This window comes from Trachypithecus francoisi, unplaced genomic scaffold, assembly GCF_009764315.1.
Source record: "Trachypithecus francoisi isolate TF-2019V2 unplaced genomic scaffold, Tfra_2.0 Lachesis_group15, whole genome shotgun sequence".
In the NCBI taxonomy this organism is placed as follows: domain Eukaryota; kingdom Metazoa; phylum Chordata; class Mammalia; order Primates; family Cercopithecidae; genus Trachypithecus; species Trachypithecus francoisi.
In genome coordinates this window covers 17,442,974-17,515,062 of record NW_022681460.1, presented here as the reverse complement: position 1 = coordinate 17,515,062, position 72,089 = coordinate 17,442,974, and the positions used below count along the sequence as shown (strand labels likewise).

At 39.2% G+C, this 72,089-nt stretch overlaps 1 long non-coding RNA gene across 1 annotated transcript; it reads left to right on the top strand.

Moving 5' to 3' along the window:
- The first annotated feature begins 52,900 nt into the window (after nt 1-52,900).
- LOC117097987 lies at nt 52,901-70,243 on the top strand. Its single transcript, XR_004443130.1, has 3 exons — nt 52,901-53,043; nt 68,728-68,820; nt 70,152-70,243. It is a non-coding gene; the product is annotated as an uncharacterized LOC117097987 (long non-coding RNA).
- The last annotated feature ends 1,846 nt before the right edge of the window (nt 70,244-72,089 follow it).

Sequence of the window (72,089 nt, the reverse complement as noted above, 5' to 3'; positions counted from 1 at the left end):
CATTTTGTCCCATTACCACATTGCATCAGTTTCCAGTCTCGTAAAATGAGACTTGAGTCATATTATTCTTCTTTAATTTTAATGAAGCAGAGCAATGAGACAATCATTTGTGGAGCGATTCTGACCAAGGAAATGCATTAAAATTTCAACTTCCATAAACATAGACATGCAGATCAAAATCAAAATTCCTTTTATTCACTTCCTGGAATTTCTCAAAAGATTTGACCATGTCTTTTGCTCTTCTTTCACCTTGGAGAAGGATTCTCAGATCATCTGCAGCAAATAAAAAGCCGGGTGAAAGTGTAGTGACACATGCCAGAGGTTTACTTTTCTGTGCCTATTATGGTTCACTGGCTTTGTAATTTCCTTTGGTGTGGAAGAAAGAACATATACACAAAGTTGGCAGAGTTCTAACTCTGAGGCATTGTCAGACTCATAGGAAGGAATAATCATAATCAAATTCCGTAGACAACTCAGCTCACACTTAGTGAATGCATATTATAGAACCAGTACTCTGCTAAGAACTTTACATAAGTTATCTCGGACTGTAGACTCGATCCTATGAATTAAGCATTATTGTTATCCCTGTTTTAAAGATGAAGAAATTGAAATGTAGAAGCCTTAAGTAAATTGCTCAAGGATATACTGCTAGTAAGGGGTGGGGCCAGCATTAGGCAAAGAAGCAACTTGGCTCTATACAGTCTGTAATACTACTCTCTGTAATCTTATGTATTCCCCACTATAATAGGAACAAATGTAATGTGCTGTAGAAGAAATAATAAATAACATGAATATGCTGAGAAAAAACTTTATGTAATACTCTAGTTAGGAAGAAAAATGATCTAGGCAACATAAATTTAGGGAAAATAAGACTTTGTTTGGTTTTAGGATATGATGCCTGCTGGGCACACCAACAATGGACAATTGCGAGAAAAATAGCATGTGACTCCGAAAAACAGGAGTTGGTTTAGCTTTAGAATATGATGAGGAAAATGGTCCTATTGGTTTTTGAAAAGTTATGCTAGGAAACTGTGCAAGAAAATATTTTATCAATTTATTTACTAAGTCAGAAAATATTTATTGAATATCTGCTATGTACCAAGAACTGTTTTACGTGCTTAAGATACAGGGTGAAAAGTCAAAGTCTCTGCCCTAATAGAACTTAATTTCTGGAGAAGGAGACAGATCATATATAAGTAAGCAAATAAAAACAAAATTTAGATAGTAACTATTGAGAACTGTGACGAGTTTGGGATTGTTACCCTGCTTGCAAGCTAACAAGTTAGACGGTCACTGTTTCATGGATGCTGGCAGAAAATGTAAAATTTTATATTCAGGTAGGAGAGTAGTATCAGCCTTCCATCAAAGGGACTTTCTTACTTGTCTTTTCTCAGAAGGATCCATTTTAGCACACGATGCACAAGAAAGTTGAGGAACAAAAATAGATGTTCTTAGACCCTTCCATGCCTTCATACCCCCTGGAAACTGTGCATAATCCCCAGGGGCACACATACCCCAGTTTGTTCTAAATGAATTAGTTCTTTGTTTTTCAGAATCCAAATAAATCCCTTTGAGAAATGGATGGAAGCTCTGGACCATCTCCCACAGAAAATTGCGTATACATGTACTCATAGTGTTTCATGTAATTTTAGAGAATACAGACCACCCTGAATCCCATGCATTGGACTCGATTAAGAAACCCTGGCCAGATCCAACAACATAATTTGAAGGTGAGGGAATCAGACACAGAGAAGTTAACCTATTCAAAACAGCATAAGCTAGGTAGCTGGAGAGAATATATGCAGAGCCCTTGGCCCAGGAAAGTCATTTTTTTTTTTTTTTTTTTTTTTTTGAGACGGAGTCTGGCTCTGTTATCCGGGCTGGAGTGCAGTGGCCAGATCTCAGCTCACTGTAAGCTCCGCCTCCTGGGTTCCCGCCATTCTCTTGCCTCAGCCTCCGGAGTAGCTGGGACTACAGGCGCCCGCCACCTCGCCCGGCTAGTTTTTTGTATTTTTTTAGTAGAGACGGGGTTTCACCGTGTTAGCCAGGATGGTTTCGATCTCCTGACCTCGTGATCCGCCCGTCTCGGCCTCCCAAAGTGCTGGGATTACAGGCTTGAGCCACCGCGCCCGGCCAGGAAAGTCATTTTTAAAAAGACTCCTTTCCTCCTGCCCCTCTCAGAATTATAGATCTAGGGTTTTTTTGCTTTTTTTCCCAGAAGTAGGATGATAATCTGAATCTCCTGAATTTCTATTAAATAACAGTTATTTTAAAAATAAAGACAGGTCATTTAACTTACCCAAATACACCAAATATCCATGTTTGTAACCACATCTTTAATTCGTTTGCTTTTTGACATAATATGAAAAGAGGCTTTTTCCATGTGTCCTAAATATTGAAACTTGCATTCTAATAAAAATTTTTTAAAATTGTATTTTAAACCATTAATAATGATATACATTTACGGGATACAAAGTGATGCTATGATTTATGAACAAAATATGGAATAATTAGCTCAAGCGAATTAACATATCACCTCAAATACTTATTTTTGTGGTGAGAACATTTGAAATTTACTCTTAGCAATTGTGAAATGTATAATATGCTATTGTTAACTATATTTACCATGCTGTGTAATCTGTGTAATAGAACTCAAAAAAAAAAAGTATTCTGCCTGTCTGAGATTATATATATATATATATATTTTTTTTGAGACGGAGTCTCGCTATCACCCAGGCTGGAGTGCAGTGGCCGGATCTCAGCTCACCGCAAGCTCCGCCTCCCAGGTTCACGCCATTCTCCTGCCTCAGCCTCCGGAGTAGCTGGGACTACAGGTGCCCGCCACGTCGCCCGGCTAGATTTTGTATTTTTTGGTAGAGACGGGGTTTCACCGTGTTAGCCAGGATGGTCTCGATCTCCTGACCTCGTGATCCACCCGTCTCGGCCTCCGAAAGTGCTGGGTTTACAGGCTTGAGCCACCGCGCCCGGCCTCGATTTTATATTTTTTAACCATCTTTATGGTTTGACTGTGTCTCCACCCAAATATCATCTTGAACTATAGCTCCCATAATCCCCACATGTCATGAGAGGGACCCAGTGGGAGGTAATTGAATCATAGGGGCAGGTTTTTTCTGTGCTGTTCTCATGATGCAGAATGAGTCTCATGAGATCCGATGGTTTCATAAAGGGAAGTTCCCCATACTCACTCTCTTGACTGCTGTCATGCAGGATGTGCCTTTGCTCCTTCACCTTCCACCATGATTGTGAGGCCTCCCCAGTCATGTGGAACTGAGTCCATTAAACCTCTTCTACTTTATAAATTACCCAGTCTCTGGTATTTCTTCATATAAGTAAATGAAGTATGAAAATGGACTAATATAGTAAATTGGTACCAGAAATGGGGTACTGCTATTAAGATAACCAAAACTGTGGAAGCGACTTTGAAACTGGGCAACAGGCAGAGGTTGGAACACTTTAGAGGGCTCAGAAGAAGACAGGAAAATGTGGGAAACTTTGGAGATTCTTGTTGAATGGTTTTGACCAAAATGCTAATAGTGATATGGACAAGGAAGTCCAGGCTGAGGAGGTCTTAGATGCAGATGAGAACTTATTGGGAACTGGAGCAAAGGTGATTCTTGCTATGCTTTAGCAAAGAGATAGGTGGCATTTTGCCCCTTCCCTACAGATCTGTAGAACTTTGAACTTGAGGGAAGGGATTTAGGGTATCTGGTGGAAGAAATCTCCAAGCAGCAAAGCATTCAAGAGATGACTGGAGTGCTCTACAAAGCATTTAGCTTTATTCATTCACAAAGACATGATTTGGAATTGGAACTTGTGTTTAAAAGGGAAGCATATCATCAAAGTTCAGAAACTGCAGCCTGACAATGCGATAAAAAAGAAAAACTCATTTTCTGAGAAGAAAGTCAAGCCGGCTACAGAAATTTGCATAAGTAATGAGAAAACAAATATTAATCGCCAAGACACAGGGGAAAATGTCTTCAGGGCATGTCAGAGACCTTTACAGCAGCCCCTCCCATCACAGGCCCAGAAGCTAGGAGGAAAAATGGTTTCATGGGCCCAGAGCCTTGCTGCTTTGTGCAGTCTAGGGACTTGATGCTCTGCATCCCAGCTGTGGCTAAAATGGGCCAACATATAGCTCAGGCCATTGCTTCAGAAGGTGCAAGTCCCAAGTCTTGGCAGCTTACACGTGGTATTAGGCCTGCAGGTGCACAGAAATCAAGAATTGAGGTTTGGCAACCTCCACCTAGATTTCAGAGGATGTATGGAAATGCCTGAATGTCCAGGCAGAGTGGTGCTGCAAGGGCAAAGCCCTCATGGAAGATCTCTGCTAGGGCAGTGGGGAAGGAAAACATGAGGTGGGAGTCCCCACACAGAATCTCTAGTAGGGCACTGTAAGAAGAGGGCCACCGTCCTTCAGACCCCAGAATGGTGGATCCACTGACAGCTTGCACTGTGCACCTGGAAAAGCCACAGGCACTCAATGTCATCCTGTGAAAGCAGCCAGGAGGGTGGTGTACCTGGCAAAACACAGGGTAGAGCTGCCCAAGACAATGGGAACCCATCTGTTGCATCAGCATGACCTGGATGTGAGACATTGAGTCAAAGGAGATCATTTTGGAGCTTTCTCCGCTGGATTTTGGACTTGCATGGGTCCTGTAGCCCCTTTGTTTTGGCCAATTTCTCCCAACTGGAATGGGTGAATTTACCTGATGCCTGTACCCCCATTGTATCTAGGAAGTAACTAACTTGCTTTTGATTTTACAGGCTCATAGGTGGAAGGGACTTGCCTTGTCTCAGATGAGACTTTTGACTGTGGACTTTTGAGTTAATGCTGAAATGAGTTAAGACTTTGGGAGACTGTTGAGAGGCATGACTGGTTTTGAAGTGTGAGGACATAAGATCTGAGAGGAGCCCGGGGCAGAATGATATGGTTTGGCTGTGTCCTCACCCAAATCTCATATTTTTTTCTTTTATTTTCTTCTTCTTCTTCTTCTTCTTTTTTTTTTTTTTTTTGAGACAGAGTCTTGCTGTGTTGCCCAGGCTAGAGTGAAGTGGGATAATCTCAGTTTACTGCAAACTCTGCCTGCTGAATTCAAGTGATTCTCCTGCCTCAGCCTCCCCAGGAGCTGCGATTACAGGTGCCCACCACCATCCCCAGTTAATTTTTGTATTTAGTAGAGACGGGGTTTCATCATGTTTTTCAGGCTGGTCTCAAACTCCTGACCTCAAGTCATTGGCCCATCTCAGTTTTCCTTAGTGCTGGGATTACAGGTGTGAGCCACCATGCCCCAAACCTCATCTTGAATTGTAACTCCCATAATCCCCATGTGCTGTGGGAGGGACCTGGTGGGAGGTAATTGAATGATGGGGATGGGGTTTTCCCATGCTTTTCTAATGACAGTGAATAAGTCTCACAAGATCTGATGGTTTTATAAAGGGCATTTCCCCTGCACATGCTCTTTTTGCCTGCCACCATGTAAGACAGGCCTTTGCTCCTCCTTCGCCTTCTCCCATGATCATGAGGCCTCCCCAGCCATGTGGAACTGTGAGTTTATTAAACTCTTTTTCTTTATAAATTACCCAGTCTCATATATGTCTTGATTAGCAGTGTGAGAATGGACTAATACAGTAAGTTGGTACCGGGTAGCAGGTGCTGCTGTGAAGATACCCAAAAACGTGGAAGCAGCTTCAGAAATGGGTAACAGGCAGAGGTTGAAACAGTTTGGAGAGCTCATAAGAAGATAGGAAGATGTGGGAAAGTTGAAACTTTCTAGAGATTTGTTGAATGTCATTCCATTGTGTATATGTGCCACATTTCTTTATCCGTTCATCTGTTGCTGGACACTTAGGTTGATGTTATGACTTGGTTATGTGAATAGTGATGCAGTGAATATGGGAATGCAGACATCTCTTTGACAAAATGATAATAAATCTGTTGTGTAAATCTCCAGAAATGGGATTGCTGGATGAAAGGTAATTCTAATTTCAGTTTTTTGAGGAACTTCCTATATTAGGCCTTTCTTGTGCTGCCATAAAGAAATACTTGAGGATGGGTAATTTATAAAGAAAAGAAATTTAATTAGTTCACAGTTCTGCAGGCTGTACAAGCATGCACCAGTATCTGCTTTGCTTCTGGTGAGGCCTCAAGAAGGCAAAGCAGGAGCAGGTGAATCACATGGCAAGAGCAGGAGAAAGAAAGAAAGGGAGAAGGTGCAACACACTTTTAAACAACCAGATCTCACATGAACTCAAAATGAGAGCTCAGTTATCACCAAGGGGTGCTGCTAAGCCATTCATGAGGGATCCATCCCCATGATCCAATCACCCCCACTAGATCTCATCTCCAACAGTGAGAATCACATTTCAACATGAGATTTGGAGTGAACAAACTACAGACCATATCACTTCCATACTATATTTTTATTGCTCACCACAATTTAGATTTAATTATTAGCAAAGTATCCAGTCATTTATACATGTATCACATTTCCTTTTTAAACTTTTCTTCTAGGTTCAGGGATACATGTGCATTGTGCATGTTTGTTATATAGGTAAACGGTGTGTCACAATAATTTGGTAAACATAAAATTTCATCACCCGGGTAATAAGTATTGTACCAACAAGGCCCCAGTGTCTGTTGTTGTTCTAGTCTCCATGTATTCTCCTGGTTTAGCTCCCACTTATAAGTGAGAATAGATGGTATTTAAGTTTCTGTTTGTCTGTTAACTTGCTTAGGATAATGGCCTCCGGCTCCATCCATGTTGCAACAAAAAACATAGTCACATTCTTTTTTATGGCTGCATAGAATTCCATGGTGTATATGTACAACATTTTCTTTATCCAGTCTACCATTTATGGGCATTTAAGTTGATTCCATGTCTTTGCTATTGTGAATAGTGGTGCAATGAACATAAGCATGCATGTGACTTTATGGTAGAATAATCATATTCCTTTGGTTATATACCCAATAATGGGATTGCTGGGTTGAATGGTAGTTCTGCTTTATGCTTTTTGAAGAATCACCACACTGCTTTCCACAATGGCTTACCTAATTTACATTGACCAACAATGTATAAGCATTCCCTTTTCTCCACAACCATGCCGGCCTCTATTATTTTTTGACTTTTTAGTAATAGCCATTCTGACTGGTGTGAGATGGTGTCTCACTGTGGTTTTGACTTGCATTTCTTTAATGATTAGTGATATTGAGCTTTTTTCTATGCTTGTTGGCTGCATGTATGTCTTCTTTCTAAGTATCAGTTCATGTCCTTTGCCCACTTTTTAAGGGGGTTGTTTGTTTTTTTCTTGTAAATGTGTTTAAGTTCCTTATAGATTCTGGATATTAGAGCTTTCTCAGATACATAGTTTGCATATATTTTCTCCCATTCTGTAGGTTGTCTGTTCTGTTGATAGTTCCTCTTGCTTGCTGTGCAGAAGCTCTTTAGTTTACTTAGATTCCACTTGTGAATTTTTGGTTATGTCACAATTCCTTTTAGCATCTTTGTCAGGAAATATTTGCAAAGTCCTATGTCCAGAATGATATTTCCTGGTCAAATTCCAGACTTTTATAGTTTTATATTTTACATTAAAGTATTTAATCTATCTTGAGTTGATTTTTGAATGCAATGTAAGTTAGGGGTCTAGATTCAGTCCTTTTCGTATGGCTAACCAATTATTCCAGCACCTTTTATTGAATAAGGCATCCTTTTTTCATTGCTTGTTTTGTCAAATTCCTTGAAAATCAGATGGTTGTAGGAGTGGGATATTATTTCCAGGCTCTGTATTCTATTCTGTTGGTCTATGTGTCTAACGTTGTACCAGTACCATGCTGTTTTGGTTACTGTAGCCCTATAGTATAGTTTGAAGTCAGTTAACATGATGCCTACAACTCTGTTCTTTTTGCTTAGCATGGCTTTGACTATTTGGGCTCTTTTTTTGGTCCCACATGGATTTTAAAATAGTTTTTTCTAATTCTGTGAGGAATGTTACTGGTATTTGATGGGAATAGCATTGAGTCTGTAAATTGCTTTGGGCAGTATGGTTTTAACAATATTTATTCTTCCTATTCTGATCATGGACTGTTTATCCATTTGTTTGTGTCATCTCTGATTTCTTTGAGCAACGTTTTACAATTCTCATTGTAGAGATCTTTCACCTCCCTGGTTAGCTGTATTCCTAGGTATTTTATTCTTTCTGTGGCAATTGTTAATGGGGTTGGCTTCCTGATTTGGCTCTTGACTTGGATATTGTTCATGTATGGAAATGCTATTGATTTTTGTATGTCTATGTTTTATCCTGAAACTGCTGAAATTTTTTATCAGATCAAGAAGCTAGTGGGCAGAGATTATGGCGTTTTCTAGATATAGAATCATGTCATCTGCAAACAGGGATAGCTTGATTTTCTGTCTTCATTTGGGAAACTTTTATTTCTTTCTCTTGCCTGATTACTCTGGGAAGGACTTTCAATACTATGTCTTGTGCCAGTTTTCAAGGGGAATGTTTCTAGCTTTTGCCTATTCAAAATGATGTGGCTATGGGTTTGTCATAGGTAGTTTTATTATTTTAAAGTACGTTCTTTCAAAGCCTAGTTCATTGAGGGTTTGAAACCTGAAGGGATGCTGAATTTTATCGAAAGCCTTTTCTGTATCTTTGAGATAATCATGTGGTTTTAGTCTTCAATTTTGTTTATGTATTAAATCACATTTCAGTAGGAATGGTATCAACTCTTCTTTATACATCTGGTAGAATTTGGCTGTGAATCTTTGTGGGCCTGAGCTTTTTTTTTTTTTTTGGTTTGTAAACTTTTTATTACTAATTCAATTTCAGAACTTGCTATTGCTCTGTTCAAGGATGTTATTTCTTCCTGGGTGCATCTTGGGAGGCTGTTTGTGTCCAGAAATGTAACCATTTTTTCTAAATTTTACATTTGGTATGCATAGAAGTATTCATAGTAGTCTCTGACGGATTTTTTGTATTTCTGTGGGGTAAGTGGTAATGTCCCCTTTGTCATTTCTAATTGCGTTTATTTGGATCTTCTCTCTTTTGTATTTGTTAGTCTAGCTAGCCATCTATCTGTCTTATTATTTTTTTCAAAGAACAAGCTCCTGAACAATCGTTTGCATATTTTTTTTGTGCCTCAACTTCCTTCCATTCAGCTCTGAATTTTTTTTGAGATGCAGTCTCGCTCTGTCGCCCAAGCTGGAGTGCAGTAGTGCGATCTCGGCTCACTGCAAGCTCCACCTCCCAGGTTCACACCATTCTCCTGCCTCAGCCTCCAGCGTAGCTGGGACTACAGGCACCAGCCACCATGCCCAGCTAACTTTTTGTATTTTTAGTAGAGACGGGGTTTCACTGTGTTAGCCAGGATGGTCTCGTCAGCTCTGATTTTAGATATTTCTTATCTTCTGCTAGCTTTGGGGTTGGTTTGCTCTTGCTTCCCTAATTCTTCTATTTGTGATGTTAGTTTGTTAATTTGAGATCTTTCTAACTTTTTGACAAGGGTGTTTAGTGCTATAAAATTCCTTCTTAACACTCCCTTAGCTGTGTCCCAGAGATTCATGTATGTTGTATCTTTGATCTCATCAGATTCAAAGAATTTCTTGATTTCTGCCTTAATTCCATTGTTTACCCAAAAGTCATTCTCAAGCAGGTTTTTACATTTTCCATATAATTGCATGGCTTTGTGAAGGAAAAATATCCGAAGGAGAACCCTAAATTATAGGGGAACAAGGCCTCTGAAGTGGTAAGAAAATGACCAGCAAATGGGGGAAAAAAATACAAGATTCTTAATTTTAATTAGAAAAGGGACTTTATTTACATAACAAGGCCACCTTTTGGCCAGCCATATCAAACTGAAAAAACAATGGCTATACATCTAAAATGGCATTTTGCCCTAGCTGAAATATGGTAATAAGATTTAAAAACATTGTTTTTAAGAAGCTCAGTGGTTAAAAGTTAGCTTAATTAAAAGGCTAACATCCAAGATGTATGTGTATGTATGCATGTGTTCAAGTTTGTATTTGAAAGGCCTTCTTCATGTTTTTATTTTTGTTGTTGTTGTTGTTTGTTTTTCTCTCCTAAGACCGAGTCTTTTTCTTGAGCAAAAGTTTTTTTTTTCTTTTCCTTCTCAGTTGACTGAATTCTGTTTCCACCTGATTTTTTGAGTAAAATAGCTATTGCAACAGAGGCTACTCTTGGATTTTTAAGGAAGAGTGTAGTTTAATTTTATGTTTAATTTGGCTCAAAGAAAAATAAAAGCATTTCCCTCTAGCACCACCAGACTTTTTTCTCTCTGTACCTTATGATGTAAATTTTGCTATTTGATTTTCACCTGATTTGTTTCCTTTAATGTGCAAATTTAAGGCTATTTAGCTGACAGCTGCCCAGGGTTATAAAACAGGTTACAGGTTACCAAGACTCTAAGGGAAAAAAGAATTGAGGGGACATCTTTATAAATCTATAAAATGTACTTGTATTGGCATTCCTAGTATATCCTTATATATATTTAACTGTTGTGTACACAATGCCTCACTACTGAAAATACATAAAGGAGCTCTAATTAGTTGGCTTAAAGAAAAATAAAAGCACTTAAATAAGATACTAAAAAGAAATAACTAGTCAAATGTGTCAGGCCTCTGAGCCCAAGCCAAGTCATCACATCCCCTGTGACTTGCACGTATACGCCCAGATGGCCTGAAGTAGCAGAAGAATCACAAAAGAAGTGCAAATGCCCTGCCTTGCCTTAACCAATGACATTCCACCACAAAAGAAGTGAAAATGGCGGGTCCTTGCCTTAAGAGATGATATTATCTTGTGAAATTCCTTTTCCTGGCTCATCCTGGCTCAAAATCTCCCCCACTGAGCACCTTGTGACCCCTACTCCTGCCCGCCAGAGAACAGCCCCCCTTTGACTGTAATTTTCCTTTACCTACCCAAATCCTATAAAACGGCCCCACCCTTATCTCCCTTCGCTGACTCTCTTTTCGGACTCAGCCCGCCTGCACCCAGGTGAAATAAACAGCCATGTTGCTCACACAAAGCCTGTTTGGTGGTCTCTTCACATGGACAGGCATGACATTTTGGTGCCGTGACTCGGATCAGGGGATCTCCCTTGGGAGATCATCCCCTGTCCTCCTACTCTTTGCTCCATGACAAAGATCCACCTATGACTTAGGGTCCTCAGACCCACCAGCCCAAGGAACATCTCACCAATTTTAAATCAGGTAAACGGCCCCTTTTTTACTCTCTTCTCCAACCTCTCTCACTATCCCTCAACCTCTTTCTCCTTTCAATCTTGGCACCACCCTTCAATCTCTCCCTTCTCTTAATTTCAATTCCTTTCATTTTCTGATAGAGACAAAGGAGACACGTTTTATCCGTGGACCCAAAACGCCGGCGCGGGTCACAGACTGGGGAAGGCAGCTTTCCCTTGGTGTTTAATCATTGCAGGGACGCCTCTCTGATTACTCACCCATGTTTCAGGAGTGTCTGACCACGCTGCAGGGACGCCTGCCTTGGTCCTTCACCCTAAGCGGCAAGTCCCGCTTTTCTGGGGGAGGGGCAAGCACCCCAACCCCTACCCTCCCTGTCTCTACCCCATCTCTGCTTTTCTGGGGGAGGGGCAAGAACCCTGACCTCTTATTTTTGCATCCCCTCTTATTTTTGCACCCTGAATAATAAAAAATAAGAGTATTTTTGTGCCCTGGCCTCTTATTTTTGTGCCCCAATACTTTATTTCTGCTCCGCGACCCCTTTCCTGCTTTTCTGGAGGACAAGAACCCCCAAACTGCTTCTCTCTGTGTCTCTACTCTCCCTTTTCTCTGGGCTTGCCTCCTTCACCATGGGCAACCTTCCACCCTCCATTCTTCTTTCTTCTCCATAACCTGTGTTCTCAAGAACTTAAAACCTCTTCAACTCACACCTGATATAAAACCTAAATACCGTATTTTCTTCTACAGTGCCACTTAACCCCAATACAAACTCGACAGTAGTTCCAAATAGCCAGAAAATGGCACTTTTGATTTTTCCATCCTACAAGATCTAAATAATTCTTGTTGTAAAATGGGCAAACAGTCTGAGGCGCCTGACGTCCAGGCATTCTTTTACACATCGGCCCCTCCCTAGTCTCTGTTCCCAATGCAACTTGTCCCAAATCTTCCTTCTTTCCCTCCCACCTGTCCTCTCAGTCCCAACCCCAAGCGTCGCTGAGTCTTTCTAACCTTCCTTTCTACAGACCGACCTGACCTCTCCCCTCCTCACCAGGCCGAGCTAGGTCCCAATTTTTCCTCAGCCTCCGCTCCCCCACCCTATAATCCTTTTATCACCTTCCCTCCTCACACCTGGTCTGGCTTATAGTTTTGTTCCACTACTAGCCCTCCCCCACCTGCCCAGAAATTTCCTCTTAAAAAAGTGGCTAGAGCTAAAGGCATAGTCAAGGTTAATGTTCCTTTTTCTTTATCTGACCTCTCCCAAATCAGTTAGTGTTTAGGCTCTTTTTCATCAAATATGAAAAACCCAGCCCAGTTCATGGCCTGTTTAGCAGCAACCCTGAGACGCTTTTCAGCCCTAGACCCTGAAAGGTCAGAAAACTGTCTTATTCTTAACATGCATTTTATTTTATTACCCAATCTGCTCCTGACATTAAATAAAACACCAAAAATTAAATTTCAGCCCTCAAACCCCACAACAGGACTTAATGAACCTTGCCCTCAAGATGTACAATAAAAGAGTAGAGGCAGCCAAGTAGCCACTTATTTCTGAGTTGCAATTCCTTGCCTCCACTGTGATACAAACCTCAGCCACATCTCTAGCACACAACTCCAAACGCCCGAACCGCAGCTGCCAGAGTTTCCTCCAGAACCTCCTCCCCCAGGATCTTGCTACAAGTGCCGGAAATCTGGCCACTGGGCCAAGGAATGCCAGCAGCCTGGGATTCCTCCTAAGCCGTGTCCCATCTGTGCGGGACCCCACTAGAAATTGGACTGTCCAACTCTCCTGGCAGCCGCTCCCAGAGCCCCTGGAGCTCTGGCCCGAGGCTCTCTGACTGACTCCTTTCCAGACCTTCTCTGCTTTGTGGCTGAAGATCGACGCTGCCCCATCTCCTCAGAAGCCTCCTGGACCATCACAGACGCTTTGGGTAACTCTTACAGTGGCAGGTAAGTCCGTCCCCTTGTTATGCCCAGACCATTTATTCCCCGAAGAAGACCACCAGAGTCCAGAGTCAAAGCCAAGCGGCAAGGATCTTTACTGCAAGTTCGAACTTGGTCCCTCCGTTCCACAACATACCAGAGGGCCCCGAACAATGCATGCGCTCGCTTTTTATAGCCCGATGTAAATAGGACTTGTAAGGTTACAGAGGAACAACGGAATTCTTTAGGTTACAGCATTATAATTAGTTAACATATTAAGTTATACATTTAGCAGTGATCTATTGGTTCCCGTGCTTTCAGTAAAACTACAAACAGCTGTGTCGTTATCAGGGATTTTTTTCCAGGTGGTGTTTTTCTAAAGTTGAGATATATGGTGGGACGTGTTTGTACTGGGCTCAGGAAGTTGAGAGATATGAGAGATATATGGTGTTTGTACTGGGCCCAGGAAATTGAGAGATATGTGGTGTTTGTACTGGGCCCAGGAAATTGAGAGATATATGTTGTTTGTACTGGGCCCAGGACTGAGGAATGTGCCTGATTTCTTTCATTTCTTTCACCCTTCTTAATCAATAAGGAGGCTACTCACTCCACATTACCTTCTTTTCAAGGGCCTGTTTCCCTTGCCTCCATAACTGCTGTGGGTATTTATGGCCAGGCTTCTAAACCTCTTAAAACTCCCCAACTCTGGTGCCAACTTGGACAACATTCTTTTATGCACTCCTTTTTAGTTATCCCCACCTGCCCAGTTTCCTTATTAGGCCAAGACATTTTAACTAAATTATCTTCTTCCCTGACTATTCCTAGGCTACAGCCACACCTCATTGGCACCTTTTCCCCCAGTTCAAAGCCTCCTTTACATCCTCCCCTCATATCCCCCCACCTTAACCCACAATTATAAGATACTTCTACTCCCTCCTTGGTGACTGATCATGCACCCCTTACCATCTCATTAAAACCTAATCACCCTTACCCCACTCAACCCCAATATCCCATCCCACATCACTCTTTAAAAGGATTAAAGGCCGGGTGCAGTGGCTCAAGCCTGTAATCCCAGCACTTTGGGAGGCCGAGACGGGCGGATCACGAGGTCAGGAGATCGAGACCATCCTGGCTAACATGGTGAAACCTCGTCTCTACTAAAAACTACAAAAAACTAGCCGGGCGAGGTGGCGGGTGCCTGTAGTCCCAGCTACCCGGGAGGCTGAGGCAGGAGAATGGCGTGAACCCGGGAGGCGGAGCTTGCAGTGAGCTGAGATCCGGCCACAGCACTCTAGCCTGGGCGGCAGAGCGAGACTCCGTCTCAAAAAAAAAAAAAAAAAAAGGATTAAAGCCTGTTGTCACTCGCCTGCTACAGCATGGCCTTTTAAAGCCTGTAAACTCCCCTTACAATTCCCCCTTTTTACCTGTCCTAAAACCAGACAAGGCCTACAGGTTAGTTCCAGATCTGCACCTTATCAACCAAATTGTCTTGCCTGTCCACGCGGTAGTGCCAAAGCCATATACTCTCCTATCCTCAATACCTCCATCCACAACCCATTATTCTGTTCTGGATCTCAAACATACTTTCTTTACTATTCCTTTACACCCTTCATCCCAACCTCTCTTCATTTTCACTTGAACTGACCCTGACCATACCCATCAGGCTCAGCAAATTACCTAGGCTGTACTGCTGCAAGACCTCACAGACAGCCCCATTACTTCAGTCAAGCCCAAATTTCTTACCTATCTCGGCATAATTCTCATAGATACACACTTACTCTCCCTGCTGATCGTGTCCTGCTGGCTAATCTCCCAAACCCCAATCCCTTCTACAAAACAACTCCTTTCCTTCCTAGGTATGGTTAGTGTGGTCGGAATTCTTACACAAGAGCCAGGACGGCGTCCTGCAGCCTTTCTCTCCAGACAACTTGACCTTACCGTTTTAGCCTAGCCCTCATGTCTGCATGCAGCGGCTGCCACTGCTTTAATACTGTTAGAGGCCCTAAAAATCACAAACTATGCTCAACTCTCTACAGTCACCTTCCAAAATCTATTTTCTTTCCCCAACCATTGCTCAGTACAATGCTTATGCTGATAAGTTAGCTAAAAAAGCAGCTAACTTCCAACTTCTATCCCTCACGGCAGTTATCCTCCTTCACACTGGCCACTCCCACCTACTGCCCTGCTGAAAGTTCCACCTATCAATCTCTTCACACACAAGGCAAATGGTTCTTAGACCAAGGAAAATATCTCCTTCCAGCCTCACAGGCCCATTCTATTCTGTCGTCATTTCATAACCTCTTCCCTCTAGGTTACAAACTGCTAGCCCGTCTCTTAGAACCTCTCATTTCCTTTCCATCCTAGAAATCTATCCTCAAGGAGATCACTTCTCAGTGTTCCATCTGCTATTCTACTACCCCTCAGGGATTGTGCAGGCCCCCTCCCTTTCCTACACATCAAGCTCGAGGATTTACCCCTGCCCAGGACTGGCAAATTGACGTTACTCACATGCTCTGAGTCAGAAAACTAAAATATCTCTTAGTCTGGGTAGATACTTTCACTGGATGGGTAGAGGCCTTTTCCACAGGGTCTGAGAAGGCCACCGCGGTCATTTCTTCCCTTCTGTCAGATGTAATCCTCAGTTTGGCCTTCACACCTCTATACAATCTGATAACAGACCAGCCTTTACTAGTTAAATCACCCAAGCAATTTCTCACGCTCTTAGTATTCAGTAAAACCTTTATATCCTTTACCGTCCTCAATCTTAAGGAAAGGTAGAACAGACGAATAGTCTTTTAAAAACACACCTCACCAAGCTCAGTCACCAACTTAAAAAGGACTAGACAATACTTTTACCACTTTCCTTTCTCAGAATTCAGGCCTGTCCTCAGAATGCTACAGGTTACAGCCCATTTGAGCTCCTGTGTGGACACTCCTTTTTATTAGGTCCCAGTCTCATTCCAGTCACCAGATCAACTTAGACTGCACTCCAAAAAACTTTCATCCCTACTGTCTTCTGTCTGGTCATACTCCTATTCACCATTCTCAACTACTCATAAATGCCCTGCTCGTGTTTACACTGCTAGTTTACATTGTCTCTCCAAGCCATCACAGCTGATATCTCCTAGTGCTATCCCAAACCGCCACTGTAAACTCCCTCTTAAAGTAAATAAATAATCTTTGCTAGCAAGGCTATGCTGAGCCTCCTTAAGCACACTCTAATTAGATGTCCTAGGTCCTCCCAATTCTTAGTCCTTTAATACCTGTTTTCTCTCCTTTTCTTATTCAGACCTTGTGTCTTCCATTTAGTTTTTTAATTCATACAAAACTGCATCCAGGCCATCACCAATCGTTCAATACGACAAATGTTTCTTCTAACGACCCTACAATATCACCCCTTACCACAAGATCTTCCTTCAGCTTAATCTCTCCCACTCTAGGTTCCCACGCCACCCCTAATCCCACTTGAAGCAGCCCTGAGAAACATGGCCCATTCTTTCTCCATACCACCCCCCAAAAATTTTTGCTGCCCCAACACTTCATATTATTTTGTTTTATTTTTCTTATTAATATAAGAAGGCAGGAATGTCAGGCCTCTGAGCCCAAGCCAAGCCATCACATCCCCTGTGACTTGCACGTATATGCCCAGATGGCCTGAAGTAACAGAAGAATCACAAAAGAAGTGCAAATGTCCTGCCTTGCCTTAACCAATGACATTCCACCACAAAAGAAGTGAAAATGGCCGGTCCTTGCCTTAAGCGATGATATTATCTTGTGAAATTCCTTTTCCTGGCTCATCCTGGCTCAAAAAGCTCCCTCACTGAGCACTTGTGACCCCTACTCCTGCCCGCCAGAGAACAGCCCCCCTTTGACTGTAATTTTCCTTTACCTACCCAAATCCTATAAAACGGCCCCACCCTTTTCTCCCTTCGCTGACTCTCTTTTCAGACTCAGCCTGCCTGCACCCAGGTGAAATAAACAGCCACGTTGCTCACACAAAGCCTGTTTGGTCGTCTCTTCACACAGACACACATGACAAAATGCTTTTTCAAGTTCATGTAACTTAAGTAAAATCTTTAATAAATAAGCCAGCTTTAAAATTATTGGTGAAGTAATATTAGAAATATCTTAGGAATTGCCAGCATACATTTTTGTTTGCATTTCTTAATCAAGCAATTTCATACTTATTCGTGTGACTGTCAAAATTTGGCACAGAGGTTACAAAACTATAAACCCAGCCCAAAACAGAATGATTTTCACTTGTTATTTTTAATAAATAAGACATTAATATGGGTTTAATGAAAATAGCTGCATCTTGAATTTAGTAAAATTAACATAACTTCTAATCCTGTGGCTTTAGGCAGTCTAGTCCACAGACAGTAAGAAGGTTTGTTTTGGGAAACTACTGTTATCTTTGTTTCAAAGCTAAATTATAAACTAAGTTCCTCCCAAAATTAGTTCAGCCTATGCCCAGGAATGAACAAAGACAGCTTGCAGGTTAAGAGCAAGATGGAGTCAGTTAGGTCAACTTTTTTTCACTGTCACAGTTATAATTTTGCAATGGTGGCTTCATAACTTTAAATTGTAACTATCACTGTTTTCATAAATAATTTAGGTTAACAATTAAAATAAAATAATTAGGTAAATGTAATGGGACAAATACTTGTAGACAAGCTGGTCATAATTTAGAATATAAAGTTATATTAAATTAAATAATATAGATTTCATTATTTGGGCATTTTCCAATAAACATATATTGTAGGAAAACATTCCTGCCTTAAAAATAAAAAGGTGTGTCCTTTTTTGAAAATAAAAAGATGTGGGGCTGTGGTGGCTCATGCCTGTAATCCCAGTACTTTGTGGGCCTGAGGTGGGTGGATCACAAGGTCAGGAGATCAAGACCATCCTGGCTAACACAGTGAAATCCCATTTCTACTAATAATAGAAAAAATTAGCTGAGTGTGGTGGCAGGCACCTGTAGTCCTAGCTACTCAGGAGGCTGAGGTAGGAGAATGGTGTGAACCCAGGAGGGGTTCACACTTGCAGTGAGCCAAGATCAGGCACTCCAGCCTGGGCAACAGAGCAAGACTCCATCTCAAATAAATAAATAAAAACAAAAATAAAAAGGTGTATCCTTTTTTAAAAACTCACACTTGCAGTGAGCCAAGATCATGCCATTGCACTCCAGCCTGGGCAACAGAGCAAGACTCCATCTCAAATAAATAAATAAAAACAAAAATAAAAAGGTGTATCCTTTTTTAAAAACATAGGACATGAGACTTCACAACCCGTGAAAAATGAGCTTTTGGGGCATACCCATCTAGGAATAAACTGTCCTAGCCATGAGAGATCAGATGAAACTTGAGACCACAGACTCTTTTTCTTGTAAAATGCTTTCTCCAAAATGTTTTTAAAAAGAAAGGGGAGGAAATGTGAAAGGAAAATATCTTGAACCCCCAAAATCACTGAGGAAAACTCAAGCTGGAAACTGTTTAAGGCAAACCTGCCTCCCATTCTATTCAAAGTTATCCCTCTGCTCACTGAGATAGATGCATACCTGATTGCCTCTTTTGGAAAGGCTAATCAGAAACTCTGATGTAACTGTTTGTGTCTCACCTCTGTGACCTGGAAGCTCCCTCCCACTTTGAGTCTTCCTGCCTTTGCTTCAAGTTGTCCTACCTTTCCCGATCAAACCAATGTACTTCTTACATATTTTGATTGATATCTCATGTCTCCCTAAAATATATAAAACCAAACTGTGCCCCAACAACCTTGAGCATGTATCATCAGGTCTTCCTGATGCTGTGTCACAGGTGTATTCTCAACTTTGGCAAAATAACCTTTCTAAATTAACTGAGACCTATCTCAGATTTTCTGGGTTCACAGTTTTGAGTGATTTTCTTAGTATTGATTTCTATGTTTATTGCACTGTGGTCCAAAAGTGTGGTTGGTATAATTTAAATTTTTTAAATTTACTGTATTGTAATTTACTGTACTGCACAGTTCTGTAGATGTCTATTAAGCCTATTTGCTTAACTGTTGAGTTCAGGTCCTAAATATGTTTGTTAATTTTCTGCCTCAATAATCTGTCTAATACTGTCAATGGGGTGTTGAAGTCTTCCACTATTAGTGCATGGGAATCTAAGTCTCTTTGTAGGTCTCTAAGTACTTGCTTTATAAATCTGGGTGCTCCTGTGTTGGGTGCATATATATTTAGGATAGTTAGGTCTTCTTGTTGAATTTAACCCTTTATCATTATATAAAGTCCTTCTTTATCGTTTTTGATTTTTGTTAGTTTAAAGTCTGTTTTGTGTGAAATTAGGATCGCAACCCCTGTTTTTTTCTGTTTTCTATTTGCTTGGTAGATTTTTCTCCATCTCTTTATTTTGAGCCTATGGGTGTCATTGCATGTGAGATGAGTCTCTATAACACAGTATACCATTAAATCTTGCTTCTTTATTCAGCTTTCCACTCTGTGCCTTTTAAGTTGGGCACTTAGCTCATTTACCTTTAAAATTAAGTATTGATATATGTGGGTCTGATTGTGTCATTGTATTATTAGGTGGTTATCATGCAGACTTGTTTGTGTGGTTGCTTCATAGTGTCATTGGTTTGTGTATTTAAGTACGTTTTTGTAGTGGTTGGTAATTGTCTTTTCTTTCCATATTTAGAGCTTCTTTGAGGACCTCTTGTAAGACATGTCTAGTGGTAACAAATTCCCTTAGCATTAGCTTGTCTGAAAAGGATCTTATTTCTTCTTCACTTATGAAGCTTAGTTTGGTTGGATATAAAATTCATAGATGGAATTGTTTTTTCTTTAAGAATGCTGAATGTCCTTAATCTCTTCCAGTTTGTAAGGTTTCTGTTGAAATGTCCACTATTAGCCTGACAGGGTTCCCTTTGTAGGTGACCTTCCCCTTCTTTCTAGCTGCCTTTAACATTTTTTTCTCTCATTTTGATCTTGGAAATTCTTATGATTATGTGTCTTGAGGACGGTCTTCTTGTGTACCTTGCAGGGTTATTTGTATCTCCTGGATTTGAATGTTGGCCTCTGTAGTGAAGTTGGGGAAGTTTCCATGGATGATATCCTGAAATATGTTTTCCAAGTTGTTTGCTTTCTCCCTCCCTTCCAGGGATGTCAGTGATTTGTAGATTTGGCCTCTTTACATAATTCTATATTTTTCAGAGATTTTGTTCCTTCTTTTTTATTTTTTTATTTTTTTATTTTTTTTTTGAGATGGAGTCTCGCTCTGTCACCCGGGCTGGAGTGCAGTGGCCAGATCTCAGCTCACTGCAAGCTCCGCCTCCCGGGTTTACGCCATTCTCCTGCCTCAGCCTCCCGGGTAGCTGGGACTACAGGTGCCCGCCACCTCGCCCGGCTAGTTTTTTGTATTTTTTAGTAGAGACGGGGTTTCACCGTGTTAAGCAGGATGGTCTCGATCTCCTGACCTCGTGATCCGCCCGTCTCGGCCTCCCAAAGTGCTGGGATTACAGGCTTGAGCCACCGCGCCCGGCCTTTTTTATTTTTTTCCTAACTGAGTTATTTCAGAGAGTCAGTCTTCTAGCTCTGAGATTCTTATCTTAGCTGCCACTATTCTGTTGTTAATACTTGTGATTTCGTTATGTAATTCTTCTAGTGTGTTTTTTTCAGCTCTATCATATCAGCTTGGTTCTTTTTTTATAATAGCTGTTTCATCTACTGACTCCTGTATTACTTTATTGTGATTCTTAGTTTCCTTGGATTGGGTTTCAACATTCTCCTGAATCTTGATGATCTTCATTCTTATCCATATTCTAAATTCTATTTCTGTCATTTTAGCCCATGTAAGAATCCATGCTGGGGAACCAGCGTGGTTGTTTGGAGGAAAGAAGGCACTCTGGCTTTTTAAGTTGCCAGAGCTCTTGTGCTGATTGATTCTCATTTGTGTGGGCTGATGCTTCTTCAATCTTTGAAGCTGCTGTCCTTTGGATTTTTTTTCTATTCTCTCTCTCTTTTTTCTTCTTTAATGCCCATTGGGAGTTTGCTTATGGTATTAGGTGGATTCAGTTGACTGGCTTCAATTCTAGTCCACACCTGAGTCTAAGAGGAACTCTCTCTGATTACTGTCTCTGTGCCTGTGTTTCTTTTGTTTGGTGCTCTGGTCCACAGGGCTCCCACAGGCAGGGGCCACATTGGCAGACAAGCTGTATCCTTCCCAGGTCAGCCCTAATCGGCTGTCTGTGTGCTTCCTGAGAAAACATGGGTTTCTGCTTGTCTGCAGAGCTCAGGCAAAAGCAGGACTACTTGGTTGGAAGCTCTAGCTGGTGTGGGCTGTCTGGCTACAGGAGGTGGGGTGGGTGAGTTGCCCACGCTGCTGTCTGGATGTTTCCAGGGCAACAAGAGGCTGTGCCCCTTGGCAAATTCAGGCAGAACTGGAACCACTGAACCACAAGCTCTAGCAGGCGTGGCTAGCCTGGCTACCAGTGGTAGGGGTCGGTGGGGACTCCTGCCCTGACATATGGATTCTTTCTGGGACAATAGGAGGCTATACTCCTCAGCTGAGTTTCCACAGAAGCAGGACCACTGGGACTAAAGCCCTACCAGGGCTTGCCTGCCTCATTACCAGTGGCAGCTGTGGACAAGGTCATGTACTCTGCTGTCCACGTGTTTCCCAAGAACAGGAAGCTGGGTTCTCTAGCTGAGTTGACACAGAAGTGAGGCTGCTGGCCCAGAAACTTTATAAGGCATTGCCTACGTGGCTATCAGTCACAGGGGTGTCTGGGATCATGCATCCTGCCATCTGGGTGTTGCCAGGGACAACAGGAGGCTGCATCCTTCAGCTGAGTCCCCATGGAAGCAGGACCCCTGGGCCAGAAACTCTAGCAGGCACTGTCCACCTGGCTATCAGTGGCGGGGATGAGTGGAGTTGCCTTCCCTGCCATCCGGGTTCTTCCTGGGACAACACGAGCCTGCACTCATCAGCTGACTTTCCACAATAGCAGGACCACAGGGCTTGAAGCTTGGGCAGGCATTGCCCACCTGGCTACCAGTGGCAGGACTGGGTGGGGTTATGCACTCCATCATCTAGGTGTTTCCTGAGACAATAGGAACTGAGTTCACATAGAAACAGGAGCACTGGGTCAGAAGCTCTAGCAAGCATTGCCTTCCTGGTTTTCAGTGGTGGGCTTGAGGGTGGCCTCATGCTCTGACATCCAGCCATTTCCCAGGACATCAGGAGGCTGTGCCCTCCAGCTGAGTTCACATGAAAGTGGGACTGCTGGGCTGGAAACTTGTGCCCAGCCCCATTTGGCAAGGGACAGTGGAGCAGTCTCTCTGCTCCCAGACAGCACAGCTGTGGCCTCTACTGGGGCTATGGCACCAGGGCTGATCTGCTCCAGAGCCCAAAGCTTGTAGACGTCCCCTTGGACTTGTGAGTTATTCTCACAAAATGTCCAAATGGCTCTCTGCCTCAGTCTAGAAGCATGGTTGGGGAGTGCAGAGGGGCCAGCAAGATTCTACCATTTCCAGTCTTGCAGAGGTCGCTGTAGAGAGTCTGAATCCTTCTGGAGTTTTTCACTCACTTATCCTTTCCCATGTTGGAGAGGTTCTCCTGACTCCACGCTGAGCTCAGGCAGGCTGGTGCCCAGCTTTGCTCCTCTCTGCTCTCTGTGTTCCCCTGCTGCCTTGATGGATTCTGACACAGTTTCTTAGATGATCAGCCTGCAGGGTGAGTGTTCACTAGCCCTTTTGTTCCTCTCCATGAGAATCAGCGTATATGAGCCGCTTTTAGTCTGCCATCTTGGCCCTGTCCCCATGCTGTTTTCTATAATGGCTGTACTAATTAACATTCCCACCAACAGTGTACAAGAATTCCCTTTTCTTCACATCACCACCACCATTTATTTATCATCCTATTGATAATAGCCATTCTGACAGGTGTGAGATGATAATTCATTTTGGTTTTAATTTGCATTTCCCTAATGATTAGTGATGTTGAGCTTCTTAAAATATGTCTGTTGGCAATTTGTATGCCTACTTTTGAGAAATGTTCATCTAGGTCCCTTGTCCATTTTTGAATTGGGTAGCTTTCTTGCTATTGAGTTGTTTGAGCTTATTATATGTTTTGAATATTAACCCCTTATCAAACTTATGTCTTGCCAGTATTTTCTCCCATCTCATAGGTCATCTCTCCCCACTGTTAGTTGCTTCCTTTATGGTGCAGAAGTTTTTTAGTTTATTGTAAGTCCATTTGTCTATTTTTGTTTATGTCTCTGGCACTTTGGGGGTCAAATAAAAAAAAATATTACCTTGGCAAATGTTCTGTGGTTTCTCCAACTTGTTTTTGTCTAGTCATTTTGTAGTTTCTGCTCTTACATTTAGTTTGTTAATCCATTTTGAGTAGATATTTGTATATGGTAGGAGATAAGGATCAAATTTTATTCTGTTGCCTGTGGCTATCCAGTTTTCCCAACATCATTTATTGAAGTGACTATCCGTTCTCCATTGCATATTCTTGGTACCTTTTTTGGAAATCAACTGACTGTACAAGTGTGGGTTCATTTATGGGCTCTCCATTCTGTTCCGTTGGTCAATGTATCTTTTTTTATGGCATCACCATGCTGTTTTAATTACAATAGCTTTGTAGTAGTTTGAAATCATGTAGTGTGATACCTCCAGCTTTGTTCTTTTTGCTCATGATTGCCTTAGCTATTCAGAGTTTTTTGTAGTTTCATATTATTGTTTTTTTCTATTTTCAATTTTATTGAAATTTTGATGGGAATTACATTAAATCTGTAGATTTGGGTAATAGGAACATTTAAACAATATTAATTTTTCTAATTCATGAACACAGGATATCTTTCCATTTATTTGTGTATTTTATTTCTTTCATCAACATTTTCTAGTTTTTTTGTGTACTAGTCTTTCATCTCCTTGGCTAAATGTATTTATAAGTACTATTTTTTGAAGCTATTATGAAATAAAATTTGTTTATTTTGGGGGGAAATAGTTTATTCTTAGTATATAGAAACACTACTGATTTGTGTGTGTTAATTTTGTATCCTGCAACTTTACTGTATTTGTTTGATAGTTCTGTTTTTTGGTGGAGTCTTTAGGGTTTATTACTAATAAGATCATCTCATCAGGAAAAAGTTACAATTTCAATTCTTTTTTTCCTATTTGGATGCCCTTTATTTCTCCCTCTTGCCTAATTGCTCTGGCAAGGACTTCCAATACTATGTTGAATAAAAGCGTCAAGGCTGGACATCTTGTCTGGTTCCAGATCTCAGAGCAAGGGCTTTCAAATCTCACCATTGAGTATAATAATTGTTGTGAGCTTCACATATATGGCCTTTATTGTGTTAAAATACATTCCTTCTATACCTACGTTAGTGAGAGTTTTTATTGTGAAAGGATATTGAATTTGTCAAATGTTTTTTCTGCATCTAATAAGATGATCTATGTTTTTGTCTTTCATTCTGTTAATATGATATATAACTTACTGATTTGCATAAATTGAACCATCCTTACATCACAAGGATAAATCCCACTTGATCATGGTGAATGATCCTTTTAATGTGTTTTTGAATTGGTTTGCTAGTATTTTGTTGAAGATTTTTATGACTATGTTCATCAAGGATATTAGCCTGTAATCTTTTCTTGTAATGTCCTTGCCCAGCCTTGGTATCAGGACAATGCTGACCTTGTAAAAAGTTTAGAAGTACTTTTGCCTCTTCATTTTTTTGAAGAGTTTCAGAAGGATTGGTATTAGTTCTTTAAATGTTTGGTAGAATTCAGATTGGTAACCATCAGGTCTTAAGGTTTTTATTACAGCAGACTTTTTATTATTGATAGAATCTCAATACCTATTAGTAGTCTTTTCAGATTGTCCATTTCTTCATGATGATTCAGTCTTGGTAGGTTGCATGGCAATGGCAAAAACTGCAATTACTTTTGTACCAACCTAAATATATGTGAATAAATTTATCAATTTCTTCTAGTTTATCCAATTTATTGTTGTATAATTGGCCATAGTAGTCTCTTGTGATCCTTTGTATTTCTGTTATATTAGTTGCAATGACTCCTCTTTTGTTTCTGACTTTGAGTCATTTCTTTTTCTTATTCTAACTAAAGATTTGTGGATTTTATCATTTAAAATCACCAACTTAAGTTTTGTTGATCTTTTGTATAGTTTTTCTAGTCTTTATTTATTTTCTATTTTATTTTAATAATAAAAATCAGAGGGGGTTCCAAGATGACCGAATAGGAATAGCTCCAGTCTACAGCTCCAAGCATGAGTCATGCAGAAGACAGGTGATTTCTGCATTTCCAGCTGAGGTACTGGGTTCATTTCACTGGGGCTTGTCGGACAGTTGGTGCAGGACAGTGGGTGCCACCCATGGAGTGTGAGCCAAAGCAGGCCGAGGCATCGCCTAACCTGGGAAGCACAAGGGGTCAGGAAATTCCTTTTCCTAGCCAAGGGAAGCTGTGACAGATGGCACCTGGAAAACTGGGTCACTCCCACCCTAATACTGCGCTTTTCCAACAGTCTTAGCAAATAGCACACCAGGAGATTATATGTTGTGCCTGGCTCAGAGGGTCCAACGCCCATGGAGCCTCACTCATTGCTAATACAGCAGTCTGAGATCCAACTGTAAGGTGGCAGGGAGGCTGGGGGAGGGGTGCCCACCATTGCTGAGGCTTGAGTAGGTAAACAAAGCGGCCTGGAAGCTCGAACTGGGTGGAGCCCACCACAGCTCAAGGAGGTCTACCTGCCTCTGTAGACTCCACCTCTCGGGGCAGGGCATAGCTGAAGAAAAGGCAGAAGAAACTTCTGCAGACTTAAATGTCCTTGTCTGACAGCTTTGAAGAGAGTAGTGGTTCTCCCAGCATGGAGTTTGAGATCTGAGAACAGACAGACTGCTTCCTCAGGCGGGTCTCTGATCCCCGAATAGCCTAACTGGGAGGCACCTCCCAGTATGGGCTTACTGACACCTCACATGGCCAGGTGTCCGTCTGAGACAAAACTTCCAGAAAATGGTCAGGCAGCAACATTGGCTGTTCTGCAATATTTGCTGTTCTGCAACCTCCGCTGGTGATACCCAGGCAAACAGGGTCTGGAGTGGACCTCCAGCAAACTCCAACAGACCTGCAGCTGACGGTCCTGACTGTTAGAAGGAAAACTAACAAACAGAAAGGACATCCACACCAAAACCCCATCTGTATGTTATCATCATCAAAGACCAAAGGTAGATAAAACCACAAAGATGGGGAGAAATCAGAGCAGAAAAGCTGACAATTCTAAAACTCAGAGCACCTCTTCTCCTCCAAAGGAATGCAGCTGCTTGCCAGCAATGGAACAAAGCTGGACGGAGAATGACTGACAAGTTGAGAGAAGAAGGCTTCAGACAATCAAACTTTTCCAAGCTAAATAAAGGAGGATGTTCGAACCTATTGCAAAGAAGCTAAAAACCTTGAACAAAGATTAGACGAATGACTAGAATAACCAGTGTAGAGAAGAACTTAAATGACCTGACGGAGATGAAAACCATGGCACGAGAACTATGTGATGCATGCACAAGCTTCAGTAGCCAATTCGATCAACTGGAAGAAAGGGTATCAATGACTGAAGATCAAATGAATGAAATGAAGCCAGAAGAGAAGTGTAGAGAAAAAAAGAGTAAAAAGAAACGAACACAGCCTCCAAGAAATATGGGACTATGTGAAAAGACCAAATCTACATCTGATTGTTGTACCTGAAAGTGATGGGGAGAATGGAATCAAGTTGGAAAACACTCTGCAGTATATTATCCAGGAGAACTTCCCCAACCAAGGAAGGCAGGCCAACATTCAAATTCAGGAAATACAGAGAATGCCACAAAGATACTCCTCGAGAAGAGCAACTCCAAGACACATAATTGTCAGATTCACCGAAGTTGAAATTAAGAAAAAATGTTAAGGGCAGCCAGAGAGAAAGGTCAGGTTACCCACAAAGGGAAGCCCATCAGACTAACAGCAGATCTCTTGGCAAAAACTCTACAAGCCAAAAGAGAGTGAGGGCCAATATTCAACATTCTTAAAGAAAAGAATTTTAAACCCAGAATCTCATATCCAGCCAAACAAAGCTTCATAAGTGAAGGAGAAATAAAATCCTTTGCAGACAAGCAAATGCTTAGAGATTTTGTCACCACCAGGCCTGCCTTACAAGAGCTCCTGAAGGAAAAGAACTAAACATGGAAAGGAAAAACCAGTACTAGCCACTGCAAAAACATACCAAATTGTAAAGACCATCGATGCTAGGAAGAAACTGCATCAACTAACGAGCAAAATAACCAGCTAATATCATAATGACAGGATCAAATTCACACATAACAATATTAGCCTTAAATGTAAATGGGCTAAATGCTCCAATTAAAAGACACAGACTGGCAAATTGGATAGAGTCAAGACCCATCAGTGTGCTGTATTCAGGAGACCCATCTCACGTGCAGACACACATAGACTCAAAATAAAGGGTTGGAGAAAGATCTACAAATCCTAGAGTCAATCTGTTGATATGTCTTTAAAAATCTTCTTGGAAATTTGATTAAATTGCATTGAACCTAAAGATTGACTTGGGAAGAATTGACATCTTAATAATGTGGAGTCTTCCAGTCCATAAATAGTATGTGTGTTCCATTTATTATTTAACTTCAGCAATATTTTATAGTTGTTGAACCAATCTTACAAGTCATTTGCATTTATTAATGCTATTATTAATGCAATTGACTTTCAAAATTTATTGCCAATTTTGTGCTGCCAGTACATAAAAATACAACTGACTTTTTGTATATTGAAAAAATAATAATAATGATAATAATAATCTACTCTGATTTTTATTATTTCCTTCCTTCTGCTAACTTTGGACTTAGTTTGTTCTTTTTCTAGTTCAGTGAGGAGTAATGTTGTTTATTTTAGATGTTTTGTTTTGTTTTGTTTATTTTTGATGTAGGTGTTTATTGCTGTAACCTTTCCTTTGAGAACTGATTGTGTTGTGTCCCGTAAGTTTTGGCATATTGTATTTTCATTTTCAATTGTATAAAGATATTTTTAAATTTTCTTTTAAATTTCTTTATGGACCCATTGGTTGTTCAGGAAAATGTTTAAATTCCGTGTATTTATAAATTTTCTAAAATTCCTCCTGTTATTGATTTCTAGTTTCAATTAATTATAGTTGGAAAAGACACTTGATATTATTTCAGCCACCTTAAATTTGCTAAGGCATATTTTGTGACCTAACATAAGACCTATCTGTGTGTGCACTTGAGAAGAATATATATTCTGCTGTTGTTGAATGGAACGTCTTGTATTTGTCTGTTAGTTTCATTTGGCTTACCGTGTTGTTCAAGTGCAGTATTGCCTCATTAATTTTATGTCTGAATGACCTGCCCATTGTTGAAAGTGGGATGTTGAAGTTTCCTATTATTATTGTATTGCAATCCATCTCCCCCCTCATATTCTTTAATACTTGTTTTATATATGTAGGTGATTCTATGTTGGGTGCTATGTATATATATTCACAATTGTTATCCTCTTGATGAATTGCTTCTTTATAATTACAGAAGCTCTTCTTTGTCTCTTTTCACAGTTTTTGACTTAAAGTCTATTTTGTGTGATATGGGTGTATCTATCCTTGCTCTCTTTTGTTTTTTATTTGTATGGAACATCTTTTTCTATCCCTTCACTTTCAATCTATGTGTGTCCTTAAAAGTAAGGTGAGTCTCCAGTAGGTAGTACATGTAAAGTTTTGGCTTTTTGATGGGGGTCCCATAATTCCCATAAGATTTATTTATTATTTTTCATTCTTCTTTTTGTTTTTCATTTCAAATGTTCTGTCTTCAAGTTCACTGATTCTTTCTTCCACTTGATCAAGTCTAATGTTGAAACTTCCTATTGAATTTTTAAATTTAGTAATTATATTCTTTATCTCTAAGATATCTATTTGGTTTTTTATTGTTTTCATTTTTGTCACACTTCTTAATTTGTTCATTTATTATTTTCCAGATTTCATTTAATTTACTATCCATGTATTCTTCGACGTAACTGAACTGCTTTGAGATTAATCTGAATTCTTTATCAGTCATTTCATAGATCTCCATTTCTTTTCCCTTCTTTTTTTGAGTAGCAAATACTGTAATTTTATCCTATTTTTTAGATTTTAATTATTATTTATTTCTTTAGGGTGCATTACTGGAGCTTTATTGGTTTCTATTGGATGTATTATGATTCTCTAATTTTTTGTAATCCTTATGTCCTTGCATTATTCTTTACGTTTTTAAGGAGACAGCCCCCTCTTCTGGCCATTACTTGTGTTCTTTGACAGGGATAAATCTTTGATATTTAATCTAACTTGTGATTCTTGAAGGGCCGGTCAGGTGAAATAAATCCAGACAAGGAGAGCTTGTTGTGAGTTCTCTAGTTGACTGGGCTGTCTTTCCTCTGATGTCAGGTGGGGCTGCTGGCTTATCTCCACTGTCTGGCAAGATCACTGGCTGGATTCTGCTATTGGGCAGAGATGCTGGCTGGGGACTGCAATAGCTTGTGGTCACATCAATCACAGAATGCATTCCCTGGCCAAACAATTTTGCTATTTGTGGTCTGCAGCTGGGCAAGACTGAAGTTGGACTCTGAAGTTAGGCATAGTTTCTGCTCAGGATGGGCAAGACCAGAGGTTATACTTCTTAGAAATGCATGATTAAGGATTGACTCCTTGTCAGGGTGGAGCCATGGTGTGGACTTTTCACTGAGTTGAGACACTTTGACCTCCTGGGTCAAACAGGTCTAGTCTCTATGATTCTCTGAAATGGGCAGAGGCAGGCACCATCCTGTCTGGATGGGATCATTGAGCAAGCATTTTGGCTGAGTAGAGCTACTGCTTGACTGCCCAGGGCAATCAGATCTAGCTTCTATGCTTCTTTGAAATGGGCAGAGGTGGGTGTCTCAACCTGGGCAGGGTTGTTTTGGTGGGCTCTGACACTGGGCATGGAGACTAGCCATCTAGGAATTCAGGCTAGGTTTGACTTTCCTCCGTGCTTCCAAAGGTGACCAGATAAGTTTTGCAGGTGGTCTATAAGGTTTGCTGGTATCTCTGATTGAGCACCATAACTGGCAGGAACAAAGACCTACCACCAAGATTTTAGTGCTAGTGACCATGACCTCTGCCTTCTTTCCTTCTACCTGACCCCAGGCATTACAGCTAAGCCATTGGTCCCAATGTTTCCTGTGAGATGAGACCAGAGTGAGCATCCTGAGAAGTGTGTTGAGAAACTCGACAAACTTGATAACTTCAGTTCACTTTTCCTCCTGTAGACACTGTGGGCTCATGGAAATCCTCTTTCTCTAGTGTTGTGCCAAATTGGTGGGTGGATGTGTATGTGGCTGAAATGAGACCACTCTTCTTCCCTTTGTAATTCAGTTTTCATTCAGTTCTATGGACCATGCAAGTATCTCGGGCCTGTTTCCAAGTAGTGGAGTTTTCAAAGTGATGTTCTGGTCTTTGGATATCTGCTAGTGAAATTTACATGGAAGCAGTGGGAGTGAAGGCTGAAACTTTCTATTCTACCATCTTGTTGACATTCTGTAGTGTGCAGAAAATTCTTGATGTTCTGTTTCAAACAAACGCTTGAGTCAGAAAAAAATTATTTTGACAGGATATTTAAAAAATTAATTATTATTTCTGTAGCTTCAAAACTGCTCCAGAAACCCTGAAAGCACTCCCAGACTGAGATCATTGAGCATATAAACAGTGGCGACAAGACAGCCCAAAGACCACCCCAACATGCTTTAAGAATGAAACTCAGGTAAGCAGTCATATTTCTTTTCAGTTTTTGGGAAAATAAGAAAAAAAAAATTTCATTTCACCTCCAAGATCAGATTCCAACTGTTAATAGTGTCTCTAGAAATTAAAATTTAAAAACCATAGGCTCAAAAATGAATCATACAGCAAACAGTCTGTTGGCTGTATGAATATCTTCTTTTGAGAAATGTCTGTTCATATCCTTTGCCCACTTTTTGATGGGGTTGTTTTTTCTTGTAAATTTGTTTGAGTTCTTTGTAGGTTCTGGATATTAGCCCTTTGTCAGATGAGTAGATTGCAAAAATTTTCTCCCATTCTGTAGGTAATTGCTTTGTGCCTCTAGTTATGCTTTTTTTAAAAAAAATGTGTACATGTCTGGCTGATTTTGTCTTATAAAGTTGACAGCTTGCTTATTTAGGTCTGATATAAAGAAAACCAAGCTTCATATCACTAACGCAATAGAGTGAAAAGGTAGAAAGATGTATCCATTTTATTTCAGATGTGTTATATGATACCAAGGTCTGCCATCTATGGTATAATATATGCACTAAGATGTATATGCACTAAGATGTAGTTTCTCAAGATCTTGAAAAATACTGTTAAATGCTTCATTAGAAATTACTTTCATGTTTTGTGTGGCTGTGTGAGTCAGTGGTTCTCAGTGGGGGTAATTTTGCCCCAAAGGGGACATTTGCCATTGTGGAGATGTTTTTTAATGTTACAACTTGAGAAGCTTTGTGCTGTTGGCATCTGGTGTACAGAGGCCAAGGATGCTGTTAAGCATCTCACAATGCACACGACAGCTCCCCACAACAAAGAATTATGCCATCCAAAATGTCAGTAGTGTGGAAGACTTTGGGAGGCTGAGGCAGGTGGATCACGAGGTCAGGAGATCTAGACCATCCTGGCTAACACGGTGAAACCCTGTCTCTACTGAAAATACAAAAAATCAGCCGGGCGTGGTGGTGGGCACCTGTAGTCCCAGCTACTGGGGAGGCTGAGGTGGGAGAATGGCATGAACCCAGGAGGCGGAGCTTGCAGTGAGCCAAGATCATGCCATTGCACTCCAGCCTGGGTGACAGTGCGAGATTCCGTCTCAAAAAAAAAAAAAAAAAAAGTGTGGAGGAGGTTGGCTTATATGTGTAAAGGTATAGGCTTATATGTATATAGTTGTAGGTTTATATGTGTAAATTTGTATTTATTTCTGTGACAACTACATGTTACCTGTGGGTTTATATCAATTTATTCCAAAATAAACAAAAATGTTTGAAAAATCCACCTACTCTGCTTATGTAAAAACTTTTATCTGTATCAAAAAGATCACTCAAAGTAATGCATTATTTCTAGTATTTTCATATTTGTCATTGTTCTGTGTGGGATAAAATGTGTTCAAGGATGTAAGAAAAGGCATGTAGAAAAAAGTGACAATAATTAAAACAAAATTTAATCTTTACACTTTATGGATATAGAAAACAACTGCTATAAAACACATTTGAGTATTAATAATCTCACTTGTTGATGCTTTAATCATATTCCATTTTGTAATGTCATTTTTTTCTAACCAAAGGAATATTTTTAAATATAAACAAAGATCAAAGATACATTTTCAAAATGTACTAATTTATGACATTTTCCCACCTCTATCCTTAACCAAAAAATAAGTTCCCACAATATTTTAACTGAAGATTCATGAGAAGGGTGCTTTAGCAAATGTCATGCTAATGTACAGTCACGTGCCAAATAATGATTTGGTCAATGATGGACTGCATATATCACAAGGGTCCTATAAAGGTACAATGGAGTTAAAAATTCCTGTGGTATAGTGACATCATAGCTGTAGTAACACCATAATGCAATGCATTACTCACATAGGAGCAACAGGCTATATATACAGTGTAGGTGTGTAGAAGGCTATACCACCTCGGTTTGTATAAGTTCACCCTTAAGATGTTTTCACAATGATGAAATCATCTAGCACATTTCTCAAAATATATGCCTGTCATTAATTGATGCATTACTACAATTGATCAAATCTTCTATTGCTTGTGAAAATAATTGCAGACAACAGAATCCCCTCTAGCTGGTTTATAAAGAACAAGTTTAAAAAATATATATTATGTAGTTTACAGGTATCTTGGAGTGTCTAAGTATTGGGTCTGATTATCCAACCAGGAATAGAGCAGCCAAGAGAAAAGTCAAAAGACACTACTGTATCCAAATGTAAAACACAACTGTGCTCCCCACCCCAATACCTGTGACGCCAAGTCAGAAGCTTCACTATCACTTCAGATGAGCACCTCTGACATCATTTGTGCCAGTAGATATACTCTTTCTTGGTATAGCCACCACCTACGTTTCTCATTGCTATCTGCAAATCAAGTATAGGTGGGTCAGTCTAGTAAAAAACAGATTGCTTGCAGTACCATGGCTGCTAGGGAGTGTGATATCATATTTTGTTTTTTAGCTTTTCAGTCTTTATAGGTCTAGAAATTAAGTTAAAAGAGATTGGAATGGGAGCTGTTTGAGCCAAATTATAGTCTCTGCAATAGTCATGGAGCTCATATTCCAATAAATCAATTAAGATTAGGGTCAGCTACATAGAACAAAAACTAAACTAATGACAATATCTTGTAATCTAAAAGATGTCTGTCTCTTACATAAAAGAAGTCTGAAAATGTGAAAGATTGCAAAAATAGCACCTATTCTTCACTGCTGCCTATATCGCCCCCTTTGTCATGTAAATTGAAGTTCCTCTCACTGAAGAGGTGGGATGTATTTCCTTGAATCTAGTCCTGTCTTGTGACTTGCTTTGGCCAATAGAATGAAGCAGAAGTGCTGGTATTCTAGTTCCAAGCCTAAACCTAAAGGAGTTGTGCATGTTTCTGCTGGCTCATTTGTGGTTTCATCATTACCACGAGAAGGATGTGCCCAGCTGGTCTGCTAAAGGATGAAAGGCACATAGAGCAGGGCTGAGTAATACCAGTTACTCTATTTGAACCCAGCTTAGATGAGCCAGCTCCCAGTTAGTCCCCAAGAAGCCTGAGGGAGCTTAGCTTCTGATCAGCTAAATCTCATATATGTGTGAAAAATACTTATTTTTTGTGAACATTTCTTACTTAGTATTATTGCAGCACTGAATAACTGAAACAGGAACAAAGCAGTCTGAAGCAAATACGAAAACTCAGAAGTGTGAGGGACCCAAATGCTGGATATTTTGTGGCTCTGCATCCTCATTGTACAGCTTCTATTTCATAGTTCAATATGGTTGTTTAACCATCACATCTAAATTCCAGCCAGTAGGGAAAAAACGAGGTGTGAAGAAAGGAACAAATGCTCCTTTTAAGGAAACTTGCTGGAAGTTTTATGTAGGAACCTAGTTATAGTCGTATCAGCAGCAAAGAATGAGGATTGGAAAATGTAGGCTTCATTCCTCTTTCCTGTGCCTAGATAAATACTGGGGCCTCTAACACTAAAGAAGAAGGGGAGGACAGATACTGGGGGACAACTGTAAGCTACATTTGCCAGTAAAACATACTGACAGATAAACTTTTGCTGTTTCCCTCACTTTTGTTAATATGTAGGGCTCTTACCAAATGAAGCAGTTTTCTAAATTTAAGGTAGATTTCTTTCTGGATATATGACTAAATTATAATACTTAATAATTAAAGAAATATTGATATTCATAAATCCAAAATATAATTTTCTCTATAGCATTTTACTGCTATGCAATTCTGCTTTTTGCTACAGGGATAAAGACTTTTTTGGTAATAGGCCAAAAGACAGTGTTCCACTGTCTAAATAATTCAGACAGTGTTAGCAAATGTTAGAACAAAGAAGCATTTGTTTTTGTCTTAAGTGGTCATCAAGTACAATAACAGACTCCATCTGGGCTGAAAGACTAGATTTTTTTAACTGACACGTAATAATTATATACATGTATGAGGTACATAATGATAATTCCTTTTTCTACATTTTTATTGATATATAATAGATGTACATATTTGGTGGTAAATATGATATTTTGATACATTCATATAATGTGCAATGATCAAATCAAGGTACTTAGGATATCCATTACTTTAGCATTTTTTTAACGTTGGGAACATTCAAATTACTCTCTGCTAGCTGTTTTGAAATAACAATATATTATTGTTTACTATAGTCACTCTACTGATTTATCAAACAGTAGGTCTTATTTCTTGTTTCTACTTGTGTTTTTGTACCCCTTAATCAATCTCTCTTCATTCCCTCCATCCTCCCTACCCTTGCTGGCATCTGATAACCACCAAACCACTCTGTCTTCATGGGATCCACTTTCTTAGCTCCCACATATGAGTGAGAGGTTGTGATATTCATCTTTCTGTGCTTGGCTTATTTTCATTTAATTTAATGACCTCCAGTTTCATCCATGTTGCTGCAAATGATAGGATTTCATTTCTTATGATTGATAATATTCCATTGTGCATCTATACCACATTTTTTAATGCATTCATCCATTGATGGACACTTAGGTGGATTCCAAATTTTGGAATAGTGTTGCAGTAAATATAGGAGTGCAAATATCTCTTCAATATATTTTCTTTGTTTTGAATATATACACTAGTAGTGGGATTTCGGGATCATATGGTAGTTCTATTTTTAGTTTTTTGAGGAAACCCCACTATGTTTTCCACAATGTTTTATTTTGCATTCTCACCAGCAGTGTGCAAGAGTTCCACTTCCTTCACATCTCCCCAGACCCATTATTCTCTGTCTTTCTAATAAAAGCTATTTAAACTGGGGTATGATGATATTTCATTGTGGTTTTGATTTGCATTTATCTGATGATTAGGGATGTTGAACATTTTTTAATATGCCTGTTGGCCATTTGTATGTCTTCTTTTGACAAATGTCTATTCAAATCTTTTGCCTATTTTTAGATATGATTATTTGGGCTTCTGCTATTATGCTGTTTGAGTTTCTTATATACTGGGGTTATTAATCTCTTGTCAGATGGATAGTTTGCAAATATTCTCTCCAATCCTCTATATTATTTCTTCACTTTGTTCATTATTTCCTTTGCTGTACAGAGGCTTTTCAACTTGATGTAATCCCATTTATCTATTTTTGCTTTCATTGCTTGTGCTTTTGAAGTTTCACTCAAAAAAAATTTGCACAGATCAATGTTCTAGAGCATTTTTGGAACTTCCAGTAAGTAGCTAGTTTTCTGCTAGAAGAAAACATTGCAGCATCCCCAATGTTCTCTTCTAGTAGTTTCATAGTTTCCGGTTTCACATTTAAGTCTTTAACCCATATTGATTTGATTTTTGTATATAGTGATAGATAGGAGTATAGTTTCATTCTTCTGTTATAGCTTTCTCAGCACCACTTTTCCCAATGGATGTTCTTGGACCTTTGTCAAAAATGAGTTGACTGTACACATGTGGATATATTTCTGGGTTCTCTATTTTTGTCCCATGAATCTATATGTCTGTTTTTATGCCAGTACCATGCAGTTTTGGTTACTATAGTTTTATTTTATATTTTTAAATCAGGTAGTGTGATGCCTCTAGCTTTGTTCTTTTTTCTCAGTATTGCTTTGGTTATTGGGGGGTCTTTTGTGATTCCAAATAAATTTTAGGAATGTTTTTTCTATTTCTGTGAAGAATGTCATTGGTATTTTGATAGCGATTGCATTGAATCTGTACGTTACTTTGGGTGGTATTGACATTTTAACAATATTAATTCTTGGAATCCATGAGCATAAAATATCTTTCCAATTTTGTGTCTTCTTCAGTTTTTTTCTAGAGAGTTTTATAGTTTTTCTTGTAGAGATCTTTCACTTTGTTTAAATTTATTTCTAAGTATCTTACTTTTTTTAGCTTTATAAAAGGGATTGCTTGACTGTTTACTCTTGGCATATATAAGTGATACTAATTTTTGTATGTTGATTTTTGTACCTTGTGACTTCACTAAAATCATGTATCAGTTTTTATAGTTTTCTAGCAGAATCTTTAGGTTCTTCTAAATATAAGATCATGTCATCTAAGAACAGGAATAATTTGACTTTTTCCTTTCCAACATGGATGTCCTTTATTTCTTTGTATTGTCTGATTGCTCTGGCTAGGACATCTAGTATTATGTAGAGTTAAAGTGATAAAAGTACTTATTCATTTTTTTTTCTTTTTTCTCCTCTGACTGCGTATTTTCTAATAACCTGTCTTTGAGCTCACCAGTTCTTTCCTCTGCTTGGTCCATTCTGTTTAGAGCCTCTAATGAATTTTGCATTTAAGCAAATATATTTCTCAGTTCCAGGATTTCTGCTTGATTTTTTATTACAATCTCTTTTTACATTTATTTGACAAACTTCTGAGATGATTTTCTGGATGGTATTGGAAATAAATGAGTTTTTTTTCAAACTGCCATTTTGAATTGTGACCAGAGAGCCCACCCATCACCATCTCGTTAGGTTTAGTTACTGGCTCTTTACTTTGTCCATTTGGGGAGATGATGGTTTTCCATCTGCTGTTTTTCTCATGTATGTATGTCTATGTCTTTGCATGAAAGGATTATTTATTCCAGTCTTCTCTGTCTTGTTTGTTTTGGTTTGTATTGGGTATGTTTGTCTAGAGATTTCTGTGTAATATACCTGTTGAATACGTGTTTTTTTTTCTTTTTTTTTTTTTTGACTGTGTCAGTTTCAGCACTAGATGGTGCATTACACTCAGATTTGCCCCAGCTCTAGCAGAACAAACTTTGCAGCACTGCCCATCCCAGATAGAGAAGACCCACATCGACACCCTCAAAAAAAATATCCTGTCAGTGTGGGAACTGGCTAGTGACTTTTGCCCAAGAGACCCATGGAATGTGTCTCCTACTGTGTGGTGCTGCTGAAGAGCCACTCTTATTTGGCATTTTCTTTGACTGAGATACAGAGTGGAGTTTTCCACTCTGGGATGCTAGCACCACCTCCTCCCTTTGTCTCTGACTGTCCTCAGGAATTATTTTCCCTTCAGGAACTCATCATGCTTCCCATGGATTGAGACAAGTTTGGGTCTCCTGTCAGGTAAACCAAAATGGTGAAAAAGCTGGTTGTCCACTTTAATCTCACTCTTACCAGTATAATCATGTGTTGGGGTGAAATTTTCTGCATGCTTTGTGCCTGAGAGATTGGGGGAAGGGCATTACAGACATAAAAATCCAATTCTGTTATCATCTATGCTGAGTTTTAAAACTTCTCTGTGGCCCTGGAAACTTTCTTATCTTCATATTTAGGTTCTGGGATATTGCTGGTGATCACCATGGTGCTGTACATTTGTTTTTGGTTGTTTGTGGTGGGACAATGAAGGCAGCTTGCTTCCAGTTGACCATTTTTGTCCAGAGTGATATATCAATACATGTATACAATATGCAGTGACCAAATCTGGGTTATTAGCATATTCATCACCTCAAACACTTATCATTTCTTTGTGTTGAGAACATTCAAAATAATCTCTTCTAGTTATTTGAAAATATACAATAGATATTATTAAGCATAGTGAAAGGCTGGTTTTAAAAAGACATTATGGAGTGTGATAAATGGACTAGAAGTGAAAGAGGAATAGCTACGGCATATACTTTCAAAGCCATGGCTCACCCCCTATGGTGTGGAATTCACATGGCAGTATGCAATCAAATATATTCTTGAGTGAGTATCTAATATTAAAAGAACATGTACCAATAGTTAAAACCATAATTTAAACTATGCACCAATATTTTAAACTGTAATTTCACTATTCTTGAATCCTTAATTCCAAAATCAAATCCTAAATTCATGTGAGCACAGATGTATTTTTAAGGATGTCAAATGAAATTTATAGATCAACTTTGGATGTTTTACCAGAATACACCATGTACATGCACACACATACAAACCCATTTGCTAGAAATTGAAATAATTTCCCCCCCAACTCCATGTGTCCTTTTAGAAACTGCTTATATATGCTTCTCTGAAAGTCAATCTTCACAATCTGTGCAAAGTGAGCAGTGGAGCAAATTATTGTCTATAGGTAAGTAACTGAAGCAGTGGTAGACACCTGACCTCAGATGAGAAAATTGTATAGTTCTATCTTCCAGAAACTCGTCATTGAGACACAGCAACTCTATGCTCTTGAACTGAGGACCTGAAGGAAGTGTAGTGCAGCCATCACAGCAGTATCATCACAGCAGTATGGTGTCAAATGTCAACTTCAGAGAGATTGGAGAATGATACAAACAAGAAGGGGTTTCTGTGTTTTTCTCTATTGTAAACAGTTATGAGGGAGGGAAACACAGACAGAGAGAGAGACTGTTCAGTTTCCATTGTCTTTCCTAACTTGAGACCTTCGTAAACCTAAATCAACCAACCCACTTTGCATCTGGGGCTGACATATTGTCTTCCTGCATGTTACAATATCCTATGATCAACCGTACAAGCTACTATCTAAGGTTAATCTCTCCACTTGTAAACTGGATCACATAATCTATCTCCTAATCAAGGAAATTTTCCCAGACATTTTCCTTAATTTCTCCTTCAACATAATTTTTTCCTCAAAACCAATTTACTCTCCCAGTATCAAAACAGTACCTAGAAAACAGTAGGTGCTAAATTAACATTTATTAAAAGGAACTCACCCTGGGGGAAAAAAACACTATTAACATGGATGAGTGCTTCAGGGAAACAGATTGGCAATACTGCAACCAGACAAAGGAGTAGGGAGTAAGTGTGTATTGTGTGTAACTGTACCACTGGAGGAATACTTGGAACAGTAACACACCTGAGACACAGGCCCACTGAAGGACCAAGAGTTAATCATGATATTATAGAATGCTATCTCTCTTCCACATCTCATTGCAACACCAAGAGGGCTCCCGTGTAGTAACAATGGATTACAGTGGAAAGAGATTCAAGACACAGATTCTCTCTGAGGGAGAGTACTTAGGGAAACCTCAAGTCAAGAAGGAGATAAAAATGAGAAGAGTAGAGCAATTTTAAGACTCTGACACCTATTGCAACAGCAAACTTTAACACAATCCAACTTCTAGCCCCATTAATTTAAATTCCCACCCCAGAGGCCTATTTTCCTTGGTTCCTATTACTTTATACATATACTTTTAGTAGTACTCTAAGGAGATATGAGGATGAAATGTAATGTGGTATCCTGGATCAGATACTGGAAAATGAAAAAGATACTACGGGAAAAGCTAAGAAATCTCAAAAAAAAATGTATCTACTTTAATTGTGATATATCAATATTAGGTCATTAATTGTGACAAATGTACTATACCAATGTATGATATTAATAACAAAGGAAATGATATGAAGTATATGAGAATTCTGTACTATCTTTGCAATTTTTCTGTAAATACAACTATTTTAAAATGAGAAATTTATTTGGAAAATCATAACAGAGCTGAATATCATTGTAGGTAATTATCATTACCAGAATATTTTAGAATGCATTTTATTAAGACCAAACTCTTTTCTGCTACCTTCTTCCTCCAACACTTCTCCCTTCTAATTGATAGTGAGCAAAATTGACCCTAATGGCATTCCCATAAGTATACAAAAATTATTTTTAGGTCTAAGTACCTCCAAAATAGCTTTTCCCTATAGTTCACTTTGGAACCTTGAAGATAATTAATTATTTTCCCATAACTCCTCATTTTTATCCAAGATGTAAGATCTTGAAATTGTCTATCTTTTGCCAATCATCATTCCTACCTAGCTGGCCTTTCATGTCCCTATTTCTTCACCTCTGAATTTTATCTCCATTTAGTCCATTGTGCCTTTTGAACCTCCAAATCCTCTGTATATAAATTCTCCTCCTTCCAGTGTTTTTCCCACCTCCTTCATCACGAATTCTTCCCTGATGGCTCCAGTGGGTCTATATTAAGAACTTTTCCTCTGTGCTTCCAAATTTATTTCCTAAGTCTACTCTAGAGCTCATTACCCTTTTATAATTCTGTTTCCTATTCATCTACCTGCATTCCCAGGACGTAGGACCTAGAAAAAGCCTTACTAAATTTTAAATAAGTGACTGAATGAACACCAGAACAGCATACTAGTAAGTGTAATTAATACAGCAAAAATTATGCATATATATTGTTTAGAGGAAAGGTTGATTGTATTTGTATGAGAGTTAATCAAGCAAAGATGTAGCTCTAAGTTGAATGAACTGGAAGATTCATCTATGAAAATATGACTCATATCATTCAAAATGAAAAAAGGGGGATTACATTTTCCTTTTTTCCCCTCCAACTGTCCCAAGACCCTAAGGAAATGGAGCAATACCCTCAGGTTGACCGCCTGTCTTTATGGACTCTCTACATATATAGGGATACCTTGAATACATTGCAGGTTCAGTTCCAAGCCACTGCGGTAAAGTGAGTCACAGAATTTTTTTTGTTTCCTGGTACATATAGAAGTTATGTTTACACTGTACTGTAGTCCACTGAGAGTACACTAGTATTACGCCTGAAAAACAATGTATATAGCTTAATTAAAAAATACTTGATTGGCCGGGCGCGATGGCTCAAGCCTGTAATCCCAGCACTTTGGAAGGCCGAGATGGGCAGATCACGAGGTCAGGGGATCGAGACCATCCTGCCTAACACAGTGAAACCCCGTCTCTACTAAAAAAAATACAAAAAAAATGGCCGGGCAATGTGGCGGGCGCCTGTAGTCCCAGTTACCCGGGAGGCTGAGGCAGGAGAATGGCGTAAACCCGGGAGGCGGAGCTTGCAGTGAGCCGAGATCGCGCCACTGCACTCCAGCCTGGGCGACAGAGTGAGACTCCGTCTCAAAAAAAAAAAAATACTTGATTGCTAAAAATGCTAAGTTGTAATCTTTTTGCTGATAGAGGGTCTTGCCTCAGTGTTGATGGGTGCTGACTGATCAGGTTGCTGAAGCTGATCAGGTTGCTGAAGGTTGGAATGGCTGTGGCAATCTCTGAAAAAAGGGCAATAAAGTTTGTGGCCCTGATTACCCTTCCTCAAAAGATTTCTCTGTAACATCTGTTTGTTAGCATTTTAACCACAGTAGGATTTACTTCAAAATTGGAGTAAATCCTCCTAAACCCTGCTGCAGCTTTATCAACTAAGTTTATGTAATATTCTAGATTCTTTATTGTCATCTCAACTAGGTGCACAGCATCTTCACCAGGAGTAGATTCCATCTTAAGAAACTACTGTCTTTGCTCGTTTATAAGAAGCAATTTTCAATCCATTAACTTTTGATTATGAGATTGCAGCAATTCAGTCATACCTTCAGGCTCCACTTCTAATTCTAGTTCTCTTGCTATTTCCACCAAATCTGCAGTTACTTTGTCCATTGAAGTCTTGTATCCCTCAAAGTCATTCATGAGGGTTGAAATCAACTTTTTCCAAACTCCTGTTAATGTTGATATTTTGACCTCCTCCTATGAACCATGAATGTTCATAATGATGTCCAGAGTGGTGTCTCCGTTCCAAAATTTACTTTGCCCAAATCCATAAGAGGAATCACCCTTTATGGCAGCCATAGGTTTAAAAAATGTATCTCTTAAATAATAAGACTCTAAAATAAAAACCCTTCATCCATGAACTGCAGAATAGATGTTGTGTTGGTAAGCATGAAAACAATATTAACCTCCTTGTACATCTTCATGAGACATCTTAGATGACCAGGTGCATAGTCAATGGGCAGTAATATTTTGAAAGAAATATTTTTTTCTGAGCAGTAGGTCTCAACAGTGGGCTTGAAATATTTAATAACCATGCTGTCAACAGATGCACTGTCATCCAGGTTTTGCTGTTACACTTATAGAGCCTAGGCAGAGTAGATTTAGCATCATTCTTAAGGGTCCTAGGATTTTCAGAATGGTAAATGAGCATTAGCTTCAACTTACAACCCCTAACAGAAGACCCTGTTCTTTTAAGCTTTGAAGCCAGGCATTAACTTCTCCTCTCCAGCTATGAAAGTTCTAGATGGTATCTTCTTCCAACAAAAGGCTGCATCACATCTACATTGAAAATCTGTTGTTTAGTGCAGCCACCATCATCAGTGCTCTTAGCTAGCTCTTCTGAATAACTTGCTGCAACTTCTACATCAGCACTTGCTGCTTCATCTTGCACTTTACGTTTTGTTATTGAGACAGCTTCTTTCCTGAAACTTCAAGAACCAACTTTGTTAGCTTCCAGTTGTTTTTCTGCAGCTTCCTCACCTTGCTCAGGTTTCACAGAATTGAAAGGAGTTAGAACCTTACTCTGGATTAGGCTTTGGCTTAAGGGAGTGTTGTGACTGATTTGATCTTCTTTCTAGACCACTAAAACCTTCTCTGTATCAGTAATAAGACTGTCTCAGTTTCTTATCATTCATGTGTTCACTGGAGTAGCACTTTTAATTTCATGCAAGAACTTTTCCTTTTCTTTCACAGCTTGGCTAAATGTTTGGTGCAAGAGACCTAGCTTTCAGCTTATCCTAGTTTTCAACATGCTTTCCTCATCTAAACTTACACATTTCTAGATTTTGATATAAAGTGAGAGACAAGTGACTCTTCCTTTCATTTAACACTTAGAAGCCATTGTAGGATTATTCATTGGCCTAATCTCCACATTATTGTGTCTCAAGAGAACAAGGAGGCCTGAGGAGAGAAAGAGAGATGAGAGAACAGTCAGTGGAGCAGTTAGAACACACATATTTATTAAGTTTGCTGCCTTATATGGCCATGGTTCATGAGACCCCAAAACAATTACAATGGTAACATCAAAGATCTTGATCACAGATCATCATAACAGATATAATAATAATAATAACTTTAAAATATTCTGAAAATTACCAAAATGTGACACAGAGATATCAAGTGAGCACATGCTATTGGAAAAATGCCACCGATAGACTTGCATGATACAGGGCTCCCACAAACCTTCAATCCATAAAAAACTCAGTATCTGTGAAGTTCAGTAAAGCAAAGTGGAATACAACAAGTGTGTCTGTATACATGCATGGAGTGATGCTGGCAATCACAGATGTTGGCAAGGTAGGAGGAGACAGCAATCTCAATAGCACGCACACAGTCAATAAGAGGCAATTCATACATTAGGAGGTATCCTGATCATCAACTACATTCTGACAGCTGCATTGCTAAGATGAGAATAAAGAACAAATATGTAGGCTGATGTATCTGGCACATGAAGAGATCATCAACAACAACAATAACAACAAAAGGAGATCAACAGAAATGAAAACAAACCCATCATATTATTTTTCTTACCAGAATTCACTTTGAAATGTTGATATCCAGTGATCATTCAATGAGCTGGTGAGCATTTATAGTTTGTAAAGTTTTCTGCATATATTATGTCACAAAAAACACAAAATAAATCTCCATGGCTTAATATTATATAACAAGAAAAATTCATTCATAAAGAGCCACAAATTAAATTTACCAATAATAACTGTATATGTAGTAAAGGTCAAAGAGGAATTAGATACCCATTATTAAACACAAAATAATTCCCTAATTTTTCATTCCAGTACTACCCTTATTCAAATGATATTGCTGTGGGAAACGAAAGAACAGGCAGTAATCATGTTGCCAATTGAGTTATAAGAGTAATTTTATGTTACTTAGTCCTCCTTTAAAGCAGACATGTTTTAAACATGCTTGTTATAATCAGTGCTTTCTATGGCTACAGTTGGGCTATAAGTGAACTCAATAATTTACACCTATCTCACCCCATCCAAATGGTATTCTGAAGCATTTGAAAAATAATACAAAAAAGTAAGATGCTTTTGGGTTAAAATATTACCTTACTATTCTTTAAGCACGTATAGAAGAATGTGGCTTAAATGTGCTATAACCCTGTGATTATAATATTGCACCCAAGAATTAGACCCCTCAAGTCCCAGACAGGGCTGAAATCCACAGGCCTTCCTCAAGGGCAGAACAAGCCTGGGATCCTATCAGCATGGAAGCTTAGATAAGAGCGTATACTTCCTGTGGACAGGAGTCCCACAGAGAAGGAGAATGGAAGGCATGGGACTACACGTGTTTGGTTCCTCTTCTCAAACTTACCAATCAGTTAAGATTGGATGGGAAAAAGTGGAGAGCAAGAGTGAAGACAAACAGGAGTGACACCCAGAGAATGAAGCAAAATTGAGAGATGCTGGGGGTTACATTAATTCATGTCCTCCAATAAGAATGGAAACATCAGGAGTTGGAAGGCAGTGCTCCCCTACTCTCAAAAGCAACCTTGTTTGTTGCTGGTCTAAGACTTATGCTTTGTCACCATTTTCTAAATCTCCTTCTTTACACTATATTGTAAAGGGTAATATCTATAATCCCAGATAGATAATAAGCTCCGTGCGGGTAAGGAATATATCTGTATTTTTCATTGTATTTCCAGCACCTAGTTTGAAGCTTATCATAGAGTGGATGCACAAGTATCATTTACTGAATAAATGAATGAGTGAGTGAATGTTAATAATATCCCAGCATGACTCAGCAAAATCATAAAGATAGTGCATGGAAGCTATCACTGTTGCCACAGAAAAGCTGCTCCCTTTGTATATGCTTGGATTGACTTGTTCTCTTCCCATACCTCATACATGCACACACAGACACACACACATGAGATAATTTGTGATGGAATAATGGTCTCCTATTGAACACAGCTTGTCTCATGACCAGGTAGCCAGGAAGATTTCCAAGCTAATGAACAGTGTGAATGGTGGGCTCTGTCAGAAGTGATTGCATATGGGGGTGTAGGAGATGTGAAAGATAAAATGAAAAATTGTAGAGAACAATTTTAGCCAAGCAACAGCTTTTTCCATTTGTTCCTTTTAGGTAAATACATTATTTTTCAAATCATAATAGTTTGTAACACTTTGAGAACAGGAGAGAGAACTGCTATAATTGTTTAACATTAGAACATATTTGTTGTGAGCATCAAACTAGGCAGTACAAAACAGTTTTAACCATTGGCTTTGAGTCACACAGATCTCAGCTCTGACCTAGTACTAGTTATATGACCTTAGTTCAATTACTTACTTTCTCAAAGCTCAGTTTTCTCATCTGGAAAGTGGGAAAAACAATGGCTGCCTCACAGAGTTGTTGTAAGGATTAAGACAACAAAGTACATGTAATGCCTGAAATACATACAACAGAGAATAAACGGTAGCTATTGTTATTCTAAATCTTAAAACACTGTGTAAACTGTAAGTCACTAACTAAATGTAGGGGATTATTATCGTTATTACTATTATAGGAAATTTCACAGCTGTTTCACAAAAAGGCAACAGCAAAACAGAAGATGTTTTGCTCCATATCTATCTATTACACAGAAGTTAACAGCTGTGCATTAATGGCTGCTTCATTCCCCAGTGGAATATGAGCTGTATTATAAGAGAAAAGGTTAAATTCTCTTTAGGCATATAAGGTGTGTTGTAGAGCAGAAAGTCACCTGTCAAATGTGCTCAGCTGTCTTCTATCGCTTGTCATCTTGTCACATTTGTTAAGTCAAAAAATACATATAAGCTCATAACAATTTAGGTGTTGTGATTTCTTAATTGCTTTTTTAAAGTTTCTTTTTAAACTAAAATATTTATTTGATAGTTCTAAGGTCAAATGTTTAATATGGGACATTGTCATTGCTGTGTGCTTCAATGTACAACCATTATAATTAAGATTTCAAATGACTCTGGTTCTGAAGTACATTGCCTCTGGTTTGCATAATGCACATTATATTCATTGTTGCAGTTTACTTTGCATAAATCAATCTTGTTCATATCTTTAGTCATCCTCTTGCTTTCCAGAGTCTTGAATCAAGTTAATTCTCTGCAGGAGGAAGTGTCAGGACTCAGGCAGCTAGGGGGATCTGCATAATTCTACTCCATTGTTAATAAAATCTGTACTACAGAAGGTTCCATGATTTATTGGCAAATTTTAACTCTGCTGCCTCTTTGTTTCTCTAGGAAATAAGTACATAGGTATATGTCTACATAGAATGGTCAGAGATAGGGAATAAAGGGGCTAAAGGAAAAAAAGTGGGCATCCAAGCTGTGACAATGAAACACAATTGATTCCCCTAATGGATATTCTACTGAGAATACCAGCTTGAAAAGAAGAAAAGTAGAAGCATTGTTTTTTTTAAGAGTTGCAGCAATAAACATTGTATTCTGTTAGCATAAAGGTGAGGTGTCACCATATTACGGTGGCAGAACTATCCCTGAGGACTAAGCATGATGCTGACAACCCATCCTAGTTGTTCACATAGAGAATGGACCTATGGGATCCATACGCAGAAGGATTCTCCAGCTGGACTATGCATTAAACCACAAAAATCCCTCAGAAAAGAAGATGAAAACTGCTGAAAAGGAGAAAATGTTGCCCTCATTACTATAGCCTTCTTACAAAGCAGATAATGACATCTACCATCAAACAAGATATGTCTCTTGTCAAGACATTTTTTCTTAATTCCCACAGAAACCTATGTGTATTTATTTCTTCTGATGTCACCAATATGGTGGTTTTTTTCCAAAATACCAACATGGTGGTTTTTCCCAATAGCCAAGTCTATTAAACACGTCAATTTTCTCTCTACATATAATCTGCACTGCAACACTACCCCTCAATCTTCTCTATAGTGTTTACCAGTAAAACCATTCCAGAAATGGAAACATTTATTTCTATTTGCATAAAGTACTGCCTCTACTCCTGTTTTCCTTTCTTCTAAATTTATTGTGAACCAGTAATGGATTTTTAACAGTAGATTTTCTCTGAAATCTTAGAAATTTATCCAAAATGTATTAAGCACCAACTGTGCCAGGAATTATACTAAACATTAGGAACACAAAGTCAAATTCATTCTTTATGCATAAAAATGTGTTGAGTATTAAACTTCCACTTCAGGACATGATGGAATAAGTGGTATTGGACTTTTTCTTCCAAGAACAACAACTTATAAAACTAGAAATTTTAAGGGCAAATTTTTCAGGTATTAAACACCAACACTGGTTTTGATGTTTAAAAGACAGGAAACACATAAATGAGTTGCACAATTCTGCAGTTTCCTTCCTCAGGGCACTTTCCTGACAACCCAGGGATGTGGAGCTCAGGAGAAAAATATGAACTCAGTGAGCTGAGAGAAAAAAGTCATTAAGGGGTATTGAAGAGTCGGAATGCACACATCATGGTGCAGCCTAGAGAAAGCAGTACAATGGGGTTCCCAGAAATATGTGTGGTGATTCCTTTGGGTATTTGCCTGAGCATAAAACCTCTCTCTTTATGGGCTACTTCATTCCCCAGTGGGATATGAGCTGTATTATAAAAGAAATGGCTTGGCTAGTAGGTTGCCATCTTCTCTCTATGCCTATTCACATCATCTTTCTACTCTGTGCAAGTCTCTGTACCCAAATTTCTTTTTTTTATAAGAACCCCAATCATATTGGATTAGGGGATCCTAAGGACCTCATTTTAAGTTTATTCCCTATGTTAAGACCCTATCTCCAAACACAGTCATATCATGTGGTACTGGAGTTAGGACATCAACATATGAAATTAGAGGTGGAGGGGAACACAGTTCAACTCCTAACAAAAGGAGATTTTTTAAACCTGTCTAACTATCATTCCAAATACTATGGAAATATGCTTCAAATTGAGGATAAAATTTTTTTTGGATAAAGCTAAAATAAATATATTTGGCAACCAGACCCTTACTTTAAGAAATACTAAAGGAAATTCTTTAGATTGAAGGCAAATGCTACATAGAATGTGAAATCTACAAGAAGACATGAAGAACTCCAGAATTGTTGAATAAATGGGTAGATATAAAGGTCTATTTTCCCTTTTCCCTAACTTCTTTAAAAGACAGCTGACTGCTCAAAGAAAAAATGATAAAACTGTATTGTAATATTTGTAATATATATAAGAAAAATATATGACAAGAGCACAAATGATTTCTCCTGTTACAAGTCTCTTAAGTGTTAGTTGAAGTGGTACAATGTTGATTCTAACTAGGTTAAGGATGCATAATATAGTCCCTGGAGCAATCACTAAAATAATGCAACAGAGTTAAAGCTAAAAGGAGGAAAATCGAATTGCAAAAATTAATCTGCAAAGCAAGGACCTCACCAAAAAAAGTAAAAAAAAAAAAAAAAAAAAAAAAATTAATTAAACCAAAAGAAGGCAAGAAAGGCAAAAGAATACCAAAACAAAACCAAACAACAGATGGAACAAATAGAAAACCAACAGAAAGCAGAAGGCTTAAACCTAACCAATCTAACCATGGAAGACTGTATTTAGCCACAATAATATCTCCTGTCTTCTACAATGGGTCTGTATCAGTTTATGAGTGCTGCTATAACAAATACCACAGCTCGGGTGGCTCAAACAACAGAAATTTATTTCCTCATAGATCTGGACACTAGAAGAACAAAATCAAGATGTCAGCAGGGTTGGTTTCATTCTCAGTCTTCTCTTTGTCTTTTAAATGGTTATCTTCTCCCTTTGCACATACATGGGCTTTCCTCTGTGCACATCCCTGCCATTATCTCCTCTTCTTAAAAGGACACTTGTTGTATTGCCTTAAAACACCACCACTCACATGACCTCATTTTTACCTTAATTAATACTTTAAAGACCCCATTGCAAAATTCAGTCACATTCTGGGGTACTAGGAAGAATGTGTGAATTCAGTTCATATCAGGATATTTGCCATTTATATTAAGAGGAATTGTTTCTCCAACCTATTGAACCTAGATGGGTGTTGTTACTGCTTTGACCAATATATTATGACAGAAGCAACACTGTCAATTCCAGACATGATACTGATCTGACATGTGCTGACAATGCTATACTACTAAGCAATAAAAGGGTTTGAACTACTGATACATTCAACTTGTATGAATATCAGAATCAGCATATTGAAAGAAAAAAGTCAGACGCAAGGGAATGAATACTTTATAATTTCATTTATATGAAGTTCAAGAATAGGCAAAAGTAATTTAATCTGATAGGAATTCAAACAGTGATTCCCTCTGTTTGAGGGAATATAATTGGACTAGAAGGGGTCAGTGAGGAACCTTTTTGGGCGATAGAAATGTCTGTAACATGGTTGTCTAAGTCCTTTTTGTGTTGCTATGAAGGAATATCTGAGGCTGGGCAATTTATAAAGAAAAGAGGTTTGTTCGACTTATGGTTCTGTAGGCTGTAGAAGAAGCACAGTGCAAGCATTTGCACCTCAGGCTTCTTCCACTCATGGCAGAAGGTGAAGGAGAGCCAGGGTGTGCAGAGATCACATGGCAAGAGAGGAAGCAATAGAGCTGGAGGAGGTACTAGGCTGATTTTTGTGTGTGTGTGTGGTTTTTTGTTGTTGTTTTATTTTTGTTTTTTGTTTTGTTTTGTTCTTGTTTTTTTAACAAGCAGCTCTAGAGGGAACTGATAGAATGAGAACTCACTCACTCACTTCCCCCAACCCAGGGAGGACATTAATCTACTCATGAGGGATTCAACCTTGTGACCCAAACACCTCCCATTAGGCCCCACTTCTAATATTGAAGATCAAATTTCAACATGAGATTAAAAATGAGTGAAGATGTTTGTTAAGACTTACCCAACTATATACTTAGGATCTATAAATTGTGTTCTATATATTAGTTTCCTATTGCTTCTGTGACACAGTGCTACAAATTTAGCAGCTGAAAACAACACAAATTTATTATCTTATGTCTTATAGTTCTGGAAATCATTAGTCCAAAATAGGTCTCACTGAGATAAAATTAAGGTGTCAGGGAGGGCTGGTTCCTTCTGGAGCTTCTAGGGGAGAATACATTTTCTTGCCTTTTCCAGCTTCTAGAGGCTGCCCACCATCTTTGGCTCATGTATTCCTTTCACCTTCAAAGTCAGCAAGAGCCAGTCAAGTCTTTCTCACATTGCATCACTCTGACACTAACTCTTCTGCCTCCTTTTTCCATATTTGAAAGATATGATTGCAATCACACTGGGCCTGTCTTAGTCCATTTTGTGCTGCTATAAAACAATAAGACAGACTTAGTAATTAATAATGAATAGAAAGGTATTGACTCATGATTCTGGAGGTTGGGAAGTCCAAGATCAAGACTGATATCTGATAAGGACCTTCTTGCTGCATCATCCCATGATGGAAGGGCCACGAGAGGCAAGAGGGAGGCAAAGGGGGGCTGAATTTGTCCTTTTATAAGGAACCCACTCTTTCAATAAAGGCATTAACCTATTCACGAGGGCAGAAACTTTATGGCCTAATCACATTTTAAATGTCTCGCATCTTAATAAAGTTACAATGGCAATTACATTTCAACATGAGTTTAAAAAGGTACAAGCATTTAAACCATAGCTGGATTTATCCAGATACTCAGGATAATTTTATTTTAAATTCAGCTGATTGCAATTTGAATTCCATCTGTGACCTTAATCGCCCTAGTCAAGTAACAATAACAGATCCTGGGGATTAAAACATGAACATCTTTGGAGTAATCTTATTTTACCTACCATACTTTATGTAAATTTTATCTCAATAAAAATGGGTATTTTAAAAGCCTATGATATGCCAGTCACTATTCTGGGTTCTTAGATATAGATAGTCCAATATTTATTTATTTATTCTTTTCTGTCTTCTCTACTAGAATCTAACCTTTATGAGATCAGGGTGGTTTGTAGGGTTTACTGTTGTTAAAATAGTATCTAGCACATAGAGGAGCTTAGTAAAAATTCATTGAGTAAATGAATATGAAGTCAAACAATAAATTTTATTTACTTTTGCTGATTTTATTTGTAGTATTGATTGATTTGTTGGCAGAGCTTTATATAGACAAAATCACAGCAATTACAAATTCACAAACCCCAGAAAATAAAAGGTTGTCTTTCAACCATTGAATGTCAGTATTAGAATACCACAATCATCTTACAGGACATCCCAGGAAGCAGGAGACAGAGCCATTCATTGAATGGGGTCAACCTTTATATTAGAATATCAAAGTTTCCTTAGAAAACAATTTGGTTCAGGAGACACACTCAAGGTCTTACTTCCTGATTAATTTTGGTTGTTTTTACTGTTATTCCTTATGAAGCTGAAATATATTATTTCAAACTAAAATATATGGTATAAGAAATACCACCAAAGACAATTTTTCCCCTGTTGTTTATTAAGTATTTTACTAAAGGCTTTAAAAGTCAACACCAGAAAATATGTTTCACACCATCACTTCCTTACATGTTTAGACCTTTGAATGCTTGATCTTCATAACTTCATAACATCAAGCACAAACATACAAAGTCTTGGGGGAAAAAAGTCATTGCATTTGGCTATGCTTGGAGGAGAATAAAAGGGTTCCTTCCTTCTGTTTCCCCCCAACCCCAAGATATTTATGTTCCCTTAGGAAATGAATGCAGCAACAATATGTAAATGTACCAACAACTTCTGACCTCCTTCTTACACTGGTTTGCATTTTGAATATCATAGCTAAGACTCCATGATTTTTTATAACTCTATTCATGAGGGAAAAAATAATTTATTCCACTGAACAATCAGGACAATTTTGATTAAGTTTTTATTACAGAGTTACCCTAATAGAATTAGCACATAGACATATACTGCAATAACCTCTTTACTTCCAAAGACCTACTGATCAATATATTTTATTTTTAAATCATCTTAAAATGTATATGATCTTCTCCAATATTAATGATCATTATAATTAGATTGTTTTTCTTTACAGAGAAAGTTGGTGTGTTTGTGTGCGTGAGTGTGTTTTCCTAATATTTTCTGTGTAAACAAGCAAGAGTTTCGATATAATGCACATTACACAACTTTGAAGAAATAAGTACAACCAATGGAATTTGGTAGAGTCAAGAAATCTAAAGGAAGAATACAGATACATCATAAAGGGGGAGCTAATACTGGGTCATATCCAAGAAAAAATGGAAATGTTGCAGACACAGCTTTCATTCATATGAAGAAGGAATAATAGAATCTCTGTGGGTGCCTCTGTACTTGACAAAATTCATGTGGACTGGAAAATACAACTGATCTGAAAAAGCAACATGACATTGAAGAAGAAGTAGTAATAGGTCAGATAATAATAATGGGGGATTTTTAATTCATAAGATACTGAAAGATACAATTTTTGGTAAAGGACAAAGAATTTTACCTTAGAACAGGGGTCTTTTGAAGCTCCAAAAAGCCTGGTGATAACTTAATACAACTTCTCAAAGTCCTGGGATAAATATGGGCCAAGGGACAAAATAATGAGACCAGGAGGTAAGGGTGGAGGAATACCATGGGGAAGAAAGTACTCTTTTATTTTTTTGTCAACTTTGATTTTAGATTCAGAGGATACATGTGCATATTTGTTAACTGTTATATTGTGAGATGCTGAGGTTTGGAGTATGAATAATCCCATCACCCAGGTACTCAGCATAGTACCCAACAGTTTTTCAACCCTTCCCCTCATCCCTCCCTCTTCCATGCCCCTCTCCTCCCTTTAGTAGCCCCCAGTGTCTATTGTTGCCATTTTTATGTTTAAGGAGAAAATATCCTTTTATTTTATTTTATTATTTTTTTGAGACAGGATCTCACAGTGCTGCCCAAGTGGGAGTGCAGTGACACAATCATGGCTCACTACAGCCTTGACCTCCCAGGCTCAAAGATATTCTCACCTCAGCCTCCCAAGTAGCTGGGAGTACAGGTGCATGCCCCCACACCAGGCTAAGTTTTTGTAGAGATGGGTTTTTACCTTATTGCTCAGGCTAGTCTCAGACTCCTGGGCTCAACAATCCTCCTGTCTCGGCCTCCCAAAGTGCTGGAATTACAGGCATGAGCCACCACTCCTGGCCCAAAAGTATCCTTTTAAATGAAAAGGTAGCTAAAGAAAGAGAAGAAATAAGCAAATTCAAACTGGAACGGAAGGTACAAACCAGAAGTTAGCAGAAAACAAAAGAAGAAATTCAAGGACAATTTTGCAAAGGAATAAAAATGCAAATGCATTTTCTAAAAATTTAAAAAATTTAAAAGAGATAACCAGGCTCAAATTCTGAAGTATTATTTCATAATCACAGAGCAAAAGGTGCAATTAGTGGATTAAAAAGCAAAGAATACCATGCCTTTGGTGGTTGTTTAGAGCATTTAGCGTGGTGCCTTGAACGTGAGGACCACTCTGTTTTTTGAGACTGAGTTTCACTCTTGTCGCCCAGGCTGGAGTACAGTGGCATAATCCAGGAGGAGCACTTTATTTTCAAAATGTGTACATTTGGCCAGGCGTGGTGGCTCACGCCTGTAATCCCAACGCTTTGAGAAGCTGAGGCGGGCAGATTTCCTGAGGTCAGGAGCTCGAGACCAGCTTGACCAATATGATGAAACCCCATCTCTACTAAAAATACAAAAATTAGCCGGGCATGGTGGCATGCACCTGTAATCCCAGCTACTTGGGAGGCTGAGACAGGAGACTCGCTTGAACCCAGGAGACGGAGTTTGAAGTGAGCTGAGATCGCACCACTGCACTCCAGCCTGGGCAACAAGAGTGAAACTCCATCTAAAAAAAAAAAAAAAATAGTGTCCATTTGATTTCCTTTTTGGTCTTTACTTTGGAAAAAATTAAAAAGATTTCCACTTTCAAATTGCCTTGAAGCAGATAGATCAAAGATACTATATTGAATAGGAAAACAAACACACTGATACTTCAGACCAAAGCAAAATATAGTAAAAAGATAAAGATTTAAAAAATCTATCCTAAATTTGTGAAGAAACTTGAGAGTTTAACTGTAGGATCACTGACAAAAAGCAAAACATGTTTAACAAGAAAAAGACCTCATGGCTAGATTGTCCTTAAAATTCATTCATATGAAAAACCTCAGAGGAGACCTGGGTTCTAAGGTCAGTGGATTTCATTTCCTGACTGGCAAGTAGGATCACCAGCCACATGAGCAAACATCCAGTTTGGGAAAAGGGACCTGGGTTTTGTTAGGCGAAATCCTGCCTGGCTAATCTAATGCCTCAGAGTAGTTTAAGAAACTATCTTCAAACATTATGATCAAATGAAAACTACGTTCCTGATCGCACATGTTACTAGACTCAGCTCCATATATACAGTGATTTTAATAGATAAGGATCTTAATGTAGCGTAAACAAATATCCTAAGACATATTACACTAATTTGTCATGAAACTGGGCCTGGAATCTTTTATCCATTTGTTCCTTCTTTCATTTTTCAAATTTCTGCTTTAAACTTTACACACTCCAGATGCATCATCCCTAAGTCAACAGTGGCAACAAAATAATCTATAATAGTTCTGAAAAACATGTTCTCACCCATATTAAGAAATTCAAAGTGACCACCCTTTAAGAATCATAAGCCTGCCAGGCACAGTGGCTCACACCTATAATCTCAGCACTTTAGGAGGCTGACACATCTGAGGTCAGGAGTTCAAGCCCAGCCTAGCCAATATGGTGAAACCTCGTCTCTACTAAAAATAGAAAAATTAGCTGGGCATGGTGGTACATGCCTGTAATCCCAGCTACTCAGGAGGGTAAGGCAGGAGAATCGTTTGAACCCAGGTTGCAGTGAGCTGAGATTGCACCACTGCACTCCAGCCTGGGTGATAGAGGGAGACTCTGTCTCAAAAAAAAAAAGAAAAAAGAAAAAACTAATAATGAGCCTATAAATAACCCTTAAGGAATGGCAAAGAAAAAGAAAAAAACAGTTTTTCACTGGCAAGATGGCTGAATAGGAATAGCTCTGTTCTGCATCTCCCAGCAAGACCAATGCAGAAGGTAGGTGATTTCTGCATTTCCAACTGAGGTACCCGTTTCATCTCACTTGGACTGGTTAGACAGTGGGTGCAGTCCACGGAAGGTGAACAGAAGCAGGGTGGGTGTCGCCTCACCCAGGAAGTGCAAGGGGCTGGGAACCTCCCACCCCTAGCCAAGGGAAGCCATGAGGGATTGTGCTATCTGGCCCAGATACTACACTTTGCCCATGGTTTTTGCAACCTGCAGACCAGGAGATTCCCTAATGTGCCTACACCACCAGGGCCCTGGGTTTCAAGCACAAAACTGGGCGATGTTTGGGCAGACACCGAGCTAGCTGCAGGAGTTTTTTTCATACCATAGTGGTACCTGGAACCCCAGCAAGACAGAACTGTTCACTCCCTTGGAAAGGGGGCTGAAGCCACGGAGCCAAATGGTCTTGCTCAGCAGGTCCCACTCCCATGGAGCCCAGCAAGCTAAGATCCACTGGCTTAAAATTCTTGCCTGCAGCACAGCAGTCTGAAGTTGACTTGAAATGCTCCAGCTAGGTGAGGGGAGGGGCATCTGGCATTACGGAGGCTTGAGTAGGCAGTTTCCCCCTCACAGTGTAAACAAAGCCACCTGGAAGTTCAGACTGAGAGAAACCTAAGGAAGTGCAGCAAAGATGCTGTGGCCATCCTGCCTCTCTAGATTCCTCCTCAGTGGGCAGGGCATCTCTGAAAGAAAGGCAGCAGCCCCAGTCAGGGGTTATAGATAAAACTCCCAGTCCCCTGGGACAGAGCACCTCGGGGAAGGGGCAGCTGTGGGCACAGCTTCAGCAGACAAATATTCTTGCCTGCCGGCTCTGAAGAGAACAGTGGATTTCCCAGCACAATGCTGGAGCTCTGCTAAGAGACAGCCTGCCTCCACTATGGGTCCCTGACCCCCGTGGCCTCCTGACTGGGAGACACTCCCAGCAGGGGTTGACAGACACCTTATACAGGAGAGCTCTGGCTGGCATCTGGCAGGTGTCCCTCTGGGACGAACCTTCCAGAAGAAGGAGCAGACAGCAATCTTGCTGTTCTGCAGTCTCCACTGGTGATGCCCAGGCAAACAGGGTCTGGGGTGGACCTCCTGCAAACTCCAGCAGACCTGCAGAAGAGGGACCTGAATGTTATAGGAAAAACTAACAAACAGAAAGCAATAAGATAAACATCAACAAAAAGATACTCACTCAAAAACCCCATCCAGAGGTCATCAGCATCAAAGATCAAAGGTAGATAAATCCATGAAGATGAGGAAAAACCAGTGCAAAAATGCTGAAAATTCCAAGAACCAGAATGCCTCTTCTCCAAAGGATCACAGCTCCTCAACAGTAAGGGCACAAAACTCGATGGAGAATGAGTTGGACAAATTGACAGAAGTAGGCCTCAGAAGGTGGGTAATAACAAATTCCTCTGAGCTAAAGGAGCATGTTCTAATGCAATGCAAGGAAGCTAAGAACATTGATAAAATGTTACAGGAACTGCTAACTAGAATAACTAGTTTAGAGAAGAACATCAACAACCTGATGGAGCTGAAAAACACTGCACAAGAACTTTGGGAAGCATATACAAGTATCAATAGCTGAATCAATCAAGTAGAAGAAAGGATACCAGAGACTGAAGATCAACTTAATGAAATAAAGCAAGAAGACAAGATTAGAGAAAAAAGAATGAAAAGCAATGAACAAATCCTCCAAGAAATATGGGACTATGTAAAAAGACCAAACATACAATTGATTGGTGTACCTGAAAGTGATGGGGAGAATGGAACCAAGTTGGAAAACGCACTTCAGGATATTATCCAGGAGAATTTCCCAAACCTAGCAAGACAGGCCAACATTCAAATTCAAGAAATACAGAGAACAGCACTAAGATACTCCTTGAGAAGAGCAACCCCAAGACACAGAATCATCAGATTCACCAAGGTTGAAATGAAGGAAAAAAATGTTAAGGGCAGCCAGAGAGAAAAGTAGGGTTACCTACAAAGGGAAACCCATCAGGGAAAAAGAGTGGATATCTCTGCAGAAACCCTGAACCCAGAAAAGAGTGGGGACCAACATTCAACATTCTTGAAGAAAAGAATTTTCAACCCAGAATTTCATATCCAGCCAAACTAAGCTTTATAAGTGAAGGAAAAATAAAATCCTTTACAGACAAGCAAATGCTGAGGGATTTTGTCACCACCAGGCCTGCCTGATAAGAGCTCCTGAAGGAAGCACTAAATATGGAAAGGAACAACCAGTACCAGCGACTGCAAAAACATACCAAAATATAAAGACCAATGACACTATGAAGGAACTGCATCAACTAACATGCAAAACAACCAGCTAGGATCGTGATGATGGGATCAAATTCACACATAACAATATTAACCTGAAATGTAAAAGGGCTAAATGCCCCAGTTAAAAGACACAGACTGACAAATTGGATAAAGAGTCAAGACAGACCCCTCAGTGTGCTGTATTCAGGAGACCCATCGCACATGCAAAGACACACATAGGCTCAAAATAAAGGGATGGAGGAATGTTTACCAAGCACATGGAAACCAAAAGAAAAGCAGAGGTTGCAATCCCAGTCTCAGAGAAAACAGACTTTAAGCCAACAAAGATCAAAAAAGACAAAGAAGGTCATTACATAATGGTGAAGGGATCAATGCAACAAGAAGAGCTAACTATTCTAAACATATATGCACCCAATACAGGAGCATCCAGATTCATAAAGCAACTTCTTAGAGACCTACAAAGAGACTTAGACTCCTACACAACAGTAGTGGGAGATGTTAACACCCCACTGTCAACATTAGACAGCTCAACAAGGCAGAAAATTAACAAGGATATTCAGGACTTGAACTCAGCTCTGGACCAAGCAGACCTAATAGACATCTACTGAACTCTCCACCCCAAATCAACAAAATATACATTCTTCTCAGCACCACATCGCATTATTCTAAAATTGTTAACATAATTGTAAGTAAAACAGCTCTCAGCAAATGTAAGAGAATGGAAATAGTAACAAACAGTCTCTCGGATCACAGTGGAAGCAAATTAGAACTCAGGACTAAGAAACTCACAGAAAACCACACAACTACATGAAAACTGAACAACCTCCTCCTGAATGACTACTGGGTAAATAACGAAATGAGGTCAGAAATAAATAAGTTATTTGAAACCAACGAGAATAAAGACATAACATACCAGAATCTCTGAGACACAGCTAAAGCAGTGTTTAGAGGGAAATTTATAATACTAAATGCCCATATCAGAAAGCAGGAAAGATCTAAAATCAACGCTCTAACATCACAATTAAAAGAAATAGAGAAGCAAGAGCAAACAAATTCAAAAGCTACCAGAAGACAAGAAATAACTAAGATCAGAGCAGAACTGAAGGAGATACAGATACAGGTTTTTTTGAAGGAGAAAACCTTTCAAAAAATCAATGAATTCAGGAGCTGGTTTTTGAAAAGATTAACAAAATAGATAGACTGCTACCCAGACTAATAAAGAAGAAAACAGAGAATAATTAATAGACACAATAGAAAATGATAAAGAGGATATCACCACTGATCCCACAGAAATACAAACTACCATCAGACAGTACTATAAATACGTCTACACAAATAAACTAGAAAATCTAGAAGAAATGGATAAATTCCTGGAAACATACATTCTCCCAAGACTAAACCAGGAAGAAGTCAATTCCCTGAATAGACCAATAACATGTTCTGAAATTGAGGCAGTAACTAATAGCTTACCAACAATGAAAGCGCAGGACCAGATGGATTCACAGCCGAATTCTACCAGAGGTAGAAAGAGGAGCTGGTCCATTTCTTCTGAAACTATTTCAAACAGTAGAAAAAGTGGGACTCCTCCCTAACTCATTTTAGGAGGCCAGCATCATCCTGATACCAACACCTGGCAGAGACACAATAAAAAAAGAAAATTTCAGGCAAACATTACTGATGAACACCAATGCGAAAATTCTCAATAAGATACTGGCAAAACAAATCCAGCAGCACATTGAAAAGCTTATCTACCACAATCAAGTCAGCTTCATCCCTGAGATGCAAGGCAGGTTCAACATACGCAAGTCAATAAGTGTAATCCATCACATAAACAGAACCAATGACAAAATCCACATGATTATCTCAAGAGATGCAGGAAAGGCCTCCCACAAAGTTCAACACCCCTTCATGCTAAAAACAATAAACTAGGTATGGATGGAGCATATCTCAAAATAATAAGAGCTATTTATGACAAACCTATAGCCAATATTATACTGAATGGGCAAAAGATGGAAGCATTCCCTTTGAAAACCAGCACAAGACAAGGATGCCCTCTCTCACCACGCTTATTCAACATAGTATTGGAAGTTTGGGCCAGGGCAATCAGGCAAGAGAAAAAAATAAAGGGCATTCAAATAGGAAAAGAGGAAGTCAAATTGTCTCTGTTTGCAGATGACATGATTGTATATTTAGAAAACTCCATTGTCTCAGCCCACAAACTCCTTAAGCTGATAAGCAACCTCAGCAAAGTCTCAGGATACAAAATCATGTGCAAAAATCCGAAGCATTCCTATACACCAATAATAGAGAGCCAAATCCTGAGTGAGCTCCCATTCACAATTGCTACAAAGAGAATAAAATACCTAGGAATACAACTTACAAGGGACATGAAAGATCTCTTCACAGAGAACTATAAACCACTGCTCAAGGAAATAAGAGAGGACACAAACAAATGGAAAAACGTTCCATGCTCATAGATAGGAAGAATCAGTATCTTGAAAATGGCCATACTGCCCAAAGTAATTTTTAGATTCAATGCTATCCCCATCAGGCTACCATTCACTTTCTTCACAGAATTAGAAAAAACTACTTTAAATTTCATATGGAACCAAAAAAGAGCCCATATAGGCAAGATAATTCTAAGCAAAAAGAACAAAGCTGGAGTCATCACACTACCTTACTTCAAACTATACTACAAGGTTCCAGTAACCAAAACAGCATGGTACTGGTACCAAAACAGATATATAGACCAATGGAACAGAACAGAGGCCTCAGAAATAACACTACACGTCTACAACCATCTGATCTTTGACAAATCTGACAAAAACAAGCAATGGGGAAAGGATTCCCTATTTAATAAATGGTGCTGGGAAAACTGGCTAGCCATAGGCAGAAAACTGAAACTGGACCCCTTCCTTACACCTTATACAAAAATTAACTCAAGATGGATTAAAGACTTTAAAGTAAGACATAAAACCATAAGAAACCCTAGAAGAAAACCTAAGCAATACCATTCAGGACATAGGAATGGGCAAAGACTTCAAGACCAAAACACCAAAAGCAATGGCAACAAAAGTCAAAATTGACAAATGGGATCTAATTAAATTAAAGAGCTTCTGCACAGCAAAAGAAAATATCATCAGAGTTAACAGGCAACTTACAGAATGGGAGAAAATTTTTGTGATCTATCCATCTGACAAAGGTCTAATATCTAGAATCTACAAGGAACTTAAACAGATTTACAAGAAAAAAGAAAACAATCCCATCAAAAAGTGGATGACAGATATGAAGAGACACTTTTCAAATGAGGACATTTATGCAGCCAACAAACATATGAAAAAAAACTCATCCTCACTGGTCATTAGAGAAATGCAAATCAAAACCAAAATGAGATACCATCTCACGCCAGTTATAAGAGAGATAATTAAAAAGTCAGGCAACAGGCCAGGAGCGGTGGCTCACACCTGTAATCCCAGCACTTTGGGAGACTGAGGTGGGTGGATCACGAGGTCAGGAGATTGAGAGCATCCTGGCTAACACGGTGAAACCCTATCTCTACTAAAAATACAAAAATTAGCGGGGCACGGTGGCAGGCGCCTGTAGTCCCAGCTACTCGGGAGGCTGAGGCAGGAGAATGGTGTGAACCTGGGAGGCGGAGCTTGCAGTGAGCTGAGATCGTGCCACTGCCCTCCAACCTGGGTGACAAGGCGAGACTCCATTTAAAAAAAAAAAATGTCAGGAAACAACAGATACTGGAGACGATGTGGAGAAATCGGAACACTTTTACACTGTTGGTGGGAGCGTAAATTAGCTCAAGTATTGTGGAAGACAGTGTGGTGAGACCTGAAGGATATAGAACCAGAAATACCATTTGACCCAGCAATCCCATTACTAGGTATAAACCCAGAGGATTATAAATCATTCTACTATAAAGACACATGCACACATATGTTTATTGCAGCCCTATTTACAATAGTAAAGACTTGGAATCAACCCAATGATAGATTAGACAAAGAAAATGTGGCACATATACACCGTGGAATACTAGGCAGCCATAAAAACAAATGAGTTCATGTCCTTTGTAGGGACAAGGATGAAGCTGGAAACCATCATTCTCAGGAAACTAACACAGGAACAGATAGCCAAGCACCACATGTTCTCACTCATAAGTGGGAGTTGAACAATGAGAACACATGGACACAGGGAGGGGAACATCACACACTGGGGCCTGTTGGGGGATGGGGAGCAAGGGGAGGGAGAGTATTAGGACAAATAGCTAATGCATGCGGGGCTTAAAACCTAGATGACAGATTGATGGGTTCAGCAAACCACTATGGCACATGTATACCTATGTAACAAACCTGCACATTCTACACATGTATCCCAGAACTTAAAGTATAATAATAATAATAAAAGAACAAGAAAAAAAGATGAAAATAAATTGTAAATAAATAACTTGTTTCTAAGGGCATTGCAATACGTAAAACACTAAAAATGCCTTTCTGGTTGATAGAATAGAGACAAGAAAACTTAAATCAACTTCCACAGTTTATCCCTGGAAGAAAGTGAATTACTGAGAATTAAATAATCAATGGATTGTCCCTGTTCCTTCTGCACATCGCTTAAGACAGTTTTCAGTGCCTCACAATTCTCTGTTGTGGTCATCTGGAACCATCCCTGTGGTTCTGGCCTCGGGGTAATAAAGAATAATTTTTGGATTAAGAAATGTCTCAAGAGCCTGTTTGAAGTCTTTTACATACACAGGTCATTAATACGTTTTCACATTGTTTACATGGTTTGAGCTTGTTCAATGAAAAATGTAATGTAGTTGAGAAGAAACTCTCCTCCAGTTGGAAAGGATAATGAATGATGCAGAATAAAGTTATTATATTCAGAGCAAGGACTTCTAAGGTTGACAGTTACAGTTAGAGAACTGAGGACTATATATCTCCTCCCTACCATCTCGCTTCCAGATTGTATGTAAGTGAAAACAAGTCGGACCAAATTGTGACACACAAACAAGTAATTTATTTGCAAGCATGTACAGAAACAACCATGCAACCTGTTCCTGTAAGCAAACATTCTCTTGACACAAAAAGAACTTTGGACAAGTTGCTCCTCCCAGTAAGTACATGGCAAAATATGAAGGAAACTGCCAGAAAATTAACCTTGCAGTGTGGCAATTGAGAGCTGGCTAAACAACGCACACCTATCTAGGCAAAACAAACCTATCTAGGCAAAATCAGTGGTTGTTTTGAAAGCTGATTAAAGAACAAAAACCCATCTAGGACATAAGCCTATGCGGGCAAAATCTCCTTCAGAGGTTTCCAAGGAAGTGACAGCAGTTTTGGGGAAACAGAACCAACTAAACTCACTCAGTCTGGATCTTCTTTTCAAAGGGTATTGGGGGTGGAATGAACAAGTCATTAACCTCAGTTACATTTTTTTCAAAGCTCAACTTTATCACAGAGATAAAAATACAGAAAAAACCCAAACTATACACCTTCAGTTATTTTAAGTGTGTGTCTGCATGTTCCACATTGGCAAGATGGTATCTGTTTTATATTTATAAGCTGATCATATACATATAGAAAAGTTATATTGATTTAGCCTCAGTGATTTTTAAACTGGAAAAATCATGCTTCAGATCATTTATGTGACAAGAGGAGAAGGAAATACAAAACAGAAAAAAGCTGGCAACACAAAACTAAAGAATATAGCCTTGATCTTCTTGTTCATATATAGTTATTATTTAACTCAACCGCATGTGGTATAAAATGGAGTGTTAATTTTAAATGCTACATATTTATATCATAGTTAAGAAGAAATGACATGACTCAATGATACAGAAATTAAATGTCAATTTCTCTTTCCATTTCTTGTTTTAAACTCTGCTTTGAATACTTAGAAGCCATTAGACAGATTCTGAACATCAGACATCTCATTTTCTAAGGAATGAAAAAAAAAATCTGGGTTTTCACTCCTTTTCCATTGTAAATGTATAGATTGAGGTCGTTGGCAAGGAACAGAACAAGATTTTTTATTAGCTGACAATGAGATTCACAAACTATGTGAATCGACAGACAGAGCAGACATCTTTTTCAATGATACTAAACATTCACTTTTGGAGCACAATGTGCTGAATACAGAATCGCATGGGTCAACTTTACTACATTTGCATAGGAAAAGTGTCTCCTGCTGATGTGCATAGGAAATCCTCCTTCAATATTAAGCCCTAGTGCAGATGCTTTGGGGAAAACTAGAAGTTTTTCCCATTTAAAATAAAACAGCATTTTTCAGTGCCTGCTAAAGAGTTATGCCATTGTCTGCAAAGCCAGCTGCAAATAATCACATTTTTTCCAAGAGAGAAGGGAAATCTGCAGATCTGTCAGTAGTAAGATAATAGGTTTGCATCTTCTGGACTACAGCACACAGACCATAGTTCAGCAGGGGAAGAAACCCATTTGATAACCTGCTTTTTGACTTACCATTAACTCAGGAATGGTCATCCTTGGGACTCTCACATGTGCTTACATAGCAGATGCTGAAAGAGCTGGACCAATAATAACCAATATTAAAAGCATTTGTTATGGTGTCTGTCTCTGTTCTGGGTGCTTGTTATGTATTAGCCAGTTTAACTTCTATAATAACCCTATGAGGTAAGTGCTATTCTTATTTCCCTTTGACAGATGAGGAAAGAGAGACAGAAATAAAGCAACATGCCCAAGATCAGTCTTCATAAATGTAAGATGTGAACCCAGGTGATCTGGAGCCACAATCTGTACGATTAGCCACTGCACAGTTCCTGTGGATTCATACATTGACTTTTCCTTTGTCAATACTGCCCCTGCAAATTCTGTTGTCAGCTCCTTTCCTTGCATAATCTGTGCCCCATCTTCCTCCTTGAATAAGATCCTGGGCAGGTTTTACAGCCTTTCTCCTAGAGAATAAATGCCTTCCAATAACTTTGAGGCATAAGAACAGTCATCCTTAGGTAAATAATGCATGAGGTACAATGTAACATTAACTTTTTAAAGCTCCAAACAAGCATCTTCTAGCACCTAGCTCCCCCTAGCTACTGGCTTGTGCAGGCCTTGATCTGGAAGAGGAGCCTTGATTGTCTGCTTCTCTGTTTATTCTACCAATTCCTTCTGCTCCTCCCTAGAGGCTTACCCCTATGGCTTCCCCTCTCAGATATTGTCACTTTGGAAAGGGAAGTAGGTAAGGGAGGCCTTTCTTGCCTGCATTAAGCCATTTGCTCACTCTGGCCACACTGATGCTTAAAACTGACTTGGTCTCTGGGGTGGGTTGCTGTAAGCTCTAGGAGAACTCCATGATCAGGCTAACACCCAGAAATCCCCTACGCAGGTTATACCTTCCCAGTAGCTTCTTAAAGCTCCCCTTTGGCTCTGACTCAGTAATCCAGCTCCATAGACAATTTTTTGTTCTACTTTGAACTCCTCTCCAGGCAGCCCTCCTGTGCCAAATCCTCTTTAAATGTTCCAGGTCAGCTTTCTCTCAAGCCCACCATGAAAAAAAGGCACCCATTTGTCCTACCACTGACAGGGCTGCAGTTATCTCCTAAGCCACTGCTTTCTACTCTGGAACCCCAAGCTGATGTCCAGCTTCCCTTTGGCCCACTGCTCCACATGCTGCAGGCGACCCCAATCCAGACCCCAGTGGGCTGGATTGGGGTCTCCTGCAGCAACTCTCCATGAAAGGAGGAGATAACCCCTTCATGTCCTCACGTTACTATGTCAACATAACCACCACTGTCTTGAGACAATTCTCTAATTTCCAACTTCAGCCTCTTTGTAAGAGTTGGGCTCAATGACCTCAAAGGACTCTCCTAGCTTCTACATCTTTGATTTTCAGCATCTTTGGAATCCACAATTTTATGGCTCTGCCAGGTGCTGTACCTCCTCACTCACCTGGGCCACAACTCTTCAATGTGGAGAAGTCACAGCTGTGCTGTGTGCGTGGCTGGCTGAAGAAATGCTTTCTGCTTTCAACTTGCTTCTGTTGCATGTTGGGTTGTCCAAAAGCAGAAGCTGAAACAGAGTTTGACATACAAGGAATTATTAAGGATCGACACCTATGGAAGAGAGAGGAAAGAAGTAGTATTGGGAGAAAGGAAAAGTCTTTGGTGCCAGTATAACAAAACTTTGGTCAATCCCGGGGAGGGGGGGCTCAGAAGCAAATATTGCTCATCAGAGTTGACCCACATCACACCAGAATGATCAAGCCTTTATAGCCCCATTTTGACCAGGTCGAGCCCTTGAGTGAGGCCACTCTTGGCAGTTGATGCAAAGCCTGAAAGAGCAGCTGGAGGCTGTATGTGGCAGTTGGGCGGTGTATGCTGTGTCCAGCACACTCTGCTTACTTAGAGTGCACACATTCATTCTCTGTCTGCTCCAGTTATACTGGAGAGGAGAATATGGAATGTGAAAAGACAGGACTCACTTCTTTTTTTATCCTGGAAGTCATCAAAAGTGCTCAACCGGTTCAAATGGGGTCAATAAGCTTTGTGAGATGTGGGGTCTGTTTATAGTCAGATATCCATTTCCAGAATCAATGGAGGACAAAGAGAAACCACTCAAACTGCCATAAAGAATTAAGCTATTTCCTACGATGGTGAATGGTAAGAACCATCATAATTGGCAACCCCATTTGCACTCTCCTGCCTCTCCTCTCAAATTTCAGACACTATTTGGGTGGATGTGAGTGAAGAATATATCAATAATAGGGGAAACTAACTATAAAATACAGCTATATCCTATGTTATCAGAATAGTTTTTGTTCTATTTCAATCCTATTTATAGTCATTAATTTCGTATTAGAGCCAAATTATTTAACACCTATAGCTAATTAAAAGACAATTTAACCTATGTACCTAAATAAAGAGTTTAGGCAGCTCTGAGAGTGACTTAATGAGAGTGTTGGTTTCTAAGGATATTCAGAAAAAAAGTAAAAGATGACAGGGCAACATCAAAGCCAGCTAGAGCTCTGATTTAATTACAAGGCCAGCTCCATAACTGAGAGCCAAATGGAAAGTTATCAAGGAAGATATTAAGAAAACAGCCTCAGGTATCCACTTTCCTGGCTCAAGAAGAGTCACAAAGCCCCAAACTCTATCTTTCCATATGTTCACTTGAGTCACCCAAGCTGTGAGTATGGAAACAGATAGACTGTCAACTCTTTACTCTGAGCTATTTATGGAAAACCAAAGGAGTAGGTGATGCTGAGTGAACAGGTGGATTTTAGTAAAATATTTCTCTGGCTGCTTTAACTTATGCAGAATCCAAACTGAAGAAAGCAACATGATGCTAATTAAAGCTGTAGCTCAGAGCTTGCCAAAACTGCTGGCTTTGATGAATGAGCCTTTCAAAGCCTCCCAAGCTCATGGATGATCTACCAGTCAGCACGCACCTGATTCAAAAACTCTCTAATCAAAGAGACTTATTATGTGACCAAGAAGTAAATCTTGAATTATTTTAAAAGAATAACTACAATGATTACTAAGCAACATTTATTTTTAAAAATCCAAAATTTTCTAGACACTTACACAAAATCATCAAAAGATGTAGAACTCTCCAGACTTTCTGTGACACTATTGGATAAAATCCTAATAACCTTTGCTCCCATCTGATGGCTCTGAGAAACAAGCAGTTGGTCTCTATCAAGGCTTTAGGGGTATTTGATGGCAGATCTAGTCATTGAAGATCCAAAGATTGAGGGACCCAAGGAGACTGAACTATTCAGGAATTTCAGATCAAGAGCAAAAAATGACAATGTGAGGTCATTTGTTCTGGAGTTGAATGTGCTCTATCTACTTAGACCACAGGCCAAGTGTGGGAGACATTACTAGTGTTTACTAAAAGAATGCCCTTCAGGTTGGTGTGGCCAGATGCCTAGGTCTAGGCAATGAAATGTGAGTAGAAATGCCCTGTGTTATTTCTGAGCTGAGGTGGTGGAAGCCTGTTAGTGCTTCTCCTGTTTTGTTTGTTGGCTTCCGCAGCAACAGAGGTTTTGTGTTTCAGATGGTACAATGGAATATGGCTGTGCTTCCATCAGCCTGAATTCCTCATTCTCCGGATTCCTGTTGCCCCTCTCTTACCCACATGTAACTGTCCTCTTGAGGTTGGTGAGATCCTTCATATCTGTTTTTATAAATTTTCCATGTTAATATTTGTCCATAAACACATCACACTCTTTTGCATGTGCTTAAGCTTTAAATAAATGGAATCTTACCATGTATATGAGTCTGTATGTTGCTTTATGTTTTTTGATATTTGTCGATGTGTTACACGTAACCATGTAGGTCTTACAAGATTGAATGAATACACCACTATTGGTTTTCCTACTGATGGTTAACTGGGTACTCTTAATTTTGGCTGTAATAGGCAATACTGTAATACATAAGCTTATATAGGCCCCTGAACTCAGGTGCAAGAGTTTTTCAGGAGTTTGTACTTCAGAAGTACAAAGGGGAATCATTGGATTGAAGTATATGAACAGCCTTAGCTTTACTAAACCAACTAAAAATATCTAACATTTGTATAGTGTTAATTCTGCAGGACAGTGTGTTTAAAGCTTTACATTTAATCCTCACACAAACACTTTGAATTACTTTAGAACAGGATCTGACTGGGTATCAAGTAAGCTATATGTAAGTTTTGGCTATCATTGTCATTTCTGTTTCACAGATGAGGAAGTTGGGCAAAAGTATTTGAAATAGCTTGACTGTCACGCAGCTAGCAAGAGAGGAAGGCTTCCTCCAGAGTCCATGCTCTTAAAAAGTAAGCAAAAGGCCATAAAGGAGAATTCCCCTTTCTCCAAAGACTTCCAAAACTCGCTCTTTTCAAGCTTTTCCATTTTTGCCAATCTTATGTATATGAGATTACTGAATTATTTTGATTATTGAATTATTGTCTTGGGGGTTTGTTGTACAGATTATTTTGTCACCCAGATATTAAGCCTAGAATCTATTAGCTATTTTTCCTGATTCTCTACCTCCTCCCACTCTCTGGCCTCCAATAGGCCCCAGTGTGTGTCCTTCTATAGGTCCATGTGTTCTCATCATTTCACTCCCGCTTATAAGTGAGAACATGGGGTATTTTGTTTTCTGTTCCTGCGTTAGTTTGCTAAAGATGATGGCCTTCAACTCCATCGATGTTCCTGTAAAGGATATAGTCTCATGCCTTTTTTTTGTGGCTGCATAGTACTCCATGGTGTATATGTATCACATTTTCTTTACCCAGTCTATCATTGATAGGCATTGGGGTTGATTCCATGTGTTTGTTATTGTAAATAGTGCTGCAATGAACATACTCATGCATGTGTCTTTATAATAGAATGATTTATATTCCTTTGGGTATATACCCAGTAATGAGATTGTTGGGACAAATGATATTGCTGCTTTTAGGTCTTTGAGGAATCATCACATTGCCTTCCACAGTCATTGAACTGATTTACACTCCCACCAGCAGTGTATAAGCATTCTTTTTTCTCTGCAACTTCACCAGCATCTGTTATTTTTGGCTTTTTATTAATAGCCATTCTGACTGATGTGTGATGGTATCTCATTGTGGTTTTGATTTGCATTCCTGAAATAATCAGTGATGTTGAGCTTTTTCTCATATGATTGTTGGCTGCAATACAAACTCTTTTTAATGTTGATCTTTATACAGCAAGCTTGCTGAACTATTTTATCATACCTAATAATTTGTCAGTAAGGTCACTTGGATTTTCAACATACACAATAGAGTACAATCTTTGTAGAAAATGTTGTCTTTTTCACATTCTTATACTTCATTTCATTTATTTGTCTTATACTGGCTGTGACTCCCAGTGAAGTCTTGGACTCAGAAAGCAGAAAAGACATGCACAAAGTCACCCAGATAATGACAGAGAACCCAATGTTGAATACCAAAATCTTGTCTCTTTCTCACTATATAAACATTCAAACACTTTTATCTCAAGAATTCCCTTTAGTCTTCTGTTAGATTGTTAGATCTGTTTTAAATGACTGCACAAAAATTTTAATTAAGGGTGTGATTACCCAAACATTAAAAGTAGGTTGGTTGATAATGAAGTAGTAAAATTAAGATAGTTCTTTTTTACATTTTAGTTATTACAGGAAACTGTCATTACATGCTTCAAGTCACATTGCTTAGCAACAGCTCTTCAAAATTTTCAGTTATCAGCATGATCACAAAAAGAGGATGAACTGCAAAACTAATCTACACAAGCTAGACACATTTGCATCTGGAAATACATGAATAAAAACCTAATTGTTTTAAAATATAGACATTGTCCTTGTGGCATCATTCATTTTTGAGATATTGTAAAGCTAAAGCCCCACATTAGTCATATTAAAAAATTGTTCTTTATTGATATGTAGCACCATATATGTAGACAGTGGCTTTAACATTTTGGCCCTTACATTCCAAATTTTAGGGAGAGGTCACTTTACTCTGAATTGAAAAATAGAAAAATGACCAAGGGCCTCCAGTTCTTCCCTCTTGGGCATGGTTTGCTGCTATGTCTAAATGTTTGTGCTCCCCCAAAATTCATATGCTGAAATTCTAATTCCGAAGGTGATGGTGTTAAGATGGGAGCCTTTAGGGCATGATTAGATCATAAGGATGGAGTCCTTATAAATGGGATTTGTGACCTTATGAAAGAGGCCCGAAAGAGGTCCCTTGACCCTTTCACCATGTGAGATCACAGTGAAAAGACAACCTTCTATTAATAGACAGTAAATCTGTCAGCACTTTGACCTTGGACTTCCAGCCTCTAGAACTGCAACACATAACTTAGGTTATTTTGTTATAATAGCCCAATACCTGCCTCTGGCATAATATTGGCACATTGTAAGTGCTCAGAACTGGACTAGGCTGCATGTCCTACTGTTAGGACAAAACTGCATGTCCTACTGTTAAGTAGATTTAGCGTGGGTTGCATTTTGGAAGGGAGAGAAAGAAGAAACCCAAAGAGCCATGCTTTTGTAACTACTTTTAATGACTGCATATTAGGAGGGTCATATTAGGTACTAGGGTACACAGACGAACAACTATTGTCCCTGCCTTCAAACAGCTACAGGTCTAAGACTCAGTTTGAAAAGCACTCTAAATACTGAGTTATGAGTACTTTAGTAGATGCACATCCAAAGTGGTAGAGAAACAAAGAGAAGATACCACCTAACTCAACTCAGCTTGTTTTCCCCAGGAAGACTGGAACTCTGTGAGTAACTAAACCTTAATAAACTGGATAAGTTATCAACAAGAAAGTAACATTTACAAATATATAAAAATAAACAATTGGCACTTTAACACATAAAAGCTCTTACAAATCAGTGTGTAAAAGATTAACTTTCCTATTGAAAATGGGCAAAGGATATGCTCAAGCAATTAATAAATAAGTGGTCAAAAACCAGGGAAAAGGTGTTCAATCTCACTAATCATTAATTAAATATAGAACCAAGCACCAGTGGTATTATTTTTGTCTTTCAGATTGATAAATACTCAAAAGATTGTTACTGCTTAGCAACAGCAAGGACATTGGGAAGAGTGGGTCCTCTCATTCATTGTGTACAAGAATACAAATTGATACAAGCTTGCTTTTTATTTTTTATTTTATTTTGTTTTCTTAGAGGCAGAGTCTCACTCTGTTTCCCAGGCTCCAGTGCAGTGGTGGGATCATGGTTCAATGCAGCCTCAACCTCCTGGGGCTCAAGTGATCCTCCCACCTCAGCCTCCCAAAATGCTGGGATTCCAGGCATGAGCCATCATGCCCAGCCCTGATATAAACTTTCTAGAGAAATCTGCCAATATGTATTAAAATTTTAAAGCACCATCCTTTAATAAAGTAATTCCACTTCTTAGAATAAAGAAAAATAGGGCCGAATAGGAACAGCTCCAGTCTCCAACTCCCAGCGCGAGCGACACAGAAGACCGGTGATTTCTGCATTTTCAACTGAGGTACTGGGGTCATCTCTCTAGGGAGTGCCGGACAATCGGTGCGGGTCAGCTGCTGCAGCCTGACCAGCGTGAGCTGAAGCAGGGCG